The sequence below is a fragment of the Acipenser ruthenus genome, chromosome 4, assembly GCF_902713425.1.
Source record: "Acipenser ruthenus chromosome 4, fAciRut3.2 maternal haplotype, whole genome shotgun sequence".
NCBI classification, from domain to species: domain Eukaryota; kingdom Metazoa; phylum Chordata; class Actinopteri; order Acipenseriformes; family Acipenseridae; genus Acipenser; species Acipenser ruthenus.
In genome coordinates, this window is record NC_081192.1 from 87099307 (window position 1) to 87171395 (window position 72089).

At 39.9% G+C, this 72089-nt stretch overlaps 3 protein-coding genes across 7 annotated transcripts in view; all 3 read left to right on the forward strand.

Moving 5' to 3' along the window:
• Nucleotides 1-543: 543 nt before the first annotated feature.
• Nucleotides 544-28875, forward strand: LOC117400279 (alanine aminotransferase 2-like). Of its 4 annotated transcripts, none has more exons than XM_059023026.1 (13): nucleotides 544-638; nucleotides 2079-2172; nucleotides 2632-2821; nucleotides 8716-8805; nucleotides 11870-11978; nucleotides 12553-12686; nucleotides 17488-17731; nucleotides 18671-18750; nucleotides 19239-19375; nucleotides 21676-21850; nucleotides 22424-22579; nucleotides 26006-26118; nucleotides 26532-28875. In XM_059023026.1, exons 1-13 carry the CDS (start codon nucleotides 545-547, stop codon nucleotides 26620-26622), a joined length of 1707 nt encoding a protein of 568 aa, XP_058879009.1. In that variant the 5' UTR covers nucleotide 544; the 3' UTR covers nucleotides 26623-28875. The 4 variants fall into 4 exon arrangements, with proteins under 4 accessions (XP_058879009.1, XP_033855879.2, XP_033855880.1 ...); XM_033999988.3 differs by having other exon boundaries at nucleotides 2082-2172; XM_033999989.3 differs by lacking the exon at nucleotides 2079-2172 and having other exon boundaries at nucleotides 592-638.
• A 20130-nt stretch (nucleotides 28876-49005) lies between these two features.
• LOC131737019 (scavenger receptor cysteine-rich type 1 protein M130-like) lies at nucleotides 49006-65381 on the forward strand. The gene is made up of 5 exons (XM_059023440.1): nucleotides 49006-49108; nucleotides 60945-60998; nucleotides 61798-62109; nucleotides 62650-62685; nucleotides 65266-65381. The coding sequence occupies exons 1-5, from the start codon at nucleotides 49015-49017 to the stop codon at nucleotides 65379-65381; spliced, it is 612 nt and encodes a 203-aa protein (XP_058879423.1). The 5' UTR covers nucleotides 49006-49014.
• A 5321-nt stretch (nucleotides 65382-70702) lies between these two features.
• The window catches only part of LOC117399625 (antigen WC1.1-like), a 19607-nt gene continuing 18220 nt past the window's right edge, over nucleotides 70703-72089 (forward strand). For both annotated transcript variants that reach the window (XM_059023029.1, XM_059023030.1), the window contains exons 1-2: nucleotides 70703-70868; nucleotides 71660-71971. In XM_059023029.1, coding sequence (XP_058879012.1) covers nucleotides 71947-71971 — 25 coding nt within the window. In that variant the 5' untranslated portion in view covers nucleotides 70703-70868; nucleotides 71660-71946. The remainder of the gene's footprint in view (nucleotides 70869-71659; nucleotides 71972-72089) is intronic.

A 72089-nucleotide genomic window follows, 5' to 3' on the forward strand; every position in this document is an offset into this window, starting at 1 on the left:
ATATTCTTTTTTCGGTTTTGGAAAGCGCGCTTGACTTCAGCCAGAAGTATAGTCCACTACCGCATTAAGCCCATGAAACACCGAGCAACTTCAAGTAGTTTTCACAAAGTAAAGTCAAGCTTGTTTAGACTTGGTGTTTTACACTATTCACAAGGTTGGACACTGCTTAATAAAATAATCACTTAAAACGTTTTGTGTCACAAGTTGCCAGAAACAAAGCTGACTTTGCACCAATTTAAGTACCAATAGCTGCAGTGCTTACAAAGGTACCACGAATGTTCTGTCAGGACAACTGAGGAAGTCAGCACCTCCGGTCACTTTTTTAAAAAAGTAACAAAAACGCTTATTCACTGCCAAACATGAACTACTTTTGATGTGTAATGGCTGCAGTATAGGATACTGACTTCAGGTTTAGGGTTTTGGTGTTGGGAGAGGATTATTAATTGTTTTATTAACAATAATATGTTAACCAATCAGAGTGCAGTGTCCTGACAGGAACATTTGGTGGTACGCTCTTGAGACACATCTCGGGGCGTGGCTCTGAATGCCTGTTAGCCAATCAGCGCTCAGTGTTGCGCAGAGCAGCGTTGTGTTATTTTGTTTGCTGTTAATTCAAGACAAGGCGCTGGGGCAGACAGGTATGACTTTTTGAATTATTAAATACCGTACTCTCTTCTCCTATTTACACTAGCCTTTCGGCAGACATGTAAACTGTGCGTAAAACTCTAGCTGGAACTGGAACTCTGTATTTTTTTTTTTTTTAATATATACTTTTAAGCTGTATTGGAGTTACAGATTTAGACTTGGGCACACAGCCACTTTATTAAGTCTCGGTTTGGTTTGTTTAAAAACTCTAAACTTTGAAATATTATAAAACCATAGTGTTTTATCAATTAAATGCTAGATGTATTCCCTTATAAAGGTTCCCCATTGAAAAAGCATAGCAAAGTGTAAGAAAGCATAGTGAAAGCACGGTAACGCACGAGCATTGTAAAGCACATTGAAAAAACAAAGAAAAACACGGTAATTTATGGTAGACCAATAGATTAGTGCAAAAATACCGTAGTAAACCTTTATAAGTATTATTATTATTATTATTATTGTTAAATGCTGCAGTTATTTCCTCTTAAATAGTTATTTTTGGACATAAACAGTTTTTAACAAAAGAAATACACCATAATGAAATCCAATTAACAGATTATTTTATTGTATTTTTCATGTAGTACATAAATACAAAATAACAATATTCTGCCAATTACAATTTGTATAACTGTACAGACTATACATTATAACTATTTCATTTTAAATAATTGTGTCCTCCCTTAGAAAAGTACCGTAAAAAAATTCTGTAGAGAATCCTGCCCCTCTCTAAAAGATATATCAGTAGATCGCTCTGGTTTCTATAGATATCTATAATTTCTATGATTTTCGACTAAAGAAAGTAAGTGGATAAATAGACTGAACGCGATTATGCCAGCGGGACTCAACAGAAAAGAATGAATTAACTCCAATATAGCATTGAAATAAATAAACAAACAAAATTCATTCAAAAGTTGTGCATGCTGATGCGCTGGGGAGGCCAAATCTAGACTGATCCTCAGAGCCAGCATTGCATGATAATATAAGTTTATATAAAATAATGTTAATTAGGATTAATAAAGATTAAAAGATAGAAGTTAAAATGATGTCACGATATATAGAACACCATTACATCATGTAAGAATAAATCATGGATTTGAATATAAATGATAACAAGTAGTTGTCATGCCGTCAAAAACCTATAAATACCTCAAGTTTCAAAAACGTGCTCCCTTGAGAAATATATGTAAAACATATCGAAACTTTTGGCAGCTGGCACTTTAAGCTAATATATATATATATATATATATATATATATATTATAGCCCCTGGATAAGGGCGTCGGCTAATAAATAAATAATAATAACAGTAGTAGCCACGGGGCACAGCTCTGTATGCAAAACAAACTGACATTCCTCAGTCCTCACATGCATCTCCATGATTCAGCCTGCTCAAAGAGGTGTGTCGCTTAGTCGTGTTATTACTATCTATTTTGACAGCAGCACAGCCTCCTCCCTCCCCCTTCCTCAGAAAAAAAGTTTGGATAGCTGCTTCCGTCCTGCCCTGGCTAAAATCTCGCATAGCGAGCCGGAGGTAAGTGAAGGCAGCAGCACGTCATGCACTCTTTATTTTAGTTCTGGAACAGAACTTTTGGAAGGTGTACGGGTATGGGTGCAGTTTTATGGGAGGTGCTTGGACGTAAAACGAACAGAGACATGTTTTACATTCAAGTCGGGTTGAGCACTAGTCATAAACACTTGTATTGATCTTTCTATCTCGCTGGTGAACTTTAAACGAGCGAGCTGGCAAGTCCAAAGGTACCTTTTCTAGGTGAACAGTGCTTTTCCATTCCAGCGGTGTGTAGAGCAATCCCCATTGCCCTGCCGCTCTCCATAAACACATTATATTACGCAGCCTCGAAGCGCGCCTGTTTGCAATGAGTTTACTGCTGCTTAGAGCTGCTGACGGGGCAGCTGGTTTTAAAGTTACCATTGGACTTCTTCAGCGCCCGACATCTCGGATACGTGCTTATTCTCTGTCTCCCTGTTGCAGACATTTCTGTGGGTTTTCTGTGGGTCATCGGAGCAGTTTCATTCAACGGAAGATGTCTGAGGTGTTATTCCAGTCTCGGGGAAAGGTGCTGACGGTGGACACCATGAACCCCGCCGTGAAGAAAGTGGAATACGCGGTCCGGGGTCCCATCGTCATCCGCGCCGTGGAGCTGGAGAAGGAACTTAAACAGGTCTCTTTCTGTCACTCAGCATAGCTTGTGGCTTGTGTCTTGTGCATTGTGCCCATTGCTGAAGCAGCATTCATTTTAGGCGCTCACGTGCTCTCTAGATACGACGCAGCTGTAAATCTAGTAGAAGACTCCAATATAGTTTTGTCCCCAAGAGGTTATTGCTGCAGACACTACATGACTCCGGCAGCAGTACGTATTGCTTGAGCGCCCTCTGCGTTATATGCAGCAGGAATACATTTACAGAGCTTGTTTGACTATTCTGTAAACCGTTTAGTTCCAAGACGTATATAGTGCCGTCATATTTTAGATTTCCCTACACATGTTTTTTTTTGTTGTTGTTGAGAAAAACGTTTAGCAGACACTGAATTATATATATATAAAAAAAACAAAGTCAGTTATGTGGATTTAAATATTTAGTCAGGTGTCTGTGTCCTCTGCAGAAAATGTAAAATCACATACTGAGTGATCATGTACATTTACTTTTATTTGCATAAATATTACTTTATTTTAAAGGCTGGCAAAGTCTTGGAGGCGTGTTACAGTGGTGAAATACTAAAAGAAACCTAATAGATTAGTATTTTGATATTGGGCGCTGCTGAATGTTTTCTAGCTATAGTAATTGTGATAGTGTGCCACTCAAATACAGCCATGAATACTTAGTTTGGGTTGTAGACTCCTGCAGTTCAAAGTACATTGAAACACCTAAGAACATACTGACATTTTTGAACGAGAGGAGGCTGTTCAGCCCTTCAGTGCTCGTCTGGTTCCTAGTACTGTACTAAATCTCACTTTGTCAAGTTGAGTCTAAAGGATACCAATGTTTCATCATCAACAGCAAAAAGCCCGCTTGTAGCTGTGTGACACAATAGTGGCTCCCCGTGGCGATTGGCAGGCTATAAAACAAAAGTAAACAAAAATTAAATCGGTCTCAAAGAGGAAACGGTTCCTTATGCTTGGTATAAACAGAAAACATGATGGTTCTTCACGGGTAACTCAAATATTCAGTTCTTCTGTCGAGACATAAACGGTAAAGACTGTCCCTGTCTGCCTACACTCATTGATTACATTGCCCAATCAGAACCATTGTCTGTCCTCTCTTTGTGGAAGCATCATGGTGTGATGGATTGTGATAAATCGGTTGTTGGGGGCTGTTACCTGGGTGTTGGCATGGATAAGCTTGGTAAGGGGGAGGGGGGCGGGGGGTGTCATTTTCAATTAGTTCATAATGGAGCTGTTGGGGAAACACTACTTTAAATATTAAACAATGTTGAAACATTTATACTTTGCACTGGAGCAAAAATGCAGTAAACATTTCTTTACCCTAGTGTAGTACCAGATATCATGTTTTTAAATGATAATACACGTTTTCTGAACCTTCACGACTATTTTGTCAGCTACAACCGCTTCAAGACTTTCAGACAAAAACACCTGCAACACTGATTTAAAGGCTCCTGTACACACACCTCAGACATTAGCAGAGGTTTATTTCACTGAGAAAATGCTTAGTAAATCTGACCCTGTAAAAAAAAAAAAAAAAAACCTGTGTGCATTTTCACAGGCTTTAAATAAATCCTGTGAAAATGCACACAGGCTGTGTGGTCCAGTGGTTAAAGAAAAGGGCTTGTAACCAGGAGGTCCCCGGTTCAAATCCCACCTCAGCCACTGACTCATTGTGTGACCCTGAGCAAGTCACTTAACCTCCTTGTGCTCCGTCTTTCGGGTGACACGTAATTATAAGTGACTCTGCAGCTGATGCATAGTTCACACACCCTAGTCTCTGTAAGTCGCCTTGGATAAAGGCGTCTGCTAAATAAACAAATAATAATAAATAATAATAATAAAAGCAGTCCAGTTTCAATGCTTTCAGCCAGAGCCATGCATTCTGTAGAGGGAACGCCTATGAGCTCTAAGTGGAAAGAAAGAGGGCAGCACAGCGAACATTGTGACATGTGCGATGTATCCACAGCATGGTGGAATTATCTTTATGAGCACACCCCGTGAAACCGTTTACACAGTGTGAACACGACCGGGGCACGGGGAGGTACTATCAGTTTACACAGTGTGAACATGACCGGGGCACGGGGAGGTACTATCAGTTTACACAGTATGAACACGACCGGGGCACGGGGAGGTACTATCAGTTTACACAGTGTGAACACGACCGGGGCACGGGGAGGTACTATCAGTTTACACAGTGTGAACACGACCGGGGCACGGGGAGGCACTACCAGTTTACACAGTGTGAACACGACCGGGGCACGGGGAGGTACTATCAGTTTACACAGTGTGAACACGACCGGGGCACGGGGAGGTACTATCAGTTTACACAGTGTGAACACGACCGGGGTACGGGGAGGTACTATCAGTTTACACAGTGTGAACACGACCGGGACACGGGGAGGTACTATCAGTTTACACAGTGTGAACACGACCGGGACATGGGGAGGTACTATCAGTTTATACAGTGTGAACACGACCGGGGTACGGGGAGGTACTATCAGTTTACACAATGTGAACACGACCGGGACATGGGGAGGTACTATCAGTTTACACAGTGTGAACATGACCGGGGCACGGGGAGGTACTATCAGTTTATACAGTGTGAACACGACCGGGGCACGGGGAGGTACTATCAGTTTATACAGTGTGAACACGACCGGGGCACGGGGAGGTACTATCAGTTTACACAGTGTGAACACGACCGGGGTACGGGGAGGTACTATCAGTTTACACAATGTGAACACGACTGGGACACGGGGAGGTACTATTAGTTTACACAGTGTGAACACGACCGGGGCACGGGGAGGTACTATCAGTTTACACAGTGTGAATACGACCGGGGCACGGGGAGGTACTATCAGTTTACACAGTGTGAACACGACCGTGGTACGGGGAGGTACTATCAGTTTACACAGTGTGAACACGACTGGGGCACGGGGAGGTACTATCAGTTTACACAGTGTGAACACGACCGGGGCACGGGGAGGTACTATCAGTTTACACAGTGTGAACACGACCGGGGCACGGGGAGGTACTATCAGTTTACACAATGTGAACACGACTGGGACACGGGGAGGTACTATTAGTTTACACAGTGTGAACACGACCGGGGCACGGGGAAGTACTATCAGTTTACACAGTGTGAACACGACCGGGGCACGGGGAGGTACTATCAGTTTACACAGTGTGAACACGACCGGGGCACGGGGAGGTACTATCAGTTTACACAGTCAGAAGCTATTGTAAACTGCTCTGGAGCAGCTTGGTGAATAGAGCAAAATGCAGACTGAAATCTTATTGATTCCATTATCAAAGATTGCCATTGTTAAAGCACAGCAAAGTGTAATAAAGCACAGTGAAAGCATGGTAAGGTACATGTATGCATTGTGAAGCATATTAAAAAAGCTTGGCAAACCACGGTAAGCTATGGCAAACGCATACTAGAACCACAGGAAAAGCATTTGCAAATTTATGGTGCAAATTTTAGCTTTGTAAGGGCTGGCAGTAATATTGCCATTTCACATACTGTCATATGATATCCGTGTGATGTTTATTAGGTTGTGTTTGTGTGCTGAACTTGTTTCTGCAAAAGGAAGGTCAAATTCTCACTGACAGACAACCTATCAACTGTGCTGCCGTCAGTAACACACAGGGACTGCTTAAAGACAGAATAGATTATTTTCTTACCCTGTAATGTTTGGTTTCCAATCCTTACTTTTTTCTGTTTTTAAGAAGTTTAGGTTTTTGCATGGTTCATAACCACAAGCCAAATCATTTCAAAATAGCCTTCAAAATACCTCTCCCTCTCGCTCTTTTCCTCTCGCCCTTTCTCCCTGTCACCCTCACCTTCTCCCTCTCTCCCTCTATCTCCCTGCCTTGCTTCCTTTTCCCTCTCCCTCTCCCTGGCTGTACAGTGGAGTGTTCCTCTTGGCCGTGCTGGTGTACAGTGGAGTGTTCCTCTTGGCTGAGTGGGCTGGCTGGCTGTGGAGTGAGTGGGCTTGGGGGATAGGGGTGGGGGTTGTTGTGTTGCAGAGAGCTCTTTTGTTGGCCTGCATCGTTTAGGAGTTCATGTGGTTTCCTATGTGCAGCTGTTTCCACTCTTCGCACATCCTGTTCTAAAGACACAGAGCACAGCCTGTATCCAGGCAGTCACAGCGGGATCGACAGCTCTGCAGGACAGTGAACCACAGGCCCCTGCAGAGACTGTTGAGATTCAGATCACAGACCCAGAGTCTCGTTCGTTTGGTACAGTATCGCTAGTGTGCTGGGTCCGAGGTGGGAGTATGTGTGTGACTCTCGTGAACACAACTGTCCTCTGGTATAGCTGGGTCATTTCCCCCTAGTTTTTTTTAAGTAGGTTTCAGGTTTCAAAAAGAGGCTTTTAATATTTGCTTAAGCTTCACACTCTCTCCCTTTCTCTTATACTGTATAAGTTAATGTGTTCAGTGGACCGTGTCTCTCATATTAGTTGATATGTACAGTGACCCTGTCTCTTATGTCCATTAATGTGTTCAGTTGCCCCTGTCTCTTATATCAGTTAATATGCCCAGCTGACTGTCTCTAGTGGTATAAGGGTGTCTTCTTTAGGTGAGCAGGAGGACTGTGAAGTGAAGCTGTAAAAAGAGACAACCCTGCGTAGACACATGTTCACTGTACATATTAACTGGTATAAGAGACAGGGTCAACTGGACATATTGGTAGTCTGACGTGGATGAGACAAGGGGCTGGAATATTCTGAAATCGGGTGTTTTGATTGAGAGCAGCTTCATGATTAGTAGTAGCTAGAGCGGAGCAGCTGGGAGGCAGTGTGGTTATGTACAAGACTTGGAGGGGTAGATCTGAGGGTGAAAGCCTAGCTAGAGCTCATGTGGTTCTCTTGCACTGGTTGACTAGGCGCAGCTCTGAAGGGTTGAGATCGCCCAGAGACTGTGAACTTCCCCTGCTTCTGTGTCAGAGCCCAGGGGAATGTGCCTAACACTACTCTGTGGGGTGTAGTGGTTAGAGCTAAGAGATTGGAGGGAGGGAGGCAATGTGGTCTAGTGGTTAGAGCTGAGGGATTGGATGAGAGGGAGACAGTGTGGTCTAGTGGTTAGAGCTGAGGGATTGGTAGGGTATCTCTGCAAACCTGCACCTACAAACTCATTGATAAAGTTGAGAATAAGATTTACTAATTTAAATTGTTCCAATTTGTGAAACCTAAAATGCATGAACACAGTTTAAGAATCAAGCCCACAATACTAAGAAATCCACAAGTTAAAGAGTTTATTTGCTTTCCTCTCCATGTAGGGTAGAAAGTTAACAGATAAGATTACTTTGGAGCTGTTAGGCAGTTGTATATTGATTTAGGAGCACTAAAATTAATGAAAGTTAATTATGAAAGTGTGGCTTATCTACATGGGGTCAGCAGTTCCTTAACTAGTGTGCCAAATATTGGTAAAGCTTTCTAGGGCAAAGGGATAAAATTCAGTAGAGTGTATAGTCCTGATAACAACATGAGTAAAATAACAATATGTCAAAATACAAGCAACAAAATGAAGCCAGGAGTTAATGAGTCAAGTAATAATCCATCCATAACTTCAACTGGGGGGGGGGGGGGGGGGCTTGATTGAAATCTTTAAAAACTTAAATGAAGTTGACAAAGTTAACCCTCACCAGTATTTAAGTGCAGTACAGAAACCAGGACCAGATGACACAGCTGGAAATTAAGTGGAGACACTTCTTTACACAGAGTGTTCTTCTGTTCTTATGAATGGGGATCATTGGGATCCTTTAACTTGACAAAGTATTGAGATCAATCAACTACTTGCAACCGGACGAGCACTGATGGGCTGAATGAGTGTGTGTAGCTATTGTGTGATCTTCTCTTTCTTTTTCTTTTTCTCTCTCTCTCTCAGGGTGTGAAGAAGCCGTTCACTGAGGTCATCAAGGCCAATATCGGAGATGCCCACGCCTTGGGCCAGCGGCCAATCACCTTCCTGCGACAGGTAAGGCAGGGGTCAGGGGTCAGGATGAGCACCGTGATTATAGCTGACAACCATCATTTCAATAATCAGACCTGTTTTACTCTTCCTTTAGTTACATAGGTCTAAACTGTGCAGTTTTGAAAGAAACACAGGTCCCTGGTTCAAATCCCACCTCAGCCACTGACTCATTGTGTGACCCTGAGCAAGTTACTTAACCTCCTTGTGCTCCGTCTTTCGGGTGAGACGTAATTGTAAGCGACTCTGCAGCTGATGCATAGTTCACACACCCTAGTCTCTGTAAGTCGCCTTGGATAAAGGCGTCTTTTAAATAAACAAATAATAATGGAAACACTCTATGCTGACACACAGTCTGGGCACAGAGGGACAACGCTTTTTAAAGGCGTCTGCTAAATAAACAAATAATAATAATAATAATAATAATAATAATAATGCCACCTGACTCTCTGTGAGGGCACTCTGAGCTCCCCATACCCCACGGGCATTGACTAGACGGGGGGAGGGGGGGATAATTTCAGAAGATGACTGGGAGTTGATGTATTCACACTTGTACATGCTCATACACACACCTTATAGACACATTAGCTAGTCCATTGCTCACCCTGGTTGCAGCCGATGCTGTCAGTAATCTGGAGCTGATTATGTGATGGAGTTGCTTGATGTCACTCAGTTCGGATGTTGTTGAGTAGCTGGACCTGAAGCTGCTGCTGCGTAGCATCTGGGGGCGATGCGGGGCTGTTCCTGAGGATTGGAGGAGGTGGGGGTGTCTGGGGGGCCTGGGGGTGCTGCTCCTGGTCCATGTGCAGACGGTGTGGGTTCATGGGGACCTCTCCTTCCGAGCTTTCTGTATCTCTTTGCATGGCAGGCTGGCATTGGTTCTCTGCTGGTCCTGGCTGGGTCTCAGCCAAGGGTGACATCTTTGATGGTTTTTGCAAAGATTTTCATCCCTTGTTGGTTGAGGTGGACTTCGTCATGTAGGTGTCTGAGCTGGAGTGCATGGTGATGAGCTACGTGCACACTGGGGAGGCGAGCGCAGCTGTTTGAGATCTTCCTGTTAATCTCATGAATACTGTGCTCTGGTACATCTTTTCTCAGCAACAATGTGGAGAGAGTGATTTTTGGCTGCGGGGAGTTGCTGTGTGGCCAGTTCAACCAGTTGTTCCGGTGATTTGGGCAGATCTTCGGAATGCTGCGGCAGATCGTTTGTCCCTGTGTGGATTATGATGTATTTTGGGGCTACAAACTGTGGCTTTGCTATAGTCTGGAAGGCTCTCTCTGTATTGGGGCATCTGATTTTAGTGATGCGCTTTCCCGGAAACAGACGCCTTTCGTCAAGGTAGCACCCGTTGGAGTCAATGAGAATCGCCACGTCAGGCTGGGGGTGTTTATTGCTGGTTTGGGGGTTTGAAGGTTGAGCCTGTTCTTCAGGGGATGGTGTTGGTGTCTCGTACTCTTCATTGTCTATGTCTGTGTTGGTGTTGGTTGTTGTGTTTCTTCTCTGCTGTTGTGTGGGGTTCACAGCGCTGTTGAGAACATCCCTTTCTGAAGGCTGGGATTGCAACTTCCCCTTTTGTCTCTCTACAGCAGCCAATGCTGACTCTGCCTTTTCAATCTGAGACTGAATCTGATTCTCACTCCTGGTTGGCGCTGTCTTGCTGCGTGTGTCTGTTTGTGCCAGCGTGTCTTTCAGACTCTGCAGTTCTCTGTGGAGGCTCCAGGTCTCACTGAGCGGTGCCTTCTTCTGCAGCTCCTCTCTGACCTTCTTCATGTCGCTCTTCAGACGGTCGTTCTCTAACTGCAGCTCGCTCGCTTGTGCTTTCAGTTCAGCCATCACTACTTTGTTCATTTTTTATTTTATTGATTTTGTCTTTTAGCCGTTCTATACTTCCTCCTTGGTTTAGTTTGGCTGTGATAGATTCTCTGAATTCAGTAAACTCCCTCTCCAGGTCTGACAGGCAGTCTTTGATGGCTTTCACAGGGCTGGGCATCTTTGGTGACAGACTGGGGGTGAGCTGGGCAGTGTTCCTGGCAGGCTGTGTGCTGGATGTGGCATCTGCAGCAATCTAGTCAATACCCTGTCTGCCCTGCTGTGCAGCTTCTCCTTTTCAGCCTGTTGCTTCACTCTGGAAAGACTGTTCAAAAGTGTCTAGGCTGGCCTCACAGCCTTGTATCAGCACAGTGCCACTGTGATAGATATTGCATGTAAACACAATGATGTCAGTGTCTGTGTCTTCTGTTATCACTAATTGTCTGCCATTGCAGATGCCTTTCCTTTTAAAGTGCCTTAATGTGTTACACAGAGCATTGAACCAGGCGGCTGGCTGCTTTGTGAAAACATCAGGTTTGATTTGGTCCTGGTCTCTCCAGATAGGGAGAAGTCTGCCATTAGTGTCTCTGGGCTGTCTTTTTAAGAGAGCATTTTTAAAGGTCTTCTTAGCCTGTACAGTCCTGAGCTCTGCTGGGTATCATATTTCAAAGCTCTCTGGACCCACCTGTTCCAGTGGCAGTTGGTTCGGAGTCTTCGATGTAACAGTTTCTGCAACCGGCCTGCAGAGATGGTGGGGGTTGATTTGTTTTCTTTCTCCTGTACACTGCACTCTTTTCCTTCTCTTGTCTTATTTGTGATGTCTTCTTAGTTAAATGTAGTAAAATATTCTTAAGATCTTTATGTATAAACTATTATCATTTTATCACAACTTATGACACAATAAACAAAATAATAAATAGTAGTTATAGAATCATCTCTCTGCTGAGATTTAATTTTCTCATTGCTCCTCTCTCTCTCTCTCTCTCTCTCTCTCTCTCTCTCTCTCTCTCTCTCTCTCTCTCTCTCTCTCTCTCTCTCTCTCTCTCTCTCTCCACACCCCCACCCCCCCCCCCGTCCCTCTCTCAGGTGAGTGCTCTGTATAGTATAGTGTAGTGTGTCCGTGTGTTAGGATGTCTGTGTGTTGTACTGACCCCTCTCCCTCTCCCTCTCTCAGGTGATTGCTCTGTATAGTTTAGTGTATCAGTGTGTTAGGATGTCTGTGTGTCGTATTGACCCCTCTCTCGCTCTCTCTTGTCTCAGGTGATAGCTCTGTGCGCCTACCCGGACCTCCTGAATGATAACAAGTTCCCCGAGGACGCGAAAGAGCGAGCTCGCAGGATCCTGCAGGCCTGTGGAGGTGGCAGCATTGGTGAGCACAGCTTCCTTGCATCCCTTTCTCTTCTCTGGGCAGCACTCTGTAATCGAGCCCCCTGCTGTACCCCACTCGACTCCACTGTTATCTAAATGCACAGTATGCACCATGCGGTATCTAAAAGGAGTTGACAGATAACCTTAACCAATGCTTTAAGTGTAGCACAGAAACCAGGACCAGAGGACACAGCTGGAAATAAACTGGAGATACACATAGGACAGGATATAAAATAAGGACAGGAAGACACACCTGGAAATTAAGTAGAACCGAGGGAAGTAGACACAAAGAGAGTGGGGAGGATATGGAATGGGTTACTTAGTCACATTGTTGATGCTGAATCACTGGGATCCTGTAAGACCTGAGTTTGAGGATCAGTCAATTCCCAGGAACTGACTCTCATTAATATACTTTCTTATGTTTTTAATAACCCCCCTGCCCTACCCCACCCTGTACTATCTAAATGGCATAGTAAGCACCAGACTGTGGCATCTGCTGTTCCTTGTCTGATCTCTAACTTTGATGCCCATGGTGTTCCTTATTTCACACCCCGTGTTTCTCTGCGTGTGTGCAGGAGCGTACAGTGCCAGTCAGGGTATCGATTGTGTTCGTCAGGACGTGGCGCAATATATCGAGAGGCGAGACGGAGGAATCCCTTCTGATCCAAACAACATCTACCTGTCCACCGGAGCCAGCGACGCCATTGTGGTGAAACATGCATACCTCCCTCCCTGTCTGTCTGTCTGTCTCTCTGTCTATTATCTGTCTTATTCTGTCTGTCTCTCTGTCTCTGAGTCTGTGTCTGTCTTCATGCAAGTCCACATTTATCTATGCCATGTCAATTTTTATTATGCTGCTCTGTCAATTTTTTTTTTTTTACCGCAGTAAATTGGTACAAACATAGCAAATGTCAGGTAAGCTGTGCTTATCTCAGACAACCACACTAAAATGTGGTTTGTGGTTAAATGCAGTTACAGAGTAGAGAAACCAGAGTGTTGTACACATGTGACTCAGAACTAAGTGTGAACATCAGACGCCAGTATCTCACAGACCTGCAGTCCCCATACAGACTGAGTGCTTGGGACTCCTACGTGACTTCATTGTGTTTGTTGTTTAAGATGATTTTGAGTTATACAACACTCAGGGTTATTTCAGCCAGTCTGAGCACAGATGAGACATTTTTTTATTATGCATAATCATCCTAAAACCAACGCAGCCCATGTCACTATACCCAGATCCGTGCAGTTATACTGCTAAACGACTAACTATAGCCATGTAGTTATACAGCCCTGGATGAGTCACAGTTGAATTAGATACATTTGTTTGCCTTGGTTCAGTTCAAACACAGCGCATCTTTCTTCTGCCTCCTTTCTGCTGCGCTGGACCAGCTACAGTTGAGCTCACATCACCTGTCCTTTCTAAAAGAGCACAGCTACAGGAACCGTCAACTCTAATATACAAAGCGGTGGGATGGTAATAAGGCTCCCCCATTGTACAGCAGTTTGATCCAATCCTTGTTTTACATCTGAGCTTGTTACCTCTACACTGTGGCTAATCAAACTCGTAGTAAAACCAGGGATGGGTGAAACTGCTGTGCAGTAGGAGTCGTCTTTCCATCCCTGAAGCAGTTGTCACAGACGGTTCTAGCATGTTCCTTTTGTGCTATAAGTCATTAGATCCTTTTGCAAGGAAGGCCTTGGTTGCAAGGATGTGCGGTTCTTTGATGGATCCAGATTCAGTTAAAATGTGTTTGCCCACTAACGATGGGAAGGAGAATGTAGAGATGGGAGCCCAGCTAACAAGATTTAAGTTTTGTGAGCAGAAACTGACTCACTGAGAGCAGAAACTGACCCAAGACTGTCACAGCTACTGAAAGCAGGCTGATCTTTGGGATACAAATTGAACATTTGTGAAACTGCAACAAATATTGTAATAACTGTAATGTATTTTAAAGAATATACAAACATTAGAAAATATTATTAGCAGATCTGTGTAAGGCCTGTGAGAAGGAGTTAATTGCATTGAAGGTCAGGCTGACCTGCTGAAAGTTCCAAACCTCCCTTATCAGGCAGAAACATATTTTTTAATTAGACTCAGAGTCTCAAAACATTCTGATCCAATGAGAGCAGAATGGTAGAATCTATTGAACAACAATTAAAATATTCTAGAAGCAATCGAACTAGGTTTGATTATAGTAAGAAAAAGCAAAGGTTGTCTTAAAACCTGCTTTGACTGGATTTTGTATGAATAGTGAAGAAGGTCAGACACAGTTCAGTCACTATAACACTATTACATTTTAATATGTTAATTCTAGCCTGTATTTAGATATAAATAACTGGACCTTCCCTTAAAATCTTGAAAGATTTATCAATAGAGTAAAATAATATTACAATTTCTAGGAGTAACTGTTACACTGAAATAACTTAATTAGAAATATATGTTATAAAATCATTTAAAGTTAAACTGTTATACAAATAACAGTATTGTTGAAAGAACATACTACAGTTAAAAACTAAAGAAGTTCAGTACTAACTGACACAGTCAGAATATTGTAATAATTGTACTGTGTTTTAAAGAATATAAAACCAGCATAAATAATATTGCAGCAAATTATGAACAGGTTACAATGATTTAAACCAACCTGAGTCAAGTATCGCACGACTTGCTAACTACAAGTTGTGTGGTCCATGCTCTGAAGATCTCTGAAAAACTGATTGCTGTTTAGTCGTATTCATAAGTCTCTGCCTTTTTGAGGACAGTTCTTATTTTTCAGTATATCCTACACTACACTTCCATATACTGGAAGGTAAGCATATATTTGAATTAAATATCTCTTACATTGATGCATTGCTATAAGGTATAGAAATTATGTTTTAGTCTTAAGAGAGTGATATATATATATATTGAATGTTCTAGAATTTAGCGGTGGGCGTTTTTAGCTTTATGCATGTATGGACTAAGCATATAATTAACCATATCTGTATTACTATATTGAAGTATTAATGCTGTTAAACCTGTAAAGCACTGGATCGCCCAGACTGCTTTTTACTTGGGATTTATGGTGGTCTGCGCAACCAACCAATCCAATTTTTAACATAAGCATTTAATAAACCGAAAAGAGCACTACTACTGCTCTGATTCTTTCGTTAAAACTTCAAATTAAAGTCTGTGTGATTTTCTTTATTATTAAAAAGTCATCTGGATACGTTGCAAGCCCAGTGGACAAACAATCCACTACAGGAGTTTTAAACATCTTAATGTCCTCCTGAACGTCTCCCCTGAGTTTAAGAGTGTGCTCAGAGCATATACATAAATAAAAAGAGTATGTTGCGAAAAATTCTTGATGCCGTGCATGAACAAAATAGCAGCATCACCCTGGTACGCGGGCCACGTCTAAGTGTTCCCTCGGTAACCAGGCTTTGCAACTTGAGTATTTCACAGAAAGGGATGGAAAGAAGTCTTCAAGTCTTTATTTTTTAAGGAGTTTAACCAAGCCACTGTTGTGCTTGTTATCTCTACACTGTGGCTAATTGAGCTGGCAGTAAATTTGTTTGGTTATGTCTTGATATGCTGTCAGTGTGGTGCCCCTTTTATTGGCTTTGCTTGGGTAAATGTTTTAGCAGAATTAGCTGTGCAAACCTGTGGGGACCAGCTGGCATTGTGCCTGTGGCTTCCAGTCCTCCAGTTCAGGGGTTTCCTGAGCAGAGGTCTCTAGTGAATGTCGACGCTGGGAATGCTGCTCTGAGCTTTTAGAAATACTAAAAGAAGCTAAAAAAATGAAATGAACAACATTTCCACTAGAAATGTTTCTCAATGTCTTCAAGTAATGTCTGAAAGGAATGTATTAAATTCAATGAGAAACGTTTTGACTAGAATGTGCTTGTTCTAGTTTGTATGAGACATTGGGCCAGATTTTGATGACAGGGCAAACCTCTAACGCTAGGGCAGAATACGTTTGTCCCTGATTTTGATGAAAAAAACTTGCCGCAAACAGGCACAAACTGCCTTTGTCCTTCACTGAAATTTTGGTAACCTGCTTTGTCCTGTCCTTTACCGTCTGCGTTGATGTCAGTGCCCGGCATAACAGAGTGTAGCCTGTTGTCTTTGCTGAGGTTTGAGTGGCGCAGGTAAAAGTTCAAATTAACATCATAACATTTTTTGGTGAGATCTGAAGTGGGGAGAATGTTCTGGTGTTTTGTTAATTCTGAATGGACTGTCTGTTATTAGTTGTGCTGCTGATTGTTGCTCCCTGGCATTTCTTTCCTGCAGTGTTTTGGCAGCATGCAAGGCTGATGTACATGCATGGCGTTTAAACACACAGACGCACAGGGGCTCTGATGTACATGCGAGGCATTTAAACACACAGACGCACAGGGGCTCTGATCTACATGCGAGGCGTTTCAAGCCGTGGTCTCTTTATGAGACACACAGGGGCTCTGATGTACATGCATGATGTTTAAAGACGTGGTCTCTTGGTGAGACACACAGGGGCTCTTTGTTACTCGGCACGCTGTGCCAGGCTAGTTGCCAAGTTGATGGAGCGTTGTAGTTGTTGTCGAGGGAACACAAAGATCCTCAGAGACAGGGAAAGCAGATCTGGACCACCGAAACCCCGGTCTGATTTGGGGAGCTGTGCTGTGCATCGCAGGCAGACCTTGACAGAACATACAGTATTACAGTCCAAGTTCCCGTCATTGCTTGGTTGAATTTTTGCATGGATTTTTCTGTAGCAGTGTAATTGCACCAAGAGTTATTTGTTTACTGTGGTTTGTTTCTTAAAGCTGCAGGAAAGTGTTTTGAAGTAGGAAGGCACATATTAAAGGAATCTATTTTCAAAAGTACGCCACACTCAGAAACATGGAGAATACAAGGATATACAACAGTACACAGAATCTAATACAGCTTGTACCTTCATTATACTGCAGTGTGTCAGATGAGAGTGCAAAGGGACCATACCACTGTGAACTCAGTAACACTTCAGAGTATCATTGAGGGTTCGCTGTACTTCTCTGTTTCACTTGGATGCATCTGTTCTGAATTAAGACTAGGAGGCTGTATAACACGAATTACATACAATAACAGTGTCTGCATTTAGGCTTCTGTCATTTTGCTGTTCAACCCCTTAAACTCCTCTGGAATCTTCTTTTTAAATGTATCTGTGATCGTCTGTCTGTCAGTTTTCAATGCCCTGAAAGACATGGCATTGTTATTACCCCGCAGCAGGGATGCATCGCCCCAGTGATGGGGATATATGGAGTGGAAACAGTGTCTACACATGCTCTAGAGTTTTGCAATTCTCTAGCAAACTGCTTATACGATTGTGATGAAACTTGCTGCAGACTTTTTTTTAATCCAAGCTGTCTGTCTTATTGTCAGATGTACTTGGCAAATTACATTTGTGTCAAAGATCTATAGTGGTTAAGATTTAATTTTCTCATTTCTCCTCTCTTCTCTCCTCTCTCTCTCTCTCTCTCTCATCCTCTCCTTCTCCCCCCACCCCCCCCCACAGACGCTTCTGAAGCTGCTGGTGTCGGGTGAGGGGAGGTCTCGCACAGGGGTGCTGATCCCCATCCCTCAGTACCCCCTGTACTCGGCAGCCCTGTCGGAGCTGGGTGCTGTGCAGGTCAATTACTACCTAGACGAGGAGAACTGCTGGGCCCTGGACGTGCAGGAGCTGCGGAGAGCGGTGACTGCAGCCAGGCAGCACTGCCAGCCCAAAGTACTGTGCATCATCAACCCAGGCAACCCCACCGGTACGATATCCACCAGCCTAACTGAACACACACAGCAGGGCCATGCTCACCAGCCTGTACCACCCTGCTATCTGAACACACACAGCAGGGCCATGCTCACCAGCCTGTACCACCCTGCTATCTGAACACACACAGCAGGGCCATGCTCACCAGCCTGTACCACCCTGCTATCTGAACACACACAGCAGGGCCATGCTCACCAGCCTGTACCACCCTGCTATCTGAACACACACAGCAGGGCCATGCTCACCAGCCTGTACCACCCTGCTAACTGAAAAGAAAAGAAAACATCATTGATGCTGAAAAGCGTCTAATAGAGTAATTAACTCAGGGGGGTTCGTTTTTAAAAAAAAATTGTTAGTTCTGTAACATTATCAGTGTTACCAGATTTTTACAAAAAAAAGTGATACAAACTTATTACAATGCTTCACGAATATGAATATTTATAAGCACTTTGGGTGGGAAAGAGAAGGCATTCTTCTATCTTTAGACAACACTCTGGTAGCATAAGAGACAGTTGAACAATATTCCAACGTCATTATTACCGAGGAGCATGCCACAGCAATGACATTATCACTATTATAATGGAACTTTTGAAAGTTATTTATTTACAGTATTTACCAGTTTGTCAGAAATTACCCTTGCAGTCCACTGAAGGAGGTTTTGAGAGCAGGGCTCGCGCGTCCCTGAGAGGTGTTTCATCAGTGAGCGTGGTTCAGATCAGGTGTCATTAATAAGTGATCGTGTCATCTTCTCAACCAAGCTTTATTTGTTGTTCCTTTACTGAGTAACAACAGAACAGCTGACCTCCATAGAAAACAACGGGAGAGTAGTGTCCTGCTGCTGTATAAATAAAAAAGAAAACACAAAACATAGTGCTGTTATCCATGTCCAGTCCTAACTGCATTTACATCCCTGCTGCGTTTTCTTGTGTGATAGGTCAGGTCCAGAGCAGGAAGTGCATTGAAGATGTGATCCGATTTGCTGCAGAGGAGAAGCTCTTCCTGATGGCGGACGAGGTCAGTTGATACCCACATACCAGGATCCCCCCCACACACACACACACCAGCAGAGGCTATCGTGCCATCATAGAAATGAGCTAGGAAGACAGGTTGAACAGACTGATTCTATTTAGCTTGAAACAAAGATGAATTAGTTGGGACGATTTTGAAGTAACCTGTATTAATGATCATCAGAGAAGAGGCAGACTGTCCTCTGTGTGTGTGTACAACACAAGATCCGAGAGAGATTGAGAGGTGGTTTGGGAGAGAAGGAAGAGAGGAGGTAGAGAAAGGGGAGAGGGAGGAGAGAGGGGTAGGGGAGACAGGGGAGAGAGAGAGGAGTTGGTATACACTTGGAAGAATAGTGCAGGTGTTGAATTAGTTATAATAAATTAAGCAATTGGACTCAGCAGTGCTTCACCTCTTCAGGCTAGGTTTGCTTCATGTACTCTTTGTGCTGTGCGTCTTTGTGTGTGTTTCTGTAAGCAGTCCCGTCTCTCTCGCAGGTCTACCAGGATAACATCTACGCGCAGGGCTGCCAGTTCCACTCCTTCAAGAAGGTTCTGTACGAGATGGGGCCTGAGTACTGCAACACTGTGGAGCTCGCCTCCTTCCACTCCACATCCAAGTGCTACATGGGAGAGTGAGTGTCTGTCAGCCCTGCACAGCCCAGGTTTCCGTTCAAACACAGTGCAGCAAACAGCTGACGGCTCACATTACATTGAGCTGGTGTCCAGCAGTCAGTTCATTTAGGCAGTGCTGTTGTCATCCCTTGCTGGAGATGATGTGGTAAAATGGAGGTGGACTTATGTCACTTTTTTTTATTTTTATTTAGTAATTGCCAATTATTTTATTATTTTCTCCCAATTTGTCATATCCAATTATTTTTTGGCTCAGCTCACTGCTACCACCACCACGCTGATTCGGGAGTGGTGAAGACGAACACACGCTGTCCTCCGAAACGTGTGCCGGCAGCCGACCGCTTTTTTTCACACTGCAGACTCACCGTGCAGCCACCTCAGAGCTACAGCGTCAGAGGACAACGCAGCTCTGGGCAGCTTGCAGGCAAGCCTGCAGGCGCCCATCCAGACTACAGGGGTCGCTGGTGCGTGGTGAGCCGAGGACACCCTGGCCGACCTAAGCAGCCCCCCCCGGGCGGCACTCGGCCAGTTGTGCGCCACCCCCTGGGGAGCTCACGTCTACAGTCGGCAATAGAATAGCCTGGACTCGAAACCAGCTTATCCAATTTTGATAAAACTTGGTATTATCGTTCTTTAGCATACATTCCTGAGAGTATTTGAGATAGACAAGGGTGTCTGTCTGCGCAGGGAAATTGCAAAATGATCAAGTAAATGAACTGTGGGATGCTTTTCTAAAGACTGGATCAGTGCAGGGCAAAAACTGCAAACTGCAGAGCAGTTTGGCAGATAAGAACATAAGAACATAAGAAAGTTTACAAACGAGAGGAGGCCATTCAGCCCATCTTGCTCGTTTGGTTGTTAGTAGCTTATTGATCCCAGAATCTCATCAAGCAGCTTCTTGAAGGATCCCAGGGTGTCAGCTTCAACAACATTACTGGGGAGTTGGTTCCAGACCCTCACAATTCTCTGTGTAAAAAAGTGCCTCCTATTTTCTGTTCTGAATGCCCCTTTATCTAATCTCCATTTATGACCCCTGGTCCTTTTTTCTTTTTTCAAGTCAAAGAAGTCCCCCGGGTTGACATTGTCTATACCTTTTAGGATTTTGAATGTTTGAATCAGATCGCCGCGTAGTCTTCTTTGTTCAAGACTGAATAGATTCAATTCTTTTAGCCTGTCTGCATACGACATGCCTTTTAAACCCGGGATAATTCTGGTTGCTCTTCTTTGCACTCTTTCTAGAGCAGCAATATCCTTTTTGTAACGAGGTGACCAGAACTGAACACAATATTCTAGGTGAGGTGTTACTAATGCATTGTAGAGTTTTAACATTACTTCCCTTGATTTAAATTTAACACTTCTCACAATATATCCAAGCATCTTGTTAGCCTTTTTTATAGCTTCCCCACATTGTGTGTGATGCAGCTCCGGAAAGGTTGAGTGCTGAGTGCAGGGGTGTTGGTTCCTGTTTCAAGATCACTTCAGGATTAAACACATTTAAACATTTAAACTGTAACGTATTTATGAGCATTTGTAACCAATCACAAAAGCCATCAAAAGAAGCACTCCATCATGTTTTTAATGAACTACTGCAACATGGGCAGCAGTGTGGAGTAGTGGTTAGGGCTCTGGACTCTTGACTGGAGGGTCATGGGTTCAATCCTCGGTGGGGACACTGCTGCTGTACCCTTGAGCAAGGTACTTTACCTAGATTGCTCCAGTTAAAACCCAACTGTATAAATGGGTAATTGTATGTAAAAATAATGTGATATCTTGTAAGTCGCCCTGGATAAGGGCGTCTGCTAAGAAATAAATTATTATTTATTTGTGTGACTATGTGTGCAGCATTTAATTGCAGACTGAAGAAATGTTGAATATGAAATACTGGCTTACACTGTACATTTACTCCTGTGTAAATGCCAGGACTAACACATTCTTTTTTTTTGATAATTTTATAAACTGGAAAATATTTAGACAAAATTCACTTGGCTTGTCTAACATTTAAATCCTACTCTAATGGGACCTTTACTTGAATGTGTCCTGTGAGCCAGTGTGAATGCATTCGATGTCTCTGAGTGTGTCTGATCCCCCGTCTCCCATGTCTCTGAGTGTGTCTGATCCCCCGTCTCCCATGTCTCTGAGTGTGTCTGATCCCCCGTCTCCCATGTCTCTGAGTGTGTCTGATCCCCCGTCTCCCATGTCTCTGAGTGTGTCTGATCCCCTGTCTCCCATGTCTCTGAGTGTGTCTGATCCCCCGTCTCCCATGTCTCTGAGTGTGTCTGACCCTTGGTCTTTCCCCCCACAGGTGTGGGTTCCGGGGCGGGTACATGGAGGTGATCAATCTCGACCCCCAGGTCAAGCTGCAGCTCACAAAGCTGGTGTCGGTGCGGCTGTGTCCCCCTGTCCCGGGACAGGTCCTGTTGGACGTCATCACCAACCCCCCCAGAGAGGGGGAGCCCTCTTACAAGCAGTTTATCAAGGTGAGACCCCGAGACAGTGGAAGACCAGCTTAATCACAGTACTAAGAACAACACAGAAACCAGGACCAGAGGACACAGGGAAAAGGGAGACAGAGACTTAGAACAGAGGCCAGGAGACCAAGTTAACCCTGACCAATACTGTAAGCACAGCTCAGAAACCAGGACCAGAGGACACAGTTGGAAATTAAGCTGAGACTTAGGACAGAGGGAAGGAGACACGTCTTTACACAGATTGCAGTGAGGGTATGGAATGGGTTACCTAGCCATGTTGTTGATACTGAATCATTGGGATCCTTCAAGCAATACAACCAGAGCTGAAGAACTGTATATATATTATTTACTGAATAAAATAATATACTTGCATATGATGTATCTAAATGGTAGTGTGTGTTGTAACATCACTGTTCCCTTTTAGCTTCCTATGGTATATTGGTAAATGCACAGTATAACTGCAAAATGACAGTACAGATTTCCTGTGGTAAACTTAGGGTTAGCGTTGAAGTCAGTGAATGTTTATGGCTTGTGAATATTTGTGATACTGCAGTAACCAGTCTCCCCTCCCCCTTTCCCCAGGAGAAGACTGCAGTTCTGAATAACCTGGCAGAGAAGGCCCAGCTCACGGAGGAGATATTCAATACCGTTCCAGGGATCAAGTGCAACCCAGTGCAGGGTGCCATGTACTCCTTCCCCAGGATTGAGATCCCTGACAAGGCCGTGAAGGAGGCCCAGGTAGAGCAGCTCTTCTCCTAACACCTCGACACTGTGGACAGCAGTCAGGGACAGGGAGCATTGACTAACAATGTCAAGGATGGAAACAGGACTCCCATTGCATAGCAGATTGATTCATTCCTGGTTTTACTAGGAGTTTAAAAAGCCATACACACTGTGGCTCATCAGGCTTGTCTTATTTCCATCCCTGAATGTTAAAGGATTTAGGCAAAGGTTTTTGTGAAAAATGGGTTAAACATTGGACTTCTGAGTAGTGTGGATCATTAAGAAAAATCACAATGTGCGACCAAGTTTTGGCTCTGCAGTCCTGAACCATTAGGAAATAAGGTTGGCTAAAGGACATTTACCTTTTTGTTCCTTAACCACTCCATTGTAGCTTTGGCTGTGTGCTTTGGGTTGTTGTCATGCTGAAAGGTGAACTTCCGTCCCAGTTTCAGCTTTCTGGCAGAGGGCAGCAGGTTTTCCTCAAGGACTTATCTGTACTTTGCTCCATTCATTTTCCCGTCTATCCTGACAAGTTCCCCAGTCCCTGCCGATGAGAAACATCCCCATAACATGATGCTGCCACCACCATGCTTCACAGTAGGGATGGTGTTCTTTAGGTGATGTGCTGTGTTGGGTTTGCGCCAAACATAACGCTTTGCATTTAGGCCAAAAAGTTCAATTTTAGTTTCGTCAGACCACAAAACTTTTTGCCACATGGCTACAGAATCTCCTGAGTGTTTTTTTGCATACTTCAAACGGGATTCAAGGTGGGCTTTCTTGAGTAATGGCTTCCTTTTTGCCACCTTACCATACAGGCCAGATTTGTGGAGTGCTTGGGATATTGTTGTCACATGCACACTTTGACCAGTCTTGGCCATAAAAGCCTGTAGCTCTTGCAAAGTTACCATTGGCCTCTTGGTAGCCTCTCTGATCAGTCTCCTTCTTGCTCGGTCATACAGTTTGGAGGGACGGCCTGATCTAGGTAGGGTCTTGGTGCTGCCATACACCTTCCACTTCTTAATAATCGTCTTGACCATGCTCCAAGGGATATTCAAGGCCTTTGATATTCTTTTATACCCATCCCTTGATCTGTGCCTTTCAACAACTTTGTCCCGGAGTTCTTTTGAAAGCGCCTTGGTGCTCATGGTTGAGTCTTTGCTTTGAAATGCACTACCCAGCAGAGGGAACCTACAGGAACTGCTGAATTTATCCTGAAATCATGTGAATCACTACAATTTAACACAGGTGGAGGCCACTTAACTTGGTGTGATTTTGAAGGCGATTTGGTTATACCTGAGCTAATTTAGGATTGCTGTTACAAGGGGGGTGGACACTTACCCAACCAAGCTATTTCAGTTTTTATTTTTAATTTAATTTAAATTTAATTCTAGAATATTTTTTTCACTTGGAAGTTGTGGGTTAGGATGTGTAGATAAATGGGGAAAAAAAAAAATATATATATATTTTAATGCATTTTAATTCCAGGCTATAACGCAACAAAAAGTGAACATTTTGAAAGGGGGTATAGACTTTCTCTAGGCACTGTGTGTAAATAAATGTGTGTATGTGTGTGTGTGTATATATATATATAAAATATATATATACACACTACCGGTCAAAAGTTTTAGAACACCTCCATTTTTCCAGTTTTTATTGAAATTTACGCAGTTTAATGTCTCAATGTACTCTGAAATTAAAGCATAGAACAAATAAACAATTGGAGATAAAAAAGAAATCATGGAATCGTTTTGTTTAACAAAATTGAATCTAAATTTTTGACTCATCAAAGTAGCCACCTTTTGCAGATATAACAGCCGAACACACTCGTGGCATTCTTTCTACAATGGAAATCAAATATTGTTCGGAAAGTTCTTCCCAACACTGTTGCAGAAGTTCCCACAAATGTGTTGCACTTGTAGGTTGCTTTGCTTTCACCCTTCTGTCCAGTTCATCCCAAACCAGCTCGATGGGGTTTAAGTCTGGAGACTGTGCTGGCCAATCCATGATTTGAAGCCTACCGTCTTGTTCTTTTCTTCTAAGGTAGTTCTGACATAGCCTGGAGGTATATTTTGGATCATTATCTTGCTGTAGGATGAACCCCTGACCAACTAGACGTATACCAGAGGGTATTGCATGGCGCTGCAAAATGCTGTGGTAGCAGTTTTGGTTCAGGGTGCCACTCACTCTGTGCAAGTCGCCGACTCTGGATCCAGCAAAAGAGCCCCAGACCATCACGCTTCCTCCTCCATGTTTGACAGTTGGTGTCACACACCGAGGAACCATCCTTTCGCCTACTTGACGGCGTACAAAAACCCTGCATGATGAACCGAAGATTTCAAATTTTGATTCATCGGTCCATAAGACCTTCTTCCAGTCTTCAGTAGTCCACTGGCGGTGCTTCATGGCCCAGGCAAGCCTCTTTTTCTTATTTTGCCATCTTAGCAATGGCTTTCTTACTGCCACTCGACCTGTCAAACCTGCAGCTCGAAGTCTTCTCTTCACAGTTGAAACTGAGACTTGCTTACTTCGACCAGTGTTAAGCTGTGCTTGAAGCTGTTGTCCTGTGAGCCGCCTATCACGCAAGCTGTTGACTCTCAGAAACTTGTCTTCTGATTCTGTTGTGGCTTTGGGTCTGCCAGACCTCTTCCTGTCAGAGTTTCCTCCAGTTTCCAAGTGCCTTTTGATGGTGTAGGAAACTGTACTCACTGACACCTTGGCTTTCTTTGCAATTTCTCTAAAGGAAAGACCTACACTTTTAAGGGTTATAATGGTCTATCTTTCTTCCTTTGTTAATTGCCTTTCTCTCGCCATTATGAGAGCAATATACTACTTCCTGCAGTACAATACTGTCCAAATAATGCTTAAGAGGGTGTAGTAACACAGTCTGTTCCAACACTGCTTTTATACAGACAGAGGGTTTGTAAGTAATCAACAAAAGTTGGGACACCTGTAGGAATTGTTAGCATCAACTTTCAAGGCTTAATTTACTTCCATTGCTGCGGAACAGCTGTAAGTTGTTAACCCATTACTTGTTCCCTGAAAAAGGCCTTTTTGTATAACTCTGAAATGTACATTATTTTTCAGTTTTTGGTAACCTAAACTTTTTTTTTTTAACCTCTGGCAGTTTACCGCTTACCTTTGTACCATTTCAGGTTATTCACTGGACTTGAACTGCTTAAATTTCAATAAAAACTGGAAAAATGGGGGTGTTCTAAAACTTTTGACCGGTAGTGTGTGTGTGTATGTGTGTGTGTATATATATATATATATATATATATATATATATATATATATATATATATATAATGGTTTATAGTACAACATGGTTTTACTATGAGTTTAATAAGACATACCTGAGCTTGTTACCTATACACTGTGGTTCATGAGTTGGTTCCATCCCTGTCTGTACTAACCCTCCCCTGCGGTGTCTCTGCTCCCTAGGCAAAGGGTCAGTCTCCAGACATGTTCTACTGCATGAAGCTTCTGGAGGAGATGGGGATCTGTGTCGTACCGGGCAGTGGCTTTGGACAGCGAGAGGGGACGCACCACTTTAGGTACCCGCTTGGGGGTGGGGGGAGGGGACTTTACGAACCAGCCATCAGTGTTGCTAGTGGCTGATTGTTCTCAGAACTTTGTCAAGTTGGGTCTTAAAGGATCCCAGTAACAGTGCAAGTATTAAGAACATAAGAACAGAAGCAGAAGAAAATGTGCTTCAGAGAGGAGGCCGTTTGGTCCATCGGTGCTCATCCAGTTCCTCCCTTGTAAAGGTTTCTACAGTAAAAGCAGAGCAAATAAAGCACAGTGAAAGCATGGTAAAGAATAGGTAAGCATTGTACAGCACAGAGAGGTATGGTTAAATGCATAGTATAACCATGTGGAAAAGCATGGGGAAACTGCTAATTTACATTGGTAAACATTTCTAAGGGTGTGGCTAACTAACCCTGCTCTCCTCCTCTCACGATCCCAGGATGACTATTCTCCCCCCGACAGAGAAGCTCAGGATCCTTCTGAACAAACTGAAGGAGTTCCACGAGAGGTTCACCCGGGAGTATTCCTAAACAGACCCCGATAACCACGCACAGCAATCCCACCCGGAGTATCTGAGCGGAAACGACTCCCAGAGAGACCCCGAGAAAGAATCCAGACGTCTTCTGTTACAGGAATAAAAAATCCAATGCACAAAAGCCAGCAGAATCTGGACTACAGCCTCCCGGGGCAGTGTGGTCTGTGGACTGGAGAGGGGGATTCTGGGTGCAGATCCCACACCAGCCATCATCAGAGTCAGATGTATTCCAGGGTGTTAATGCTTTTAGTGGTCGTTTAAAATTTTACATTTATATTGTGCATTTTGCAATAGTAAACAGAACTATATCTGTAGAAAACAAAAATATATCAAGAAATCCGGGAAAGTAAAGTTTATTTAGAGGGAAACGCAGATTGTCTTGAAACCTGTGTAGTTTTCTAACAGTTATAAACACTGCTGCTAGGGCGTTGACTTTTAAAAAGTGTAAAAAAGATTATCGTATTAAAGAGAATATCTTCATCAGTTTATCATTTTGAAAGCAGTAAAAACAAAAACTTCAAAGTTTTTTCAAAGAAATTTAAAAGTAAAAACAACATGGGATTTACTGTGTTTTTACTGAATATTCTTTCAAAAATCAAACACTCTTTGATTTTGAATTAGCTGGAATTTAATTTGCACATATTACAGTTAAAAAAATAAAATAATGACCTGTGTATCTTAGTACCTCAGTGCCTGGAAGTGACCCTGTGTTGTAGTTCCTTCCTTACTTATTAATATAGTTCCTGACTACAGAACCCATCTGTGTAGGTGCCTTGTCATGAAGTGACTGTGTTGTATTACCTCAGGATGTTATTAGACTATGCTCTGTTGTAGACCACTGTGCCTTAGCCCCACAGCTTCAAAGTGTTTTATAGGGTGAAAGGGAAGCAGAGAGGTATGGTAAAGCGTATTTAAAAACAAGGCAAACTACGGTAAAGAATGGGAAAAGTAACTGCAAAATGATGTGCAAATGAAACTTTTATAAAGGATGAAAAGCCAAGACTGTGAAGATGCTGGTGTGTTGTCTTTTTTTGCCTGACCAGGCCACGCTGCACAATATGGTTCCCACAAGATGTGATCGGATTGCAGAGCATTACCTCTGCTCTCTGCTTGCGGTGCTCAAACACTAAAGTGCCTTATGGTGTAACCAGGCTCGGAGCTGCTATAGTAACATGGGCTCTGTATTCACCATGTTTGCTCTCAGTGTCAGCGGTGCACAAACTGGGGTCCCCGAGAAATTCTGGAAGCTTCTCTTTTGTACAATGTCTTGTGTTTCTTAAAGTAGAGTCAAATGTTCTTTCAGTGTTGTGGGGAGAGACAGGCCTTGTGATACCTGCAGATAATGTCCACATTACCCATTTACTTTCACTGCGGTTCATCCCTATTCAAAATTGGTTTTAAGAAGCCCCACCCAAACAGAAAAGTTTGAGAACCTCTGCTCTACTGAGAGAGATGCTCTGCCAGTCTTGGACAAGCTAAACCCCTGTCTTTCATCACATCTCATAGGATATCAATGCCAGGTAGCTGGCTACTACTGGTACAGTACAGCCTGCAGCTGTAGCATTCAGGTCTTCTTAAATGCATAATTTACTGTAAATGTAGGTGCAATCTGAAGTGAAATGAATCACATTTTAGAATCACTGTTTTGCTTTAAAGGGGGAGAGAAGCTGTGTTCTGTTAGTTAGACCTCATTGCTCTGTGCTCCCTCGACACGCATCTTGTGTGGGATTTCTATAGACACTTGTAAGAGCTCGACAAGTCAGCCCATTCAATTGAATGACAGTGGAATGGCATTATGGAGCAAATGAGAGCCATGACCATGCCACATTGTAACTGGTCCCATGGTATAAAGTTATGCATTATTTTAAAAGAGGACAAAATACATAGTTAATGCCATTATCTATATGTTTAGAACTTGTGCAGTGCCTTTGATCCTGTGCAGTGCGATTGAACTTGAACTCCGAGTGTCCTGGGAACCAGCAGAGAGGGCAGAGCTGTCTCAGTGAAAGGGAAACACTTGTTTTGTGTTGGGGGATAAACAAGATCCTTTCAAACTAATTTCAGTGCTGCCAGGAGCTCAAAGGCTTCCCTGTTCAAACTTGCAGGTTTCACATTCCCTTTCTGAGCAAACACAATGACATGACGCAGTGCAAAGGTAGCAGGATCCACTGCCATTTCTTAATTGCATTGTTCCTGTTCAAGACTGAATAAGATGTATTTTCTTCTATTAAAGATTACCTAACAACTCTTTGCTCTTGTTTTTTCTGAATAATGGGTGATATGATTTGTGTTCTTTCTTTTTTTTAATGGTCATGAGAAATATACCATTTTCTGTGGACCTGCATTTTGTTGCATGTCTCAGTATTATTCTAGGAGGCAATGTATACATTGACTTGAATCACAGTTCTTCCAGCTGTCATTCAAGTCAATGGGATTAATAGAACAAATACACAACTAGCTGCTCGGGGACCGCATTGCTGGTGTATCAGGCTCAATTTAATATTTAAATTGTATTTTAGCTGGAAAACAAAAGTAACATTATTTTTGACCATATTACCTCCTAAAGAACGTAGAGTTACACACCTATTTTGTGCAGTGTAAAGTGTTTTTATTTTAATTCAGATCTCATTTATATATTAGTTTCCTTTGCATGGGTATCTAGATATCATGTAATTTCTGTTATATGTACGAATAGAAACATGGTCATTTTTGCCACTGAACACATTTCAAGTCGTGTTTATTTGAATATTGTCCCAGCTCTACAATTCTAGTAAGAACTGTACTGGCGAACCCCAATACTCAAGTACCCCAGACAGGCATACATACGGCCCACCAGTGCTTGTTCAGTTCCAAGCACTTTATATTTTTTCAGAAGTAACAAACACACCTACCTAGAGGACTGAGAGGTCATTCTGACCCTTTGTAGTATTCTTGTTTTTGAATGGTATTTGAAAATGACATTTGCCTTTGAATGCAGTGTTTTATTTTTATTTTTTTACAGTGGCGATGGCTGCTGGAAGAAGCAATACAAACTGAAAAACATCCAAGATTGGGATGGTGACATTTCCTCTAGTGATTCTGACTCTAGCAATGGGAATAAGACAATTAACACATGCATTCAATGCAAGAAAACTGGCTGTCTGGTTCATTATTATTATTATTATTATTATTATTATTATTATTATTATTATTTATTTCTTAGCAGACGCCCTTAGCCAGGGCGACTTACAATCGTAAGCAAATACATTAAGTGTTACAATACAAGTAATACAATAAGAGCAAGAAATACAATAACTTTTGTTCAAGCAAAGTACAAGTGTGACAAACCACAATTCAATAATACAGCAGATAATAGTGATAGTTACATCAGGATATGATTAAATACAAAATACTACAGGTTAAACACTTGGCAGATTACAGTATTCTGAAGTACAGGATTAAATGCAGTAAAATAGGGGGCAGATAAGAGCAAAATAAAGCACATTTAAATGAAGGGTGATAGTGTCCCAGGATACCGTTTCAAAAGAGTTGAAACGGTTCATATGCAAAAAGTGCAACTCTTTAATGACGAGCCATACTGTCTGTTCAGTGATAAATCATTCTTGGGTTTCTTACTGTATTGTTTTGACTTCATATTTTTGTTATATTCCCAATGATAGTTATAATTTAATGTAAAAGACTAAAATAGACAACGATTTGGTAAAAATTTACTTTTTTTTCCTACAGCCTTTTTTGGTCTTAAAATAATTCATTTTCAGAGGAGGCTATGTCAGTGGTAGAACATTATACTATCAGAAATTATCCTGGTGTTTTAATCACACCACTGGCAACGATAACATAGAAAAACACAGTAAGGGTCAAACTGACCCCTCGTCCTTCTAGCTAGGCAGATTCTGTGGTTGTGCTAGAGTTAATGACAGCAGCCACAGACGTCAAAGACCAAAGCAACAGAAGACCAGGTCAGTCATCTCTCCAGGCAATACTCACTGCAGAGGATATCAAAGCTTTTATAAACCCAAACAAAACATTATTTTGATATAAAGAAAAGGCTTGTACTGTAATGTTTTGTACTGAAACTTTCAGCTGCTTAAAATGTTACAATAGTCTAAATGGCTGTAGATGTTTCATTCATACCTGTAAAACACTCAGTTGTGCTGAATTTAGAATTAAATAAAATGTAATAACATTATTTTTGAGTAGAAGACTTTTTCAATGAAAGACTTGTAACATTTATAATTGTCTTCATGAAGTTTCTTTCAGTATTTCTGTCTTTAAAGGGACTCTACTCTGAACCAGATTGGTTAATGGAAAGTAAAGTTAATGGAATGCATTCTGACAGCGTAGCAGAGTTTGCAGAGACAGATTGGAATCACATAGAATATCTAAGATTATAACCTCAGATCTAAAATGTATCCTATACCTATCAAAAAAAAAAATATATATATATATATATATACATATATATATATATATTGTGAGACAGCAGGGAGGGGGTTAAAACCTCTCTGCAGTAAAAACATGTGCGGAATGCTCATTTGTAATGTTAATTGTTTTTCTGTTAATTGTTTTATTGTTAATTATCACCTGCACCTGGCTATGATTGTAAATTAGAGCCAGGTGCAAGGTTTATAAGGAGAGCAGTCAGTCTGCTCTGGGCTGCTGAGTAGGAGGCAGGAAGAGGTACTCTGCTTCCCAGCAGTCGTAAGGTAAAGTGTGTTGTATTAAACCTGTGTGGTGTTGTTTAGTGGGGAAACAGCCTAGCTGTCCCACTGGTAGTCAGGGTGTTCCTGTGTGTTAGTTAGTGCTCGTACAGAGCTAGGTGTTTGTTTTGTATTTTTGTTTATTTTGGTGTTTATTAAAAATAGCGCACCAGAGCTTAAAAATCAATTTCTTGTTTACTGGGTCAATTTTTAAAGGGGCAACGAACCCGAGTGGGTGAGTGTTGTCACAAAATATATATATATATATATATTCGACATAGTGACTGCACCGTCATAAAATGTTTTAAAAAGCTGGTAACAAAATCCCAGCTGTGATAATGAAAGCGATCTGGAATGAAGCGGATGCTGGTTTACTGGTCTGGCAGAGCAGCAGAAAAATGAAATCGCTTACAGATTATTACTTTGTTTTATATACACAAAGCGTGTTTTAATTTCTAAAGTAACTAATTTGGTCTCTTTGTTAAGCTCGCCTGCTGCTCTCCACTGGGAGAGAGGAGAAACAGCACAGCAGCTTATTAAATACCACACTGTGACAAACTGTACGCAGGGTGCAATCTTCACTGTTGAAAATAATACATCCACGAGACTCTTGCAAGTAAAATAAAAGTCTCCTTTTATTTGGAAGTGCTGATCAGCAAGCAAATGACAATCTCAACTCCGCAAATATGACAAAGTCGGAGGTATACGAAATACTTTCTCAATACAACTCAGCAAATATGACAGAGAGAATACAGATCAGGAAAACAACTCTGCAATGTGACAGAGTGTTGGACCGCTCACTAGCTCTCTTTCTCATTGAGTATCCACAACAGGACACCAGGTGGAGATACGTAAATTAGTTGAATATAAAATATGAACTCTCAAAGGGTAGGCTATGCATTAGACAGAGATTCATTACAATACTTAAAAGTAGATAACTTCAAATGTAATTTTTTCTTTTTTTCTCTTTTTTTCTCCATTTATGGTGTTTGTTCAATCATTCTGAGTGGCTCTGGGTTGTGTTTTGCCAATACTGAGTTGTTAAATTTTTTCTCTAAATCTGCCTTTACGTAGCTTGAGTGTGTCTGGAGAATCTTAAATGCCGGGACTGAGCAGCCTTCCTCAAATCTATATAGACAGAGAGGGACGGTGGGGCTAGCAGTTGAAAGGGCACACTGTCACATGATTTATATGAATGAGGAAGGCTGTTAGTCCTGCCACTTAAGAACTCCAGTCCAGCTGGTTGCTGCTGATATGTTCCAGTGGGGACGTGACATATATTTAAGAATAGTTGGCAATAATCTGTTCGCTATTCATATAACTAGATGTTTTCAGAATTCTAGTAGCTGCTGTCACAATGTGGATCAGGTGATTTATTATTTTGTATTCAACTAAGAAAAAACAATTTCAGGCTACTCACACCCTTAGAAAAGTTGACCTCTTTCAGTGTTTGTGTCCCATTATTTAAACTCTTTACAGAGTGAACGCCCTACCTGCAGCCCCACTGAGAGCCAGGGCAATGCAAACCACAACAGAGACCGCTGCTAATAGCATAGAATATGGCACCATGGTCCTAAAATGGATTAGCATCCATGCATATTGGTTCATATAATCACAATACCCATGGCAAGTTAAAATATGAAAGTGTTCCCACTGTGGTACCATTCTACCAATGGATGCCTCATCCCATTGTCAAGGTGGGCCTTCAACGTGGCTCGATTACCCATTCCAAACCCTCAGCACTCTCTGTGTGGTGTGTCTCCTAGCCTCTGTCTTAAGTCTCCCTTTAATGTTCAACTGTGTACGCTGGTCCTGGTTTTTGTGATGCTCTTAAAGTATTTGCTTTAAATGTAAGTTTTGAAGCTGCCCCCCCCCCCAAGCAAGTTTTCTTCCAGGACAACCTTGTACTTGGCTTGATTCATGCCAAAGCTGCCCGATTCCAGCCTTGCTGAAGCACCCCCAGATCATCACCGATCCTCCACCACATTTCACAGTGGGTGCGAGACACTGTGGCTTGAAGGCCTCTCCAGGTCTCCGTCTAACCATTAGATGACCAGGTGTTGGGCAAAGCTGAAAATTGGACTCATCTGGGGGTGCTTCAGCAAGGCTGGAATCGGGCAGATTTGTCTTTGTGAAGGACGCATGAATCAAGCCAAGTACAAGGTTGTCCTGGAAGAAAACTTGCTTCCTTCTGCTCTGACAATGTTCCCCAACTCTGAGGATTGGTTTTTCCAGCAGGACAATGCTCCATGCCACACAGCCAGGTCAATCAAGGTGTGGATGGAGGACCACCAGACCAAGACCCTGTCATGGCCAGCCCAATCTCCAGACCTGAACCCCATTGAAAACCTCTGGAATGTGATCAAGAGGAAGATGGATGGTCACAAGCCATCAAACAAAGCCGAGCTGCTTGAATTTTTGCGCCAGGAGTGGCATAAAGTCACCCAACATCAATGTGAAAGACTGGTGGAGAGCATGCCAAGACGCATGAAAGCTGTGCTTGAAAATCAGGGTTATTCCACCAAATATTAATTTGTGAACTCTTCCTAAGTTAAAACATTAGTATTGTGTTGTTTAAAAATAAATATGAACTTATTTTCTTTGCATTATTCGAGGTCTGACAACACTTCATCTTTTTTGTTATTTTGACCAGTTGTCATTTTCTGCAAATAAATGCTCTAAATGACAATATTTTTATTTGGAATTTGGGAGAAATGTTGTCAGTAGTTTATAGAATAAAACAAAAATGTTCATTTTACCCAAACACATACCTATAAATAGTAAAACCAGAGAAACTGATAATTTTGCAGTGGTCTCTTAATTTTTTCCAGAGCTGTATATATATACAGGTAGTGGACAAAAAAATGGATAAATGACGAGTAAATGAGGGACACCAAGTATATTGAAAGCAAGGGCTTCCACACAGGTGTGGCTCATGCGTTAATTAAGCAAATAACATCCCAGCATGCTTAGGGTCATGTATAAAAATGCTGGACAGGCCTGGTTGCCTATAATTATGGCTTGCATGGCTGGAAGAGGAGACCTCAGTGACTTTGAAAGCGGGGTGATTGTTGGGGCGCGTTTGGCAGGAGTTTCAGTGACAAAGACAGCTCAACTTGCTGATGTTTCACAAGCAATGGTGTCTAAGGTGATGTTGGCATGGAACTCCGAGGGAAAGACATCATCAGCAAAGGGCAACAGTGGGCGGAAGAACATATTCCAGGATCGTGATATCCGTGCATTAATTCGAAGTGCAAGGCAAAACAGGCGAGCAACTGCAGATTAACTGACTGCAAATTTCAACCTGGGGCGCAAGCAGCCAGTTTAATCAAAAACGGTCCACTGAGAACTCCACAGAGCGGGATACCATAGTGGCTCGACGCCCTATTAAGTGACTTATATATATATATATATATATATATATATATATATATATATATATATATATATATATATATATATATATATATATATATATATATATATATGTACCTGTATATAGTTGTAGTCAAAAGTTGACATACCCCATGGAAATTTATAATTTCGCAAAAATTCTCAAAAACATATAATTATAGGAAAATTCTTGACCATTCTTCAATGCAAAATTGTTCCAGTTCATTCAAATTCTGAGGACTTCTCTTATGCACAGCCTTCTTCAACTCATACCAAAGATTCTCAATCTGCTTTAGATTGGGACTTTGACTAGACTATTCCAGAACCTTGATTTTATTATTCTTTAACCATTCTGAAGTAGGTTTTGATGTGTGCTTTGGATCGTTGTTGTGTTGGAACATCCAGTTGCACTTTAAACCAATTTTTGTAGTGGAGGGTTTCAGATGATTGGCCAATATCTTTTGGTATGCTATGCAATCCATTTTTCCATGTATTGGAACTAAATTCCCTGTGCTATTAGAGGAAAGACAGCTCCATAGAAGGATATTACCACCTTCATGCTTGACAGTATGCATGGTGTTCTTTTCTTTGTACGCCTCACCTGACCTTCTCCAAACATAACGACTATTAGTGCGACCAAATAGCTCGATTTTTGTTTCATCCACAAAACCTTTGACATCTTTGACCAGAACACATACCCATCATTCAAATGCCATTTTGCAAACTTTAAGCGATTGTCCTTGTGACGTTTACCTAAGAGTGGCTTTTTTCTTGGCCCGTGACCATTGAGGCCTTCACCATGCAATACTCGACCTATGGTTGAAATGGAAACCCCACTCACACTTGCAGCCAATTCACTTTGAATATCTTTGGCAGTCAATCTCGGATTGTTATTAACCTTCCTCACAATTCTTCTACTTGTTCTTGGTGAAAGAACCTTCTTTCTTGATCAACAGCATCCCCCGGGTAACTGTTTTTATATGCAGTGTGTTCCTTATGTTATAGCTGTGTCAACACTCTCTGATCTATTGTCTTGAGGAAAGTACCATTATTTACTGTATCATATCTTGTTACCAAGTTATATGGACAAACAAAAAGTTTAAAAGAGAAAGTAATGTAATGTATGCTACATTATATAAGGTAATCATTGCAGAAATCAAAGTCTGCCTAACAATCTATAAAACTTTGCCTCAGACAACTCAGCACTGTCCCATCATCCACTGAAGGCAGAACAACTTCTTAGATTAAAGAACACTCAACACTTCAGGTAAAGCAACTCTTATAGTACGGTATGTGAGTCTCACTGGCTACTAATTCGATTTTAAATTAACTCTTTGTATTCCAATCAATAAAGTTTATATAAACCATGGCATGCAGTTAATAGATATGTATATAAAATCCTGTTCTGCAAACATTTTGTCTAAATTTTTTATTCCTATTTTAAGTATTGGAACCACGGATATTAACCCTATATTAACATAAAGTTTTGAAAAATATAAAAAAACAAAAAACAAAAAACCTCCTCTAAAAAATTGTATGGTTCATATTTTCTTTTAGATTTTTATTTATATAGGATTTAGATATGTACAGCTATGGCCAAAAGTTTTGCATCACCCTATAGATTTAACTAATTTTGCTTCATAAGGTGGAATGAACCCTGTTGAAGATTGTTTTTCAAGGCAAAGGCATGTCTTTAATTAAATAGAATACATGAAGTCTCTGAACAGATCAAAAAGCACTGAGGAATTTTATATATATATTAAACTTGTTGTGGATTCGGCCATTTTACAGGGACAGCAGGTCTCTGGAAATGTGCTTTCATAGCATGCAACCATGTATGACCGTCCTAATACAAAATACTAAATTGAGTCGTTGCAGGTGGGAAAATGTCATGCGAGTGCTCCTGGCAAGAAGCCTGTTGTATACTATTCTGTTGCCCATGTTACTGCTGCAATGTCCATTGTAAGTATGATCCAGAATCACTTGGATCCTTTAAAGACTCAAATTGACAGTTCTTATCAAGCACTGTTTTGGTTGTGTGTTGATAGGGTATATATGTCTGAGTTATTTTTTATTTATTTCCGGTTTTGGTAACCTGAATGGATGTGTTTATTTTTTTCTGGAAAAAAAAAAAAATAGATATGCAAATGACGATTTGGAGTGTAAGTGTGCATTTGATGAAATATTCTGTGTTCCTATAAAGAGTTGCTACTAAGCTCTTATTGTGTTTCTGCAGGAAATGCAGGCCTATTTCACAAATCTTTCAGGGCAGTTTTAAGGAATGTCTTTTAATACTTGCACTTAAACATAGACTATCCCTCTACTAGTTTACCTCTTTAGTCCTGCAATGTATTTCCTACTGCCCCCTGCCCCTCTTACCTAGTTTAAATTGTTCCTCACTATCTTGTCGATGCTCACCTGGAGCGTTGGATCACTAATACCAGGTTCTCTCTGACTCATTCCAGTAGCTTGTCAGTCTGGTCTGTTGTGCTCAAAGCTTTAGCAAAAAACGGTCCATTTTCTTTTTTCTCTACAGCAAGAATAACGGAACAATTTTTCAAGATTAGATTTAAAAGCTGTACAAACAACTGCTTTTTTATTTTTAAAAGACCTCACTATGTAAATATGAATTCATGTCAAATACAATAGCGACTTCTCTTATACATGCACGACATCCTGGAGTTCAATAGGTTTGGCCGGGTGATTTAAGGCACGGATATAATAAAAGTGAATAAGTAAATACTCTTGATAGTGTGTTAATCACCCTTTCTTATAAATCAAGTCACACTGTCCCGAGAGAGGTATCTTTAAGCAGTTCCATGAATTTGTTAAAAAAAGACAAATATGGGGCTTAATATGCTTGCTGCAAACTTACAGAACAAAAGTTATAAAAAATGCCCAGGTGGATTAGCATCTATTGAAGCATTTGTGGAACTTGTATAGGCTACTGGCATACTGGATCCACAATAACAAAAAATATAACAACATTCTACAGGCAAAAGCCTTGCACCGTCCCTGCGGAATCTGGATTTAGGTATTATTATTATTACAAGAACATTATGTAGTGGGAAATGAGGGCAAGTAGGGTAGGCTACTCTAGATTTACTACTAGTATTTTGAAAATATACTAAACATTTAAGAACATAAGAACATAAGAAAGTTTACAAACGAGAGGAGGCCATTTGGCCCATCTTGCTCGTTTGGTTGTTAGTAGCTTATTGATCCCAGAATCTCGTCAAGCAGCTTCTTGAAGGATACCAGGGTGTCAGCTTCAACAACATTACTGGGGAGTTGGTCCCAGACCTTCACAATTCTCTGTGTAAAAAAGTGCCTCCTATTTTCTGTTCTGAATGCCCCTTTATCTAATCTCCATTTATGAACCCTAGTCCTTGTTTCTTTTTTCAGGTCAAAAAAGTCCCCTGGGTCGACATTGTCAATACCTTTTAGAATTTTGAATGCTTGAATCAGATCACTGCGTAGTCTTCTTTGTTCAAGACTGAATAGATTCAATTCTTTTAGCCTGTCTGCATATGACATGCCTTTTAAACCCGGGATAATTCTGGTCGCTCTTCTTTGCACTCTTTCCAGAGCAGCAATATCCTTTTTGTATGAGGTGACCAGAACTGAACACAATATTCTAGATGATATCTTACTAATGCATTGTAAAGTTTTAACATTACTTCCCTTGATTTAAATTCAACACTTTTCACAATATATCCGAGCATCTTGTTGGCCTTTTTTTGTAGCTTCCCCACATTGTCTAGGTGAAGACATTTCTGAGTCAACATAAACTCCAAGGTCTTTTTCATAGATTCCTTTTTCAATTTCAGTATCTCCCATATGATATTTATAATGCACATTTGTATTGCCTGCGTGCAGTACCTTACACTTTTCTCTATTAAATGTTATTTGCCATGTGTCTGCCCAGTTCTGAATGCTGTCTAGATCATTTTGAATGACCTTTGCTGCTTCAACAGTGTTTGCCACTCCTCCTATTTTTGTGTCGTCTGCAAATTTAACAAGTTTGCTTACTATACCAGAATCTAAATCATTAATGTAGATTAGGAATAGCACTATCTGATCTATTGACTTGAGGAAAGTACCATTATTTACTGTATCATATCTTGTTACCAAGTTATATGGACAAACAAAAAGTTTAAAAGAGAAAGTAATGTAATGTATGCTACATTATATAAGGTAATCATTGCAGAAATCAAAGTCTGCCTAACAATCTATAAAACTTTGCCTCAGACAACTCAGCACTGTCCCATCATCCACTGAAGGCAGAACAACTTCTTAGATTAAAGAACACTCAACACTTCAGGTAAAGCAACTCTTATAGTACGATATGGGAGTCTCACTGGCTACTAATTCGATTTTAAATTAACTCTTTGTATTCCAATCAATAAAGTTTATATAAACCATGGCATGCAGTTAATAGATATGTATATAAAATCCTGTTCTGCAAACATTTTGTCTAAATTTGAAAGTATGTTTTTTATTCCTATTTTAAGTATTGGAGCCACGGATATTAATCACAATATCAGTAAAGTGTCAGTAGTACCCATAATTTAAAGTAGATATTAAGGTTTTAAAAAATGTAAAAAAAAAATAAAAAAAAATAACTCCTCTAAAAAATTGCTATGGTTCATATTTTCTTTTAGATTTTTATTTATATAGGATTTAGATATGTACAGCTATGGCCAAAAGTTTTGCATCACCCTATAGATTAACTAATTTTGCTTCATAAGGTGGAATGAACCCTGTTGAAGATTGTTTTTCAAGGCAAAGGCATGTCTTTAATTAAATAGAATACATGAAGTCTCTGAACAGATCAAAAAGCACTGAGGAATTTTATATATATATTAAACTTGTTGTGGATTCGGCCATTTTACAGGGACAGCAGGTCTCTGGAAATGTGCTTTCATAGCATGCAACCATGTATGACCGTCCTAATACAAAATACTAAATTGAGTCGTTGCAGGTGGGAAAATGTCATGCGAGTACTCCTGGCAAGAAGCCTGTTGTATACTATTCTGTTGCCCATGTTACTGCTGCTATGTCCATTGTAAGTATGATCCAGAATCACTTGGATCCTTTAAAGACTCAAATTGACAGTTCTTATCAAGCACTGTTTTGGTTGTGTGTTGATAGGGTATATATGTCTGAGTTATTTTTTATTTATTTCTGGTTTTGGTAACCTGAATGGATGTGTTTATTTATTTCTGAAAAAAAAAAAAATTGATATGCAAATGACGATTTGGAGTGTAAGTGTGCATTTGATGAAATATTCTGTGTTCCTATAAAGAGTTGCTACTAAGCTCTTATTGTGTTTCTGTATCAAAAGTTTACATGTGAATACATTTTAAAAGAAAACTGGTGCTGGAAGAAATCTGTGATGGGAATTGTATTTACTGTTTATTTATTAGTTATTTATTCATCACCTTCCTATAGGTTTAGAAGAGTCTGAACCGCAAAACCGCACAGTGACTGTACAGCCAGTCAGGAGGAGACCAGAGCCAGGTAAGAGAATGTTTCAATGTAAACAAAAAAGTATAACTCCTAATAAATAATTAACTGCAAAGGAAATAAACTAGTTACAAGTCCAGAGGGCAATTTTGGTCGCATCCATGTTCAGTGAAAATTGATACTGTTAATGTTTACTGTGTGACAAACATTATTATTATTAGTGTGTGTGTGTTATTCCAGACGTCTTCATTGTGGAATATGAGAGAGAACAGCAGGCTGTAGTCAATGGAGTGAAGATTGTGCGACATGAACACACTGTGGCTGCAGTTTACCATCAAGGAAATATGGCCATGGTGGGAATCGAGCAGATTTCGCTTCGCTGAATGTCTGCTGGGAAAAAAAAAACAAACAACTATTTGATGTAAAAAGCTTTGAGAATCTGTCGGGTTGTGTTTAGGCCTTAAATACTGAAAGCTTCATTAAAGATCACTCACCTATAGTAAGAATTCCAAACAAAACTGTCCCTTGTTTATTACTTTAAATAGAATTGTTAGGATTAATACATTTTAGCCAGTTTAGCATCAGTATAGCTTTAGCTGTAAAGACAGTGGCTCACATTTATAGAGAGCACATCCGGCAGTCTGGTCTGTTGGTCTTTCTATGAAAGTGTAGAAAGTGTAAACGGTGTATACTGTTAATGGACCTGATCTGGACTCACAGTGTGTGTGCCAGCCTACAACTTACTCAAGACAGTGAACATGACTGTATTATAGTAAGAGATTGCTCAATCTAACATAAGTATTTACCCATTTTCTTTTCTTTCATTCATTTATTTACGTGACCACTTATCTCATGCACATATAATAATAGTGTATATTGTGTTAGGCATGGATTCATATTTACACAGTGAGGACTTTGTAAAATAAACTTCCTGCAAATATATTTAAAAATATCTAATAGTCTTAATCAGGGTGAGCCCATAAATGAACAGTTCAGAACATTGTCTTGTGTTTATAATAAGCTAAATGTGTGCAAGGTGATCTGGAAACGCAGGCCTATTTCACAAATCTTTCAGGGCAGTTTTAAGGAATGTCTGGTACTTTACCTCTTTAGTCCTGCAATGTATTTCCTACTGCCCCCTGCCCCTCTTACCTAGTTTAAATTGTTCCTCACTATCTTGTCGATGCTCACCTGGAGCGTTGGATCACTAATACCAGGTTCTCTCTGACTCATTCCAGTAGCTTGTCAGTCTGGTCTGTTGTGCTCAAAGCTTTAGCAAAAAACGGTCCATTTACTTTTTTCTCTACAGCAAGAATAACGGAACAATTTTTCAAGATTAGATTTAAAAGCTGTACAAATAACTGCTTTTTTATTTTTAAAAGACCTCACTATGTAAATATGAATTCATGTCAAATACAATAGCGACTTCTCTTATACATGCACGACATCCTGGAGTTCAATAGGTTTGGCCGGGTGATTTAAGGCACGGATATAATAAAAGTGAATAAGTAAATACTCTTGATAGTGTGTTAATTACCCTTTCTTATAAATCAAGTCACACTGTCCCGAGAGAGGTATCTTTAAGCAGTTCCATGAATTTGTTAAAAAAAGACAAATATGGGGCTTAATATGCTTGCTGCAAACTTACAGAACAAAAGTTATAAAAAATGCCCAGGTGGATTAGCATCTATTGAAGCATTTGTGGAACTTGTATAGGCTACTGGCATACTGGATCCACAATAACAAAAAATATAACAACATTCTACAGGCAAAAGCCTTGCACCGTCCCTGCGGAATCTGGATTTAGGTATTATTATTATTACAAGAACATTATGTAGTGGGAAATGAGGGCAAGTAGGGTAGGCTCCTCTAGATTTACTACTAGTATTTTGAAAATATACTAAACATTTAAGAACATAAGAACATAAGAAAGTTTACAAACGAGAGGAGGCCATTTGGCCCATCTTGCTCGTTTGGTTGTTAGTAGCTTATTGATCCCAGAATCTCGTCAAGCAGCTTCTTGAAGGCCAGGGTGTCAGCTTCAACAACATTACTGGGGAGTTGGTCCCAGACCTTCACAATTCTCTGTGTAAAAAAATGCCTCCTATTTTCTGTTCTGAATGCCCCTTTATCTAATCTCCATTTATGAACCCTAGTCCTTGTTTCTTTTTTCAGGTCGAAAAAGTCCCCTGGGTCGACATTGTCAATACCTTTTGAATTGGATTTTGAATGTTTGAATCAGATCACCGCGTAGTCTTCTTTGTTCAAGACTGAATAGATTCAATTCTTTTAGCCTGTCTGCATATGACATGCCTTTTAAACCCGGGATAATTCTGGTTGCTCTTCTTTGCACTCTTTCTAGAGCAGCAATATCCTTTTTGTAATGAGGTGACCAGAACTGAACACAATATTCTAGATGAGGTCTTACTAATGCATTGTAAAGTTTTAACATTACTTCCCTTGATTTAAATTAAACACTTTTCACTATATATCTGAGCATTTTGTTGGCCTTTTATATAGCTTCCCCACATTGTCTAGATGAAGATATTTTTCATAGATTCCGCCTTCAATTTCAATATCTCCCCTATGGTATTTATAATGCACATTGTTATTGCCTGCATGCATTACTTTACACTTTTCTATATTAAATGTCATTTGCCATGTGTCTGCCCAGTTCTGAATGCTGTCTAGATCATTTTGAATGACCTTTGCTGCTGCAACAGTGTTTGCCACTCCTCCTATTTTTGTGTCGTCTGCAAATTTAACAAATTTGCTTACTATACCAGAATCTAAATCATTAATGTAGATTAGGAATAGCAGAGGACCTAATACTGATCCCTGTGGTACACCACTGGTTAGCTCACTCCATTTTGAGATTTTTCCTCTAATCAGTACTTTCTGTTTTCTACATGTTAACCACTCCCTAATCCATGTGCATGTATTTCCTTGAATTCCTACTGCATTCAGTTTGAGGATTAATCTTTTATGCAGGACTTTGTCAAAGGCTTTCTGGAAATCTTAATAAACCATGTCATATGCTTTGCAAATATCCATTGTCGATGTTGCATCCTCAAAAAAGTCAAGCAGGTTAGTTAGACACAATCTCCCTTTCCTAAAACCATGCTGACTGTCTCCCAGGATCTTATTATAGTTTCCATATAATCCCTGTTTCAAGAGACTGTTCATGATCTTCGTTAGCGGTTTGTAAATTTCTTTCATTTCTTTGAGTACTATTGGGAGGATCTATTAAACCATTTTATCCATTTTGTTTTAGATTTAGATTTGTCTACTTTTGGGATGTAATTGTTTTTCACCTCTAGTACTACATTTTTAAAAAACAGCCGTTTTCTGTGGATTTTTTTTCTATTTTACTCCAATCTACTTCTGTTAGTCTCTTTTTCATATCTTCATAGTTTGTTTTTCTAAAATTGTAAACCTTAGCTTTAGTTATTTCTTTTTGGGTTTTAAATCACTTCAAATGAGACCATGTCTGACTGGATTTTTATATCACTAATGTAAAGTGATGAATTTTAGCTACATTCATAGACTGCTATAAAGATCATAATTGCTGAAGCTACCCTTATGTAGAAACCCATGTATATATTATATATGTATAATATGTATACAAATATAAATGCAGTCAAAAACTGTTTAGCAGTCCAAAGCGCTCTCTTGTGGAATGTTGGTATTTTTTTGGCATCTGTGTAACGATATGTCTGGGTTTTTTTGTTTTGTTAATTTTTTCTGGTAGTAAAATAAGGCAGGCCGCACTTGCGGTTCTTCAACACAACCTAAAGACCTCTTGTGAAGCTAAAATATTTAAATACTCCCTCCCATATTTTAATATTAATTAGATCATTTGAATTTCAAAAGAAAACTACATGTAAACCCAAATTGCCCGAAAGGTACTACCAAAATAGCGTGCCAAAAAGGTGAGATCTATTTTTATTTTTCCACGTAAATCAAACCAGTGAGTTCCAAACTTTAAACGTGTTCTTGTTGTGTACAGGTAAGAACTCAACTTTATTATGAGTAGGTTGTGTTAATATGTTTTAGGCAACATATTACGATAATATTCGTTAAGATATTTGTTTATTTCTTAGTTTAAAATGTTTTAGTAGACATTTATAAACCACACTGTGATGACATTAGTAACTAACACCGACCTACGATGAGTTCCAAACGTAAATGTTTTCCTGTTATTTACATAAAGTTTTTGGACGCAGTAACCTGGATTTACAGTTTAATGAGTGCAAATGTGCAAGACTAGCGCGTCCTCCTCTTTCTTTGTCCATTCCGCTGCTATTTTTTCCAACATTACTGATCTCTCAGGCTGTATACACTTTTTTGACAGCAGGGGTCTTTAAACTACGCACCACACATATTCACTTCTCATTGTTCAGTTTCCCTAGTTACGGCTTGTTGCAGCTCCAGGATTAAGGATCAGTGAAGCCCGATCCAGGTCTGCATAATACAACACATTTTCATGATCCGGTTCCAGTGATCCCAGATCCGATCCCTTTTTTGATCTTGATAGTACAAATGGCCCCAGGTCTTGGTGCATCAGGGCTAGTGTGAGTTTCAAGCCTTGAATTAGACAGTCAGTACTATGAGTTTCCAAACCTGCAAAATTAAGTTAGAAAATGGTTTGTATTCTTACCTGTAAAAACAACCTTCCTTCCGAACGATGCATTCCTCCGAGTGTGCTGCCCGTTTATGTAGCACACTGAGGAGCAGAGGGTATGTGCTTGGTAAACACTGCGGTCGGGGGAGTTTACTCAGGGATAAAGAGTGGGACTGCTGGTAAAGGCACTGCCATGTTGAGTGAGGAATGAGTCATCGAGTGGAAGCGTGCAGATTCACCCTTGAGGCTGATCTTAGCTGGCGGCCCATCAGGAGGTCTCCCATGGTTACCCCTGCAGACCCCTTGGAAAGCCAGATGGCAAGACAATGGACAGGGGAGACAGTGCTGGCGCGACACACAAGTTGGCAATTTCAATTGGAGAGAAGAGCTAATTGACCAAATCTTGCACTGTTGTTTCTTACTTATTCCTTAACCAATAAATAAGTATTAGAAAACATCTTTCATTAATGTCAAGGTTAAAGAGTAAGTAGCGAGTTTCCGAATAACGTTTTACACTTATAATTTTACAGTCTGTTTCAAAGCTCTTTTCAAAATGTCCACTGTAGTGCATCCATGATGTAGTATGGAACAGAAAAGCCATATGGCTCTTCCTTCAGTGATTTAGAGGGCAGATCTCAAACCCCAGTGCACTACAGTGGACATTTTGAAAGGAGCTTTGAAACAGACTTTAAATTATAAGTGTAAAAAATTGTCAGGATGTTAACAATGAAAAGAAATGACAGGTACGTTATTTAAACAGTTGTAGCAACACGTGGGGACGTGTAATGCTATATTTTTGGTTACCCCGCTACTTACTCTTTAATCCACCCTTTAGAGTGATTGGGTTACCATTGCTCATTATAGTGTTTACTGAATAATGTTTACTGACAATCATGCTCTGAAGAAGTGTGTGAGAATGTTTATTTATATGTATTTATCTTCAAATAGTCCTCACTATGTAAATATGAAAATCAATATGACAATAGACACTATTATATGTGCATGAAAGTTCCAAATATTGGATTTAAGTGGTGATGTAAATGAATAAAATATTTATGTTAGTGAGGTAATCCTCAGATTGAGCAATCTCTTACTATAATACAGTCATGTTCACTGTCTTGAGTAAATTGTAAACTGGCACAAACACTGTGAGTCCAGATCAGGTCCATTAACAGTATACACCGTTTACACTTTCTACACTTTCATAGAAAGACCAACAGACCAGACTGCCGGATGTGCTTTCTATAAATGTGAGCCACTGTCTTTACAGCTAAAGCTATAATGATGCTAAACTGGCTCAAATGTATTAATCCTAACAATTCTATTTAACAGGTGTATTACCTCTTTCAAAAAACAGGAGTTAATGGAAGACTGAAGTAAACGCTTTGAAATATGGCCATAGTTTACCCTTAGAACCCTGTAGAGAGGATGCTGCAGGACCACATTGCAAAAAGTGGGAGAGCCAGAAGACAGGTGCATGCCCGACAAGATCTAGCAGAGAAAAACAAATCAGATTGCCACAAAGTCTGATAACCCAAATGTCATATTTTACTGCCAGTTTATCTGTGGAAATCTTTTGGATTTGAACCTCACACAGTACATGCTGCTTGCTGAGAAGCACCGACACCAGCTCACAGCAGACTGAGGCACAGAGATGCAAACAAAGAAGATAAACATGAGAGCAGGGAGTATGAAGAGAAGACACAAGGCACTCGTTGTCTGTGGGGCTGCAGACTGAACGGCACACAGTATAAAAACAAGGGGAACTCCCAGACACCATATCACCTGTATAACCAACCACATACGATGGGGTTCAGCCAGGATGGGACTGAACAACAACTGAAGGAATGGATAAGCATACTCTCTTTAGAGATGGTTTGAATATTAAGTGGAAAGATATCTGATCGTGAGGAACAATGGCTGGATATTCCATTTTCCCAGATCAAGTTGTGTTGAAAATTACATTATTAATTTAGTAAGGTCAAACAAGAACGCAATAATCATTTGCATATTTCATGTATTGTACATACATCATTTCTGATGTGTCACAATTCAAGTTTTCAGTTTAAATCTTGCAATTCAGAATCTGTGCACATTCAGAATCTGTGCAATGTTAACTGCCTTTTCAGTGAAGTTGGTGCTGGATATCCGCTGTTCTGTTCTCCAGTCCTACTCCAGAGACATCACTTTTGAGACTCTTGCTTTTTAAACAGTGATTTGTGCAGTTTTTGGGTACACAGAAGCACCTGCCAATGAGAGTCTCAGGTCAGCCCTCAAAGCCTGCTATAGGAGGCTGTGTGGTCCAGTGGTTAAAGAAAAGGGCTTGAAACCAGGAGGTCCTCGGTTCAAATCCCACCTCAGCCACTGACTCATTGTGTGACCCTGAGCAAGTCACTTAACCTCCTTGTGCTCCATCTTTCGGGTGAGACGTACTTGTAAGTGACTCTGCAGCTGATGCATAGTTCACACACCCTAGTCTCTGTAAGTCGCCTTGGATGAAGGCGTCTGCTAAATAAATAAATAATAATTGGCATAGCTATGTCTGTTTGCACAGTAACTGTACAGGCACAGTGACGCATGTTGCTATTGCATTGAAAGCTGAGTTTATGGCACTAGAATAATGTAGCTGCAGTACAGTTAAACAGGAAGAGAGGGTGAAGGTGTTAATATCGACAAACATATTCAATTGGGCTTTGAGGCCAATGCATTCACAGGCCGATTAAGATCCTCACTTGCTCTCGTGCAGAAATGTACTATTTTTAATTGAGCCCTGTCTGTTTTTTTTCTCTGGAGCCCACAATCAGCTATTCATGTATTTGTTCCTATGGTAATTAAGTTATATTTGCTCTGCCAAACAGGAGCAAACAGCAATATTAATAAAAATAGGTTGAAAGCAACAAAAAAAAAAATCCAATCCTGACTTTCAAATGCCTTCAGGGTATTTAATGCATGTATTTAGGAAACGTCAAGAATGGACAACCATGATTTCCATTACACGAGAGTAGATGTTAAAACTTCATGCTGATTTTAACACAGCTCAGTGAGCAAGGGCCCATGTCACAGTATGAGATCAGTGTTTAACACAGCTCAGTGCGGAAGGGCCCATGTTACTGTATCAGTGAGATCAGTGTTTAACACAGCTCAATGTGTAAGTGTCCATGTTACTGTATGAGATCAGTGTTTAACACAGCTAAGTGTGGAAGGGCTCATGTTACTGTATGAGATCAGTTTTTAACACAGCTCAGTGTGGAAGGGCTCATGTTACTGTATCAGTGAGATCAGTGTTAAACACAGCTCAGTGTGAAAGCAGTTACACTGGCAATGGGCAACATTTCTCAAGCATAGGAAGCGTGGAGTAGTGGTTAGGGCAGCAGCGTGGAGTAGTGGTTAGGGCTCTGGACTCTTGACCGGAGGGTCATGGGTTCAATCCCCGGTGGGGACACTGCTGCTGTACCCTTGAGCAAGGTACTTTACCTAGATTGCTCCAGTAAAAACCCAACTGTATAAATGGGTAATTGTATGTAAAAAATAATGTGATATCTTGTAAGTCGCCCTGGATAAGGGCGTCTGCTAAGAAATAAATTATTATTATTATTATTATTATTATTATTATTAAACAGTGCAGGTACCTGGATAATGCAAAATGTTCCTCTAGCAAAGGGACAGTGCTGGCTTTTCTAGGACAAAGGAAACATTTCTTAAAAGATTAAGATTTATTTTTCTGTATAGTTTAAAAAAAAAAAAAATATATATATATATATATATATATATATACCTCCAATGTTTTGATTCAAACACAGGCTCCCTTGAGAAAGATATGTACAACATATCAAAACGTTGGGCAGCTGGCTCTGAGCTAAAATATATATCTGAAAAGATCTTGAAGTATCTGTATACTGCATTTGTAAATGACGCATATCCCTTCATAGCACGTGCATCGTGTTGAAGATCATGCAGTGTGGTCTCCATGTCTCCCGCTGCACGCTTTGCTATCGGCGTTCATCAGTAAACTTGATTCTCTTCTCTGCACCTGCATCTGTACCTTCATGTTTCATATAAGGCCATGTGTGGAATGTGAGATTGTAATTGGCTCATTGGGAAACCCCTCACATCTACTGATCAGTACTAAAAAGGTAACCGAGTCAGATAAGCGGCATTACGTGTTTCATTTACATATACGCGAGACGCAGGTCATTGTTTAATGATATTCAGAAGGTCCCTCAGTCAATGTGCTGAAGGAAGGCTCAACATGTGGCTGATCTGGATCCTCTTCATTGAAGTCCATCTGCACACCTGTAAGTACCAAACTGGGGTTTTAATAACATCGTAATACTGTAGAAGAGTGAGGGAGATTTGGGATTCGCTATTGCAAACAGTCATCGTCATTTTGGATTTAATTCAGGAATTAACAAAAACAGTAATGGGACTTTGAACATAATATATATTCACTTAATGTTGAAAATGTTACCCAATGATTGCTGTTGTGTTGAGATTTAAAATGAACAGTTTCAGTAAAGTCTTCATATACTTTACTCTGAGGGAAAAAACAAATAGTCACCATTTGAAATGCCTGGTCTTGTTTACATTAAACATTTAAATCTGTTTTCAGTTTATATATCTGGTAATTTATATGACATATAAACATATCAACAATTAAAACAAATGTTTAATTAAGCAATGATCCCTGACAGACAAGCGATTGACTGTGGTAGAAGTTCCGTCGTGTAAATACTTTTAAAGACTCCCTCCCCCCCCCCCCCCCCCAAAAAAAAAGTTTTTTTAATAAAATAAAAATCACAACTGAAGCTGACGAAGTATAATAGACATTTTAAAAAGGAAAAACCAAAGCTGTTCAAGATAAAACCCCTGCTGCAATTTTACTGCAATATTATTAGTTTTCTGCAACTCTTAAAAATATGCACCAATTCAAGCAGAAGTGTGTAAAATTTCAAATTCTTTAACTGTTGTTGTTTTTGTTTGTTTTTTAAAGAAGGGCATATCCAGCACTTCAATGATTGTACCATCATTGTGCTCATACAATTTTACATGATTTAGCTGATTACATTTTTTTTTTGGAAAGATTTTCAGTGATTGACAACAGAAAGAAAAACAATTATATGTTATTGGACCCAAGTTTCAAGGAAGGGAAAGGGATAGTTTTATATGAAGTTTTCCAGCTAGCTTTTTTTTTTTGTAATAAAGCCCAGGGTCCAGGATTCGTACATTTCACTTTATAGCTCACGGACACCGCTGACTGAAAAATAGCTGTCAGAACAGTGGACAGAATCCGTTGTAAATGCAGTTTATTCCTAATTTTGTACATTTCCCATCAACTGTCCCGGTGTCCCAACATTTTCCCCCAAACCTTAAAAAAGTCCCGGTTTACACCTGCGTCAGATAGTCTCCTTAAATAATTTACGTACAAAATCGCTACTATGGAACTGAAAGGCGAGTTTCAGTATAGTTGCTCATGAGGAGGAGTAGCAGGGAGGTTGCAAGAACTCAAAATATGCTGAGGGTTAAACAAAAAATAACAAAATGTGTGGATTACAGTAAAACTAATTCAGTATTACCTGGGTAACTAAAATCACCATTTTAAAGGGCAAATGAGAAAAAAGAAAAAAAAAATAACATAAAAAGCAGACATGCCAAAATGTAAGTGTATTCTTGACAGTGATCGACACAAATAACCCGTTTCTGAATAAGAAAGGAAAGAGTGACTGTGATGTCTTTTGCAAACATTGTGAATCAAGCTTTTCAGTAGCTATTAAGGGTCACTTGCAAACAAGCACTATATTCAAGTATGAAGCCTTCTTAAAAAAGCACTGTAGCCTATAGTTTTAAAACTATTTTAAAAGTGTGCCCCGGATCTGAGCTTTGGAAATCTGGTCACCCTAACTTAGATGACCCAACGGTAATTAATACTGAAACAAATACACAAACCTGCACTCAGATCTTACTTAAATAAAAAGTTACCGGTACTTTTATTCTTTTACATGTTTTACAAACAGTTCACAAACCACGTTCTCTTTTGTGTACGAGGTACCTGAACTGAAGAACAGCTCCACATAAGTAGAGGATTTTGTTTTATTATATAGGTATTATTTAGGCTATTGGAAAAACCCACAACGCAACATTATCCACCGCTGGGACACTGAAGCCTAAAGGGTACCAGATCACAGATAGAATAGCAACAAAAACTAGTTCTAATAGCAAGAGAATCCTTCTCGTTATGTTACATGCCCTCGCCTTTAACGGCATGAGGCGGTCCTTACTCGACGGTAAAGCTCTCTTCTTCACGTTCCATTGCTTATATATTATCTTCACGTTACAATTCATTATTCTTTTCTATATCTCGGTACATTTTATCTTGTTTAACATAACAAAAGGGCTACACAAATAACGCTTTGTGAGCTCCAGAGTAAAGCAGATAAGAGATACTCACGATTAGGGATGTGATTTTGTCACGGTAAAAATATGTCAGAATCACAGCTAAAAATAGACAATTTCACAGAATGGTCACGGCTACAAAGATTTGAACTTAAATATATTTATTCATGTAATATTCATGTAATATTTTAGTATTTGTGCAAAGTAAACATATATTTAAGGTATTTAACATTTATTTAATGTGTTTTCTTTAAAACACACGCTTCTAGTCAAAAGTAAACATAGATTATTTATTTATTTATTTATTAATTTTTTTAACAGTACCTTTTAAAAAACAACCGTAACAGGAATATGCTTACCTTTTAATTTCAACATGTACACCTTGTCCGATGTAAAAAAAAATAATCTGAACACTGAAATTTAGTTTTTTTAAATAAATGTTCTGGTTGTAAATTGAGAATTTTACAAGATCCTTTTCGTTAATATCTATTTAAACACAGCTGTGGTTTTGGTATACGAGATGTACAGTAAAAGATTAGAAGGCTTGTTCTGCATTTACACTGTTGACAGGTTAAGCACCGCAGGGGAACAACTGCAAGAGGTTTACAGTTCATGCTTCTGCAGAACTGTAAACCGTCCTCCCTTTAGGTTTTGCATGATGAAGTGTATGCAGAGGTATATTTTCTGCACAAAAGGCTTCTGCTAATTTGAAGCTGGTTTCTCCTTAAAGCTGCTCCCTCCTTTCATGAAATTGTTTGGATATTGCTCTGCTAGTTACTTAGAACTTAATTTCGCAATTTTTTTATAGTTATGTGTAAGTATTCACCTTTATTTGACGTTTACCAAAATGCTTTAAACTTTGCACTGAAATCAGTTCAAAAGACATGAACTGCTCCTTTCCTGTTTTCACGATGAGTGGAAACAAATGTCAAAATTCACCGCCGTTACCACCGTGACAAAATCACGTCCCTACTAGTGATTAGGGATGTGATTTTGTGACTGTAAAAATTTGTAAAAATCTCAGCAGTCAAGGCTAAAAATAGACAATTTCGTGGAATGGTCACGGCTACAAAGATTTTATCTTAAATATGTTTATTCATGTAATATTTTAGTATTTGTGCAAAGTAAACATATATTCAATATATTTAACATGTATTTACTGTTTTTTCTTTAACACACACTTCCAGTCAAAAGTAAACATATATTTAAAAAAGCACAAAAGGCTTTGGTTAATTTGAAGTTTGTTTCTCATTAAAGCTGCTCCCTCCGCTTTCATGAAATTGGAGAAGGGGTTGTTCTGTGGTCCGGACCACTGGGACCACTGGGACCACTGTGCACTGTGATGTCACAGTGGTTCGGACCACTGCACTCCATCAATGTGGTCGGGACAACCCGGACCACTTGCTGTCACTGTTATATTTTGATTTCAGTTTTATTATTAATTTTCCTTTAGGCTAATTATTGTTGCATTGTCTCATACTTAATGTACAGTAATATAATTAATGCCAGTGTTTATATCTAATAATAATGGGATCGGCACTACTCCAGCAGCTGCCATTCACTGCCCTGTGTTGCGCAGTGGTCCCCACTCGGGGCTATTTAATAGTGGGTATGGAACTGATTTTTCAGTTGTACTGTCAGAAATGTTCTTGTTTCCATTGGGTTAATATTTCCTTTTTTAAAATCCTAACTTGCTGGTTATAAAGGGTCGTATTTCTGCTACAATGTGTAAACTTGGTAAATCTATAGATTAACCGGTATATGTGTAGATTTACCAGCTCAGCTGTCAATGTATAAAATAACTAAGGAGATGGTAATTAATGCTACGGTAGTTAATGCTACAGCACTTTAGTGGGGGGCTTAGGTCGGCCAGGGTATCCTCGGCTCACCGCGCACCAGTGACCCATATAGTCTGGCCGGGCACCTGCGGTCTTGCCTGTAAACTGCCCAGCGCTGCGTTGTCCTCTGACGCTGTAGCTCTGAGGCGGCTGCACGGTGAGTCTGCAGAGTGTAAAGAAGCGGTCGGCTGACGGCACACGCTTCGGAGGACAGCGTGTGTTCATCTTCACCCTCCCGAGTCAGCACAGGGGTGGTAGCAGTAAGCTGAGCCTAAAAATAATTGGCTATTCTAAATTGGGAGAATATGATAAAAAAAAAATAATTGGCGTCTACTAAATTAAAAAAAAAAGTTAAAAAACCCCCCAAAATAATAATATTTACAAAAAAAAATTTCTGTAAGATCTATTACGTACTTGGGTAAATTAACTGATTTATTATTTATTTTTCTTAAACTCCAGCCTTAGGATTTTTTTTTGTGTTATTTGATTAATCTTTCTAAACTTCACTGCATTTCTTCTTGCATTATTATTATTATTATTATTATTATTATTATTATTATTATTATTATTATTAATAATAATAATAATAATATTAATAATAATAATAATAATAATAATAATAATAATAATGTATTTGGCAGAGACCATGTATTAATGTTTTGTCTAATATACAGACATGATTAAAGACAGATTTCTGGTTTTGTTTCTAACAATTTATCCCCCTTATCTTTCGTTCGATGTAAAAAAAAAAAAAAGCACTTTCCCGATTTTATTTTAAATCAGTATTTACCATCGGGCAAACATGAGGCATGGTAATAATGACATCTCTTCAGCAAAACTCATGCCTCTACTAAGTGTGATTTAGTATTATTAAATTGAACTCAATTAGAAAAAAGCATAATCTAAGTGCACGCAAGTTTTGCATTTCAGTGAGAATCATACAGTGTGCTACATTATTTTGTATTGTGAATTGTTGCCAGACAGTGATCACGGATGTAAGTAAAAGGGATCGTTATTTTATACATTGACCGCTGAGCTGGTAAATCTACACATTTACCAGGGTTAATCTATAGATTTACCAATCTTACACATGTAACAGAAATACTACCCTTTTATAACCAGCAAGATAAGATTTTAAAAAAGGAAATATTGACCTCGGTAGAGTGTCAGCTCTGGTTATGGCCCTGCCGATAATAATCAGTATTTTCCTTTTTTTAATATAAAAAAAGAATCATGGCAAACAGGATTTTGCCACTATTGGAATTTCATAAACCTAATCATAATCGGAATTTCAACTACAATCTTAACAATAATCATAATCATAATTTGAATTTCAATACAATCGTAACAATAATTATAATCATAATTTGAATTTCAACTACAATCGTAACAATAATCATAATCATAATTTGAATTTCAACTACAATCTTAACAATAATCATAATCACAATTTGAATTTCAACTACTACGCTTCCCTGGTTTCCGAACAGAAAGTAAATCAAGGATCTATTTATAAAATGTTTGAATAAAAAAGCAAACAGAACAAAGCCTTATATTTAAGGATTTTCATTTTTTTAATATGTTTTGCTTTTTTTTTAACAATGTTATGCACCATTTAGTTTTAATAATATTAACAAATGTTTTTACCTTGTAACTATCAATCACTGTGAGCAGCGCTCATTGATTAATTTACTCTCAAGTTTAGACACTGTGAGAAAAGTATATTTTGGGTGAGTAGAATGCAACATTACCTTAAAGTCATGAGTACTTTCAATAAATACGGTACATACAGTATTTTAATGCTAACCTATGGGGTATGCATTAACTACAGTCTTACATTTTAACTGTAATGTTACTTTGAACTACTGTACTGTAAAATCTTGGTCTTACAATAAAAATCTTCCTTTCTTTATTTTCCACCTGAGAAAATCCAACAATGTATTTTTCACAGTAGTCCTGCCTTAATAATATGAATAATAATATTATAGTCCAGAAAGTTGCAACTCTCTATGTAGTTAGCTACACAGTTTTTAAATCTTTCTTTCTCATGTGCTCTCCCTAAAAATATAAATAAATAAATAAAAACATGTCCAAAATGTTTCTTCTAAAAACTATACCGATACTGCACTAATGCAAATAAAGAAACAATACTATTGTATTCCTTATTGGTCGGCTTGCTATAGCAATATAAAGCATCCTGCCTCGCTCCTAACACAGAATATTGTATTTATTATATAGATTTAAACTGTGGCTGACAGATAGGTAAATTGGTAGGTTAGGGTGAGGGTGACAAAGACGGCACCGAAAAATCCTTAGGCTAAGGATCAAGAATCCAGTCGCTTATTCGCCAGTCACAAACACGCATTGCAAACGAGTCAATTCAAACGTATGTGTTTATTTCTTTTATTATTTAAAAATAAATAAATATTGAAAACCCAGACTTATTGGTCACGTGTTTCTGGCAATTCCCAGACTTGCTATAATTGGTTGTCCCTGCATTTCTATGATCTGTTCTCCTAGCTAATGCATGCAGTGAATTCACAGTGACCATTGGAGATGCCGGGAAGCTTGACAACATGCGAACTCAAGCTGCGCAGCAAAATTGATTTTTCTTTACGTATCACATTTTATTATCATACGTAATTAATGTTATGTTTTCAATGTGTAAAATACCCAGTAACGCATCGTATCTGGAGCGCTGACTGTGAGAGAGCTCTGACTCACTCAAAGTATGTTCTGGATGTAAAATAATTGTATCGGCCGTAGGGCCTGCTCATAAAGCAGGGGTTCCCAAATTTTTGTTCAAGGAGGGCCGCTTAACATTGAGGTGGACATTGGGTGGTGGGGCGCATAATAAAATGCACCTATAATTAAACACCAATATGTGCAATAAATATAACATACTGTTATATATAGTCCCAAGACGTTTATCTTTTCGGCTGCCTTTTTCTTTTTTGGTTTGTGAAATGTTTTTTTTTTTTTTTTTAAGATTTGATTTTATCGTGTTTGTATTTATACTTTATTGTCTGGTTTAACATACCCAGATTTGCACTAATCGTGGTTTACCTTATTAAATTAACATTGTCACTTGTGTATCTTTATGGAGACATTCTAAAACGCTCACTAGATGTGCTTAAACGGAAAACAAACGTTAAACTTTACCAATATCGCTTAACACTTCCCAATACTATCCTAAAATAAGTCGTGGTTTTCATTAACGTTACGCCCTAAAAAAATAACATGTGAACTGCGCAATGTGAAAAGCGCTTAATGTGCAAATATTTAGGACTATTCATTATGTTTACCGCGATTTAGTGAACTCTATTGGGATTCTTTATTTTAAAAAAAAATGCCTACAACAGTTTTCAAATTAAAGAAAAAAATGCCGTTTTTTTCAGTCATCTGAATTTATTACAAACTAGTGCCAAAATAAATAACTGCAGAACATTGTATATAGAAAAATATAATGTTCTTTATGATGCCAGTGTCAGTGGTTATAAAGACAATAAAAAGAAAGACGCCAAATGGTAAGAAATAGCAGAACAATTGGAAATTGATGGTAGCCTATGTCTATCTCGCTTTATTTCACCTTAATTTTAGTCAGTGACGGGGAGCGCAGCACCACACACTGGTTTCGTATTTCTGTAAAATGACGCTTCTTTATTTTAATAATGTTGACCAATAATAACAAGCACATTCACACACTAACTGAGAAGATTTTATTAAAACTGAAATCAATAAAAGTATATTATATTAAACTAATTTTCTCAGTATTTACAAAGAAATATGCGTAGATATATTATTTTTCAATAATTAACATGTTAAATCAGATCACATATAAACATTCACTGTTAAATGTCATTTTTTTAGTGTGTGGTGTACTCAGACTATTTCTTTGTTTTATTTATTTTTATTTCGTCTCCACAAAGGAGCAAAAGCAGACAGTATTGTCTTTTCATGACTAGCTACAGTTGTGTGTGTGTTTATGTACTCGTGATGTATTGATGTCGTTTGCTTCGCTATTTATATATAGTTATTTACAGTGCTTGAATATTTTAAAAATATAAAAATCAAACATGCTCCATGAAAAAAATGTATTGCAATCGACACAGTTTATATAGTGATTTCAATACAGGTCAAATATTTCATTGGTTCTACATAAAATACAGTTTATCAAAAATAGTTACATAGGGCATTTCATCGGTGCATGATCATTTCTGAACTAAAGGCCACTAAAATACTTTTTCTGTTTGTTTTACTTTTGAAAATATTACATCGGTTATACAAAAAGTGCAGTTTCACACATAGTGGCACATTCATAAACCATATATATATATATATATATATATATATATATATATATATATATATATATATATATCACATCATGCATATAAATCTGTTCTTAATTGCAGACAGAGCTAACCAAAATACAATTGAATTTGTTGAACAAGGTGGTGGGGCTTGTTTAAGTCTTGATCTTCAGCTCTTTCATTTACGCACATCTAAAACAAACGCTGTGTATTGGAAATACCACTTTATATTTAGTATTACTACCTAAAAATGTCATACATTTTTGTGACTTACAGTAAGTACATAAGGACTTAAAATCAACAACAAATTCATTAAATCTCCTAATAAATGACCAAACTGAGTAAAATGTGCTGCTTCGTACATTAATATCCACAAATCTTTATTCATTTTGTGCTGCTTAGTACATTAATATTCACAATTCTCTAATAGTTATTACAGTCCAGAAAGTTACTACTCTGTGTAGTTAGCTACTGCGAGTCTCCTCCCATTAGTACTAGGCTATAGGCTGTTACAGTTTGTATAGTTGTTTTCTGTAAATCTTTCTTTCTCTTGTGCTCTCCCTATTAACATAATAACGTTAAGCCCTAAATAACAACCTAATGTGAACTGCTCAGTGTGAATAGCGCTTAATGTGCAAGTTATTCACTATGTTTACCGCGATTATGTGACATCTATTGGGATTCCTTTTTTTTTTTTTTTAAATGCCTACAACAAATGTTTTCAAATGAAAGAAAAAATGACGTTTTTTTCAGTCATCTGAATTTATTACAAACCAGTGCCAAAATAAATAATTTCAGAACATTGTATATCACAATCAACACGACTCTCCCCGTTTTTATCTGCGCAGTTTAATTACAAAAGTATGATTTATTTTAGGATAGTATTATAATGTGTTAAGCTTGATATCTGCAAAGTTTGTAAGCATTGGTTTTGTATTTCAGCATATTAAGCCACGTTTCGCGCTTTTCACATTACACGCAGTTCTTAAGCAGGTTATTTTTCGGGCTTAACATGGTTATTATAGAGTGTATGTTAATGAAACCCACGACTAATTAGTGTCATTAGATTTCAAGCAACTTACCCAGTTTCTGCTTGAGTGGGATTTATGCAGCTGAATTTTTTCGGCGATCATTTGTGACAGTAATCACCGAATCACATACCCCTGGCAGCACTTGTGTCTTGTTTTCATGACCTAAATATACAACACCCAGCTGCGATGTGCGCTGCTTGTATCGATATTGAGCTGAAAATGAACTCCTGCATGTCAAGTCTCAAGGTTTACCCGTGAAATTCACGCTTTTTGAGATCTCACGGCAGTGCAATGGATTCTCTCGTTCGTGCATAAGTTTGTTATTGTTTGCGAGCATAGGCGGCGCGTAAGTCTTTTGTTTGGGGAGACTATTCCACACTCCCCCCTGACCCCCTGACCCCCTGCATTTATCAGATCGGCGGGAGGAATTAACGTTAAATCAGCCAAGCACTGTCTCCTCCAATGACATTGAAATGAGAGTAAATCCTGGATCTATTTTACAACAGTGTGTCGATGCTGATATCCCAGCAGCTCTAGCAGGCTGGCGGTTGCGCAGTAGAAACCCGAGATATATGTTTGTTAGAGCAGCTTAGCGCGTTTGCGGGGGAGAAAAATCGATATTCTCTCACAATATGTTTTGTGTTGGTCAGAACAATTTCTTGTGAGGGTTTGGGTAAGCTTCCCCAACACTCTTATACGCGCCGCCTATATTTGCGAGGCTGCGAAACCCTTTAAACATGATACTGCGGTAAATGCAATACAACTGTCCAAGCGTATTGTTTCATTTTGGGGGAGCGGGGTCACCACGGAGATGTGTACATTACCATTCTACATTCCAGTAGCTGCTACGCAACACCCCCCCCCCCCCAAAGATAGAATTGCCTCGCTCTCAAACTGACGGTTTGTCTGCGCGAGCCAAAAATATTTCTGTAGGCCTACGCAGGCTGTCAGGCTGTCACTGTGTCGTTCACGCACAAATTACCACAGAATTAAAGAGAAATGGACATCAGTGAGAATTGAATTATTAAACTCGAAAAATATAATGTTCTTTATGATGCCAGTGCCAGTGGTTATAAAGACAATGGTAATAAATAGCAGAACAATTGGAAATTGATGGTATGTCTCTCTCTTTATTTCACCTTAATTTTAGTCAGTAACGGGCGCAGCACCACACACTGGTTTCGTATTTCTGTAAAATGACGCTTCTTTATTTTAATAATGTTGACCAATAATAACAAGCACATTCACACACTAACTGAGAAGATTTTATTAAAACTGAAAATCAATAAAAGTATATTATATTAAACTAATTTTCTCAGTATTTACAAAGAAATATGTGTTGATATATTCTTTTTTAATAATTTACATGTTAAATCAGATCACATATAAACATTCACTGTTAAATGTCATTTTTTTAGTGTGTGGTGTACTCAGACGATTTCTTTGTTTTATTTATTTTTATTTCGTCTCCACAAAGGAGCAAAAGCAGACAGTATACATGACTAGCTACAGTTGTGTGTGTGTGTGTGTTTTTATCTACTCGTGCTGTATTCGTGTCGTTTGATTCGCTATTTATATATAGTTATTTATTTACAGTGGTAGAATATTTTATAAAAATATAGAAATCAAACATGCATTGTAATCGACACAGTGTATATACCGTAGTGATTTTAACACAGGTCAAATTTTTCATTGGTTCTACATAAAATAGTTACATAGGACATTTCATCGGTGCACGATCCTTTCTGAACTAAAGGCCAATAAAATACTTTTTTGTTTGTTTTACTTTTGAAAATGTTACATTGGTAACATAATGTACAGTTTCATACATAGTGGCACATTTATAAACCATATATATCACATCATGCATATAAATTTATTCTTAATTGCAGACAGAGCTAACCAAAATACAATTGAATTTGTTAAACATGGTGGTGGGACTTGTTTAAGTCTTGATCTTCAGCTCTTTCATTTAAGCACAGCTAAAACAAACGCTGTGTATTGGAAATACCACTTTATATTTAGTATTACTACCTAAAAATGTCATACATTTTTGTGACTTACAGTAAGTACATAAGGACTTAAAATCAACAACAAATTCATTAAATCTCCTAATAAATGACCAAACTGAGTACAATGTGCTGCTTTGTACATTAATATCCACAAATCTCTCTTCATTTTGGGCTGCTTAGTACATTAATATTCACAATTCTCTAATAGTTACCAATTTGACAATTCACTGGTGACACACTTATTTTGAATATTAATGTACGAAGCAGCACATGAATAATTAAAAGTATTTTATAGTTAAAGTTTGAGTCAGCTGAAATCAACACTGTGTAACTTTGTATTAAACTAACAACCTTTCTTGTACAATGAAACTGAAATGTGTTGCATGTTAAATATTTGTGATGAATTTATGGAATCTGTTTACCTTTCCAGCAGTTCTTTACAATTATGATGAAATGCCAACACAGGAACTATTTGATAGTTAACATTTGAGTCAGCTCAAGTTTATGTAACCCAGTATTAAACTAACATTGCCTTCCTTGCCTTCAGGTGCTGCAGCTCTAGTGAATTCAACAGAACCCTCCAGTGGAAGCACAGTGACAGGTGAATGAAATGAAAATCTGTAACATTCTGAAATACAATTAAAGCCTGCATTACTACTACTAGGACTACTACTACTTATTATTATTATTATTATTATTATTATTATTAATAATAATAATAATAATAATAATAATAATAATAATAATAATAATAATAATAAGCATGTGAGTGACATTTAGCCTCTGCCAAGGCTGTAAATTAAACATTTATTACATCAATAACAACCTACTTACACTGTATCCACATGTTAAAATGTTTCTCTGACATAAAGACAGACCCCTTGATTATAATTCTTAGCAGTTTGTGCTGTTGTGCTCTTCGTGTTTTTTGAGAACTGGATAAGCAATTATTAAGATATTTGTAAAAACTGTGACATGCAGACAGATAGTTGTCCAGACAGACATCCTCTATTTCCAGTCATGTTCTGATAATATGACTAACCTGCTTCATCAGAAATAGACAAGTGGTTCTCAAGATATATCAAAAAATGAAATTGCAACATAGACTGTTAAAGAAGGTTATTAGGATGCTTCATTATTATTGGACTAGTGGTCCCGTAGATATGTGCAAGACTCTAAAGTAAATATGTAGTATGCCCACCACTACTGCAAATTCCCATGGCCAGAGATTCACCTGCCCAGTGGGGAATAATAATAATAATAATAATAATAATAATAATAATAATAATAATAATAGCTACTTGATGTGCAGCATGCAGTAGCCACATGTGCAGCTCCCCAGTGCAGAGTTTCAGCAGTGAGCTGGCTGATACACAGTGAGAGTGCTTGTGTTTCCCCAGGGAGTACCCAGCTGAGACTGAATGGGAGCAGCCCCTGCACTGGGAGGGTGGAGGTTCTCTATAACGGGCACTGGGGAAGAGTGTGCAGCCACTCCTGGGATCTGCCTGATGCTGAGGTAGTCTGTAAACAGCTGGAGTGTGGGGCTGCTGTTTCTGCACCCCATTATAAACGCCCAGGCCGCCTCCCTGAAGACAGAGTGCTGAATAGCGTGGGCTGCCTGGGGAACGAGACACAGCTGACGGAGTGCAAGTCCAGTCCGTGGGGGAGGAAGGACTGTCAGCATGACTGGGATGCTGCTGTGATTTGTGCAGGTAGAGAAATCTCTTTTTGTAAATGGATATTTGGGGTGCCAATATATTTATTCAGGGTGGAGTTTCCTCTTTCTATAAACTTCCAGTTCAGCCTGTTCAGTATTACCATAATCCACAATGCTTAACATAAAATAATGGTAGGGTCCCTCCCCAATCACTAATAATGTTCTAGTGTGCTTCCTTGATATCTGGTGTATTCATACTCCTGCCAGAAACTAGTCCCAAGTTGTAGACTGGCTACAGCCAAACTTCCCAGGCGACGTGGTTAGGAAACCATCTCCTCCACTCAGAGTTGCCGTTGAGCTGTATCAGTGAGTGGGCAGAGCAGCCGACACTCACATCTGGCTCTGTGACCTAATTGAAGAAAGGCGGAGTCATGTTGTAAAATCTGCTGGGGTGCTGACATTTTTACTGCAGTATTTCCAAGTGGTGTTGTAAAGTGACACAAACCTACAGGGCAAATTTGTACTGTTTTTGTTTTACTTTTATTTATTTTTTTCTATTACGTATAATCTATATGTGTGTATGTGTTTGTTTTAGAATCTCAGGAAGGAAAAGAAGCACTGGAAAGAGAAGGCAAGTGTATTTAAAGTTAAATCGTTCTTTTAGTTCAATCCAGCATGTTTATATTGTGGATCTAAATACACTGGGCCCTATATTCAATAGACTTATGCATCTCATGGAGTCAGTTATCCTTTAGAGGGCCCAATTCACATACCAGTGGTAAAACTGGAGTTAAGACTGGAGGTGTCGGGGCTCCCGAGTGGTGCATCCGGTAAATGTGCTCCACGTGGAGTGCAGGATGCACTCTATAGCCTGGACGTCGCCGGTTCAAGTCCAGGCTATTCCACAACCGACCGTGGACGGGAGCTCCCAGGGGGCGGCGCACAATTGGCCAAGCGTCGCCCGGGGGGGGGGGGGGGGGGGAGGAGGAGTGTTTAGGTCAGCAACCCCTGTAGTCTGGCCGGGCTTGCCTGTAAGCTGCCCGAGAGCTGAGTTGTCCTCCGACGCTGTAGCTCTTGGGTGGCTGCATGGTGAGTTCGCAGTGTGAAAAAAAGTGGTCGGCTAACGGCACACGCTTCGGAGGACAGCGTGTGTTCGTCTTCGCCCTCCCTAGTCAGCGCAGTGGTGGTAGCGGTGAGCTGAGCCTAAAAATGATTGGCCATTCCAAATTAGGAGAAAATAATTAAAACATTTTAAAGAAATAAAAAGACTGGAGATGTCTTAATATCACTCCTTCTGCTGCAATTCATGAATGTTCCAATAGCGTTTTATCCATGCCATTTGATTAGCTCTCATGAATAATTCATTTTGCATTCATACCACCCTTTTTATAGTAATAGTGGGACTCTTACCTAATTATCTCCTTCAAATACATTGCCAAGTGTTAATACCTCCACTACAGTTGGCTCTAGACACACTGGGGTAATATAGCTTGTCTTTAAAAAGTCTTTGTTTTAACCAAAAATTGCTTAACAAGCAAGGGAGCCAATTTTAACATTCATGTTGTGTTTTAACTGAGTAACTTAAAATTAATTTTTCTTTCGAGTTGTATTTCTTTTACTTTCAAGCAACAGTAATGTGAAATATATTTTTACATGCTGTGTATCATTTTCTGTGACTAATCATTTGTTTGGTGTTTAAAATCTGCACAATATAAATAATAATAATTGTAATACAGCACCGAAGCTCCGCTCAGATCGGAGCCTGGATTCAGGATCAGATCCCTTTAGTACAACCGGCCCCTGAGGCAGCGTTGAACGCTAGAGCGAGTGTGGCACAATGCAGATTTAATGAGAGGCATGAGAATTGCCCTTGAAATATATTTCTAGAAACGTTGAGGTTACCCCACAATTGAAATACTTAAGATAAACAGTTTTGCTATTAAAATTATGCTGTTACTGTATTGGTATAAGAAAAGGGTGTTTTTGAAAAGTATTTTCAGCTTCCAAAACATGCTGTATTACATAACAACGGATCCATTTCTAACAGATGTGACAGTAGTCGTCATGGAAACGAGTTCAGCACCCAAACACTGTCGATTTAAACATACATGAATGTTTATTAAAACAGCATTTAGATATTAATATAAACCAGTTGTTGTTTTTTTTTTTGGTTCAGTTTTTAAGTTAACCGCATTTATGATTGGGGGGGATGCTTTAGTGCCAAATTGTTTAAATAAATGAATAAATGAATAAATAAATAAAAAATATGTATGTAAAAATGTATTTAAATGAACAAAGAAATAAAAGTATGAATTAATAAATGTACATTTATGAATTAATTAATTTTTATATTTTTTTGCCACAACATATCCTCCATATCCTTTTATATTGCCTCTCGTTCCTTTTTTACATTTCGCGCTTGCATTTCAGCAGTGTCAATCAAACTGAACTGTGCAGGTATTATTGGCTAATCCACCAATTTGCATTTGCAGTCAATTGCACTTGACTGCAAGCATTGTTACAGGTCTCTACGTGAACATGGCTAAACAGTTCCTATATCACATTTAGACATGCTTAGCTAAAGGGTGTTTAAGTCTTTATAAATACTGGTGACGCATGTGTAACTCTTAGCCACACCTAGTAAGCAGGGCCAGATTAACCCATCACAGGTCCCTAGGCAAACATACACTTCTGGGCCCCTACCTTCTTATATGAATAACAACAAATAGCCGATTATATATACAGTATATCTTAGCTTCTATAACTCAAGCTCCACCAATTTGCAAAATGTATCATTTTCGTTTTTAAGTTATTCTACTTGGTTTTGATCAGAAATAGTCAATAATGCTGAATTCTAGTTATTAATTTTAACGAAAGTTTCACGCAATGCCAGATACCACCAAGTTATCCGGGCATTGCTGTCCTTCATTGTGCTTAACCACTTGAGTGGAGCGTGGTCTGTGGATGAATGTCCCAGCAGGTAGTATCGTAAAGAGTGAGTAGCCCATTTAATGGCCAAACACTGCTTTTCGACCACGGAGTAGTTGCGCTCCCTGGGTAGCATCTTTTTGCTGAGGTACAGTATCGGGTGTTCTACTCAGTCTACCTTTTGGGACAAAACTGCACCCAAACCAACATCCATGTAGCCCAAACTACATGGTTTTGAAATGGAACAGCCCTTCAGGAGTTGAAAATGCGGTTTTCTTTCTAGAACTGCCGGTTAAGGGGATCTGCCAGTATCCCTTCATCAGGTCCAGAGTGGGGATAAACCTAGCCATAGACATCGAACTTGGCAATGGCGTTTACCTTACAGAAATCAACGCATAAGCGGTTGGTGCTATCCTTTTTGGCCACTATCACAATTGGACTGCACCACTCGCTCCTGGAAGGCTCAATCACCCCAAATTCGAGCATCGGCAATACCTCTTTGCTAACGCCACTTCGTCGACTTTCTGGGATCCGGTAAGGTCTCTCTTGCACCGTGACACCTGGGGAGAGATAATGGCATATTCAACAAGGTTAGTTCTACCGGGCAAGTCATAGAAAACATAATTGAACTCCTCAATTAACTTAGCCTGGGGTTATAAATAAGGCTTCCCTTGCTTGCCAGGGCTTTAATAAATTTACATGATAAATTTCCCGTTCATTACAGCAATCGGGCTGTCTAATTTCATAATTCACCTTTCCTATAGCCCGAACCACCTCATATGGCCCCTGCCATTTAGCACAAAGTTTCAATTCTGATGAGAGAAGAAGTAGCATTACTTTGTCTTCTGGTCGAAAGGTTTTGAATTCTTGCATTTTATTTGTAATGCTGCTGTTGCCGGTGCTGAGCTGATTTGAGATTGTTCTGGGCCAAACGACCAACCAGATCCAGGCGATCTCTAAGTAGGAGCACATGCTGCACTACATTTTTGGTCGAGCCTTTGTGCTCTTCCCACCCCTCTCTCAACAGATTGAGGATGCCGCGAGGCTGTCTGCCGTACAAGAGCTTGAAAGAGGAGAACCCTGTTGAACTCTGCGGCACCTCTCTCACTGCAAAAAGGAGGTAGGGTAGAAGCAATGCCCAATGCTCTTGGTTCACAAATCGTCTCAGCATCTGCTTTAAGGTCTGATTAAAACGCACCACCAAACCATCTGTCTGTGGATGATAAACAGATGTCCTGATGGGACGTATTTTTAAGATTTTATAAACTTGCTGTAACGTGTTAGACAGAAAGTTAGTTCCATGATCATTCAAGATTTCCTTGGGGATCCCTGCTCTAGCCATAATCTGCACTAGTTCTTTGGCTATTGCAGCTGCACTAGTGGCCTCAAAGGAACTGCTTCCGGGTATCGCATTGCATAATCTACCACCACTAATATATGCGTGTACCCGGAATCAGAAGGTAGCAAAGGGCCCCCTATGTCCTATGAACACAATGTGTTCAAAGGGAGTGGAAATAATTGGCAATAGGACCAAAGGGGCGGGGCACACTCGACCCAGCGCTACTCTCTGGCAGTCTGGGCATGTGACTACTTATTTCGACACTTCCTTATGAAGCCCTACCCAATAAAATCGAGCCAATATCTGTTCCCTCGTTTTATCAGCTCCGAGGTGCCCTGCAAAAGGGATATCATGCGTCTCATGAACTCGAACTGACAAGACGGGGGAACCATCAATTGTGTTACAGGCTGTCCTGTGCCTGTGACAAGGTTTACCCTATATAACAATTGCCCCTTGATAATGAAGTGTGGAAATACTAGCACCCCAGCACCATCATCCTTACCGTCAATAGATCGGACCTGTTCCCGAGCATGCACCAGTGTGGGGTCATTGCTTTGGCCCCACACTAAGTCCGTGCTCGAGGCCCACTGGTCCGGTATATTGAGAGGGGCTGGAGTAGCCTCTGCCCTGGATGGCCCAGTAACCTCGCCCTCTCGGTCACAATGCATACCAACTCCCTTTGATTGGCATTTGTTACCATCCGAGCATTCTCCCACCAGACCCTAGCCTTGTCTCATTAATGCTCCCTCCCATTGTCCAATCCGTCTGTCTTTGTTAGTTTTTCTTGGACAAAAAAGGGGGAAAACATTTCAGCCTGAAAGGGAAAAACATCACCAATAATTTTCCTTTCCCTTTTTCTGCCATGTTTACGTGTGCGGTCGAGACTGCCATTAATTTAACCAATTCTTTGTAGTTTATCCAGTCTCAGCCCAGAATTACTGGGTGTGGTAGCCTTTCCGCCACCTCAACTACTAGGTGACATTTTATTGGTCCTACCGGTAAATATACTTTTACAGTGGGGTATGTCGGCGTATCTCCATGGATACAGGAGATAGCCACCTGACCTTGACACACCACCCAAGAGAGCTGGCCGAATTAAGGGCTGCTCACACCCTGTCCACTAATGCATGGGTTTTCACATTCCCTAAAACCACATAAACAATACAAGGCCCCTCCCGACCATTTTCCCCTCGCTTACCTGCTTCTGATACCCAATATCAAGCTGCCACGTCACATTCCATTGCAGATGGGCATAACCTGGCCTGGTGTCCCGGCTGGTGATATCTAAAACAGGTAGGGGGAAGGAGGGGAGCAGAGATTAAATATCTGTCCCATTGCTGGTAGGGCAACGGGGCAGGGGCAGCAACTCATGGAGGGGAGGCAAGGTTGCCCATTGGGGTCGACGGTCTAGGAGGTCTCGGTCCCGGTCCTGGTGATGGTGGAGTGGAGAGAGGAGGTGGTGCTTGGCTGCTCCGTTGTGTTGGAGCGGTGAGTAGGCCGGCCTGTGAGGAAACCAGAGAGTCTTCAAATCCTCTGCTAGTTTCACAGTATCTTCCAGGTTGTCTGGGTTGTGGCGCCGTATCCATGCCTGGGTTTCGGCGCCGACCACATGGCAAAACTACACTACCACCATAGCCTCGCCCATCTCCAAGCTCTTTTTCTGGGTGGGGTTAAGACAGTGCACCATGTGGTCACACAAATTCTGCGCGACAACCCTGGGGCGTGTATCCAGGGATCTCCAGTACTCCCAGAGCCGTACTCGGTGTGCTTCCCCCGTGATGTTCAGATGGCTTGCTTTACCGGGTCGTTCTGGGGCGGCTTCAGCGTCCGTCGTGGCCTGGTAGGCTGCTTGAGCCTCCCCAAGCAGGCAGGGTCCCAGCTGGCTTGCCCAGAATTCCTTGGGCCATGACGTGGTGGTAGCCAGCCGCTCAAAGGCGACCAGGTAAGCTTCCGGGTCATCTTCCGCCTTCATCTTTTGTGCCCTTGCCTTTGGGGTCGTCGTCATGGGTCCTGCTGGTACATTGGACGGTATCGCCAGCCCGACCCTCTCGATCAGCGCCATATACCGTTCTTCTATCCGTCTTTCCTCGACCTCCCCTCTGCTGTCCAGCGCCTCCAGCAGCGCAGCTAGTGAAGTGTGATCCATCCCACTCTGACACCACATGTGCAGGTGCAGGAAAGATGCAGTGATCAATAACAGACAGGCAACAATAATCCAGGTGCAAGTTTATTTTATTTATAATCCAAAGTCTGATGACAAATGGTAAATAATAATGAATGGTAGTACACAAGGCTGTGTACTACTTAGTTTAACCCACGGCTTCAGTCCCGAAACAATAAACACAGTCTTTAATACACCCACAATATACAAACACGGTCACCAGTCCAAAGTAGTGCTTGTGGTACAAGTACAATTTATCGTGAAACAAAGTGCAGTGTTTGGGTTTTGTGCTGGCCTGTAGCAACAGCTCCGGATCGTCTTAGGCGTCAATAACAAACAAGTATAATTAGACACGACAAAAAAAAACAAAACTCATGATTCACAATACGGTACTCCTTCCGGTTAGCGTTAACCATAACAAAGGAACAGATCATGTCGCTACGTCCCCTTTTATACTGTCAATCATGACCCCTTGGTTAACGATTGCAACCGCTCCTCCAATCCACGGCTGCCACATCGTTTCCCTTCTGGGTCGATGATTTAGTGTAGCGTAGCTCCATCCCCTTTCTAGATGACCGACATCCGCCTAACCTTGGGAATTAATTGTCTGGCCATCCAGTCCAGGGTACTCTGTACTCTTTACACAGCGCCCTCACAGGTTGGGAGGGAGATTTATCACCAAGAATCATTATGTCTCTGTCACAGTCTTATTTACTTCTTATGGTCATAAATTGACACATTTGCAAACTGGATCATTTGCTTCGTTGGTTTGAAGCTGGTGCTGTTTTTAACAGCATGGTCAGAATTACCTTCATAATGTCTGTAGACAGTTCATTTTTTACGTCTGTTTTTACAAGGTTCATCTGAGAAAAAATTGTTCTAATTCTGCAGTACTGTGTGGCAAAGCCAACATATTAATGGCAAACTTGGCAAGTGTAGGAAAACATGGCTCTCCGCTAGGTGTAGACAAGAGCCTAGTTTTGTGCCAGTTTTCATCAGCTGCCAGATCACGTCTAAGATCCGTCAAGTCAGTCACTTGTTACTGCATAAATTCCATCTAGGCTATCCAGCATATTTCCACATTATAACAATCTGTGGTAAAAGCATTGCAAGCTGGACGATGTCTCCTGAGCTCGCTGTGCTTTGGCTACATGGTTGAAGACAGCGTATACTAATTTCAGCACAGTATTGTTAATTGGCATTCTTCTTTTGATACTTTTCATTTCCATCACATCGCAGTTTAAAGTGGCTTACATCTTTCTCAATCACCAACACAGCAAAGGCAGTGAGCTTTCCTTGCTTTACTGTTGATGGGAGGTGTTTTTTGACACGCTTTGTTAAAGAAAATGCTCGTTCTCCAGGGTTGGGGGTAAGGTTTTCGACGGTTCGGGCCTTCCAGCACCGATTTGTAAAAATATTTCTAAGTCTCCCTTTGCCGCTTGCATTCTACTTCTTCCTGTTTCTTGTGTTTATGCTTTGCTGCCCCCAAAAGAGAAATAGTTTTCTGTATTCAAGCAAAATCAAACTGACTGACCTGGAATTTACTTGTGTCACCACGCGAAAGTGAGCAGGAGTAAGTTCCAGGTCAGCCAGTTTGATTTTGTGTGAACACGTGAGATACACTGCCTTGGTTTAAATGTCAGTGAGTGTTCTTCCAGTTTGTGCGCAATTCTGTATCTGTTTACAAAAAAAAACAACTTTTGTTTTGGGCTTGTTAGGGCTAGTTTGCCTGTGTATTATTCTAGCCCTGCTGGTAAGCCCCCTTTATGAATAGGGCCCTATATATTTTTTTGGATCCACCTTTGTTTAGATCAGTGGTGTGCAAACTGGGGGGCGCGCCCCCCTGGGGGGCCGTGGAGAGTCACTAAAGGGGGCGTGACTATGACTAAAGGTGCATTTCTGTAAATAAAAAAAAGCTAAAATCATAAATGTTAACAAACACTTTCTTAAAAGTCGGAGTGTAAGTGCAGCTCTGCAACATACAATGCCAACTCAAATGTGTCAATGGGCATGGGCTTGCATGTTAAAAGAGCACACCGGACGCGAGCAAAAATAATTAAAACTATTGATTTAAACTGAGTAATGCACAACGCAAGCGAAGCAAGATGCATGAATGAAGCGAGCAAATATAGAAATACATTTGTTTTATTTGTATTTTGCTACGCGCTGTTCGTGTCGCAATGGACCAATCAGAAATAAGGTCAAAGGTACTGTCTTACTCACACAGAGATTACCACAGAAATAAAAAAAAAAATCGACATCAATGAGAATTTAATCATTAAAGTCGAAAAATATAATGTTCTTTATGATGCCAGTGTCCGTTGTTAAAGACAATAAAAAGAAGGACGCACATATCAAGAAATAGCAGAACAATTGGAAATTGATGGTATGTCTATCTCTCTTTATTTCACCTTAATTTTATTCAAAGTGACGGGGAGCGCCATGCACTGGTTTCGTATTTCTGTAAAATGATGCTTCTTTGTTTTAATAATGTTGACCAATAATAATAATAATCACATTAGCTCTTTCACAAGCCGGTGGTATTCCCTAAACTGTTTCCTTTTTAGTGTGTGGTGTTCCCATGTTCTTCTGTGTTTTATTTATTTTATTTAATCCACAAAAGGAGCAAAAGGAGACAGTCTTTTCTTTTCATGACTAGCTACATTTTTTGTACTCGTGCTGTATTCGTGTCGTTCGCTTCGCTCCCGATGTGTGTATTTTGTGAAAACCTAAGATTTAATTGCTGAATGATAAAGAGTTCAGTTACATGTATTTTTTCACAAATTTATTTGTTAGAAATGTTAGCTAAATGTTGACTTGCCAAGTGTAAAAAAAATATTTAAATTCACTGATTTATTTGTTAGAAATAAATCAGTGAACCAGGTTTAACATGTCAAAATGTTCACCCGGAGTGTAAAAAAGAAAAAATAAATAAATAAATTCTAGACTGATATTAAATGTTGATTTTCTGATACGCGTATGTATTTAGCTAAATCTGGATTTTTTTGTGGTTAAGGAAAAAATACGCAAAAAAAACTGTTAAAATATAAAGTTATGGTCTAACGTTTTAATATGGGGGGGCGCAACAAAATGTATGCTAAAAAGGGGGGTGGCATTTAAAAACTTTGAGCAACACTGGTTTAGATCAATTGAATAACCCCCCTTGTGTTTATACAGGAACAAAGAAAATACGATTGGTGACTGTTTACAATACCTGTGGTGGCAGAGTGGAGCTCTATTACAGAGGCCAATGGGGAGCAGTTTGCTGGAATGACTTTGGAACAAATGAAGCTCATGTGGCCTGCAGACAAGCTGGGTGTGGAGAAGCAGAATCATATTCTAGATTTTATAGCTATATTGATGACGTTCCCATTTGGCTGGACAGAGTTCACTGCACTGGGAACGAGACAAATCTCTGGGACTGTCCTTCAGACACTTGGGGCCACCATGAGTGTGATCTCAGAATGCAAGCGGCTGTTGTATGCAAAGGTATGTGATTTCAGAGTGCAACATAGTTGTTAATAGCAGGTATTGCATTTAGGCCAAAAATCTGGTTTCCTAAAGAAAAAAAAAATATTGATTGTAAATAAAAGGAGGCAGTTGCTGT

Bases quoted from the DNA above. Each gene is read 5' to 3' on its own strand.
- LOC131737019 (XM_059023440.1), top strand. From the start codon at position 49,015: ATGATATTCAGAAGGTCCCTCAGTCAATGTGCTGAAGGAAGGCTCAAC. The intron at 49,109-60,944 runs GTAAGTACCAAA...CCTTGCCTTCAG, and splicing joins TGAAGTCCATCTGCACACCT to GTGCTGCAGCTCTAGTGAAT. The intron at 60,999-61,797 runs GTGAATGAAATG...GTGTTTCCCCAG, and splicing joins CAGTGGAAGCACAGTGACAG to GGAGTACCCAGCTGAGACTG.
- LOC117400279 (XM_059023026.1), top strand. From the start codon at position 545: ATGCCTGTTAGCCAATCAGCGCTCAGTGTTGCGCAGAGCAGCGTTGTG. The intron at 8,806-11,869 runs GTAAGGCAGGGG...CTCTTGTCTCAG, and splicing joins CAATCACCTTCCTGCGACAG to GTGATAGCTCTGTGCGCCTA. The intron at 21,851-22,423 runs GTGAGACCCCGA...CCCTTTCCCCAG, and splicing joins CTTACAAGCAGTTTATCAAG to GAGAAGACTGCAGTTCTGAA.